Source organism: Petromyzon marinus, unplaced genomic scaffold, assembly GCF_048934315.1.
Source record: "Petromyzon marinus isolate PM22_M1 ecotype Great Lakes invasive population unplaced genomic scaffold, UKy_Petmar_22M1.pri1.0 PM_G_Scaffold_14, whole genome shotgun sequence".
Taxonomy (NCBI): Eukaryota; Metazoa; Chordata; class Hyperoartia; order Petromyzontiformes; family Petromyzontidae; genus Petromyzon; species Petromyzon marinus.
This window is the reverse complement of record NW_027422695.1, coordinates 26,556-98,644: the sequence shown is the minus strand read 5'-3', so window position 1 is coordinate 98,644 and position 72,089 is coordinate 26,556. Positions and strand designations below refer to the sequence as shown.

At 46.0% G+C, this 72,089-nt stretch overlaps 1 protein-coding gene across 1 annotated transcript; it reads left to right on the top strand.

Annotated features, from left to right (window-relative positions):
• Positions 1-32,451: 32,451 nt before the first annotated feature.
• LOC142910176 (uncharacterized) lies at positions 32,452-58,975 on the top strand. The gene is made up of 9 exons (XM_076059851.1): positions 32,452-32,593; positions 32,816-33,014; positions 33,968-34,146; positions 52,656-53,140; positions 53,340-53,505; positions 54,259-54,618; positions 56,298-56,975; positions 57,857-58,188; positions 58,360-58,975. Exons 1-9 carry the CDS (start codon positions 32,503-32,505, stop codon positions 58,405-58,407), a joined length of 2,538 nt encoding a protein of 845 aa, XP_075915966.1. The 5' UTR covers positions 32,452-32,502; the 3' UTR covers positions 58,408-58,975.
• The last annotated feature ends 13,114 nt before the right edge of the window (positions 58,976-72,089 follow it).

Below are 72,089 nucleotides of genomic sequence, written 5' to 3'. Positions count from 1 at the left end.
CTTGGGCAATTATATCATTAACTGGTATGTGTTTAGGTGTGACTGCAAAGTTTAGACCTTTAGCTAAAACGGATTTCAGACCATCGGAAATAGAACTGTTACTGCGATTAATTACGACTTTATTAACGTCTAACTTTTTGGTGTGTGGGTCCGGTCTTTTGTTGAAGAGGAGGTTAAATTTGGAAATCAGGTTTTCCTTACATTTGGTCGACATAGTAGCAGCTGAAGAGGCAGTCATATTGTCTACATGTTCCCAATCCGATGTGGACATTATTGCCGTCAATGATAAGTATGATTTGTAGAGTGTCTTGTCTAACTGATCTAGTTCTGTGCGTATAAGTCTGATTTTTTCTGAGATAAGAGCTAAGCTAGTTTTGAAAAGAATTCGTTTCGCATTAGAAGAAGTTACAGTAGCAGAGGTGAGTGTAAATGCGATTGGTATTACCCCAGAGTCGCGGCATCTCTTCAGGAAGGTGAGAGACTCGATCAGCTGAGCTTTCTTATCCCGGAGTTTGTTGAAGGATCTTAAAGTTATGTGAAAACCCTCCCCGTAGAGGCGATTAAATTTTGATTTAAAGCTTTCGTGACTGCAGTAATTCATATTCTTAGTTTTTTCGGTAAAGTCACGTTGAAGAGAAACAACAAAATTACAAAATATATATATAAAACAATAAAAAATTCTCACGACGTTTCGACCATAACTCAAACGGTCATCATCAGGTGTGTCGGTTTGCATAAATTTATTTTGAAAACGGCATATTTATTTATTTATATATAAAATAACGTTTGCGTCACGCGCAACGATGGCAGTTTGCCCAGGACTAGTCCATCTATTTTTTGAAAAGAGGAGGGGGGAGACGAAATTTGTTTTTATGTATGCTGTCTGAAAGCCACTGTAAGCGTGAACAATCAATCAAGAAGTGAAATGATTTATCAAATCTTTCCAATGATTGCTAAGATAGAATCCATCTTCTCGGTTGAAATTGTCTCTGTGTTTGTATATGTGGATAGCCTCATGAACGAATCTCTCATGGAAGCCAGATGGCTTACAAAGAACCTCCGTCTTGGAAAAGTCAATGGCATGTGAGCCTACTGAATTAGAACAATGATCTGCTACGGCCGAGGTGTTGGTCCTACCGTGTTTAAGGTCTGCTTTATGTTCACGAATGCGGTCCGAGATATGGCGTTTGGTTTCTCCAATGTAACTACTACCACAGAGGCAACTTAGTTTGTAGACACCAGGGTATTGTATGTCCGGAATCACATCTTTTACAGACGGAACCAGATCACGGATTTTATGTAATGTGTTGAAACGGACCTGGATCTTGTGTTTATTCAAGATTTTGGAGATCTTTTTTGTGATCCCAGCAATGTAGGGTAAAGTGATGGTTTTGAAAGGCTCCTCAAGAGGGTTCTTCTTCATGGTTTGAGTGATAGCTTTGCGGATTGTATAGTCGGAGTAACCATTAGCCCTAAGAGCTTGGTGTACGTGCTTGAGTTCACTGCTTATGTGTTCCTGGTCGGATATGCATTGGGCTCTATGATACAGAGTCTTGATGAGAGAATTCTTCTGTGATGGATGGTGGTGGGAATCCGGTTTCAGATAAGCATCCGTATGGGTAGCTTTCCTGTAGACAGAGTGGCTCATTGAACCATCAGGTCTCTTTTTAATTAGGACATCCAAAAAAGGTATCTTGCCATCTATTTCGACTTCCATGGTAAATCTGATGGCTGGGTGTATGGAATTGATGTGGTCAAAGAATTGGTCTAGAGCAGGCCGGCCATGTGGCCAGATGACAAAAGTGTCATCCACGTACCTCTTCCATAAGGTTGGGCGCAGAGTGGCAGTCTGGATGGCGTCAGTCTCAAATTTCTCCATGAAAATGTTAGCTATAACTGGAGAAAGGGGGGAGCCCATTGGGGTGCCCTCAGTTTGTTTGTAGAAAGTTCCATTCCAAGTGAAGTATGTATTGGTTAAACAGTGTCTCACCAGGGGGGGTACCTCAGTGTTTAGTCCTTGATGAACCAAGTCTTCAATGATTGCAATGGTGTCAGGTACAGGAACCTTGGTGAATAAGGAAACTACATCAAAACTGACAAGCAGGTCGTCTGGGGACAGGGAAATACCCTTGATTGTTGATACCAGGTGAGTAGAATTTTGTACCGCAGAGGTGGTCTTTCCAGTGAAAGGACGCAGGATTTCAGACAAAAAACGAGCTAGTTTGTAGGTGGGGGAGCTGATAGTAGAGACTATGGGACGAAGAGGTGTATCAACTTTATGTATTTTTGGTAAGCCGTATAATCTTGGTGGCCTGGCAGCAGAAGGTTTCAACGAAAACTGTTTAGATTGATCAATTAATGCGGTTGAATCAGAAATTATTTTGTTGGTTTGTGTGACGAGGCTGTTGGTGGGATCTCTTTTTATTTTTGTATAACTACCATCGTCGAGTAATTCTTTAATTTTGTTGTTGTATTCTATTTTATCCATGATGACAGTAGCATTGCCTTTGTCAGCTGAGCGAACTACAATATCATTCCTCTTTTTTAATTTATATAATTCAAAACGCTCATCTTTGCTGAGGTTGCTAGCTGGCATCTTAGCGTTTTTGAGGGTTGCAGCGATTTCAGATCTTGCTACGTCTGCAGCGATGTGACCCAGGCCCCTGAGAGCAACGTCTACTTGGGCAATTATATCATTAACTGGTATGTGTTTAGGTGTGACTGCAAAGTTTAGACCTTTAGCTAAAACGGATTTCAGACCATCGAAATAGAACTGTTACTGCGATTAATTACGACTTTATTAACGTCTAACTTTTTGGTGTGTGGGTCCGGTCTTTTGTTGAAGAGGAGGTTAAATTTGGAAATCAGGTTTTCCTTACATTTGGTCGACATAGTAGCAGCTGAAGAGGCAGTCATATTGTCTACATGTTCCCAATCCGATGTGGACATTATTGCCGTCAATGATAAGTGTGATTTGTAGAGTGTCTTGTCTAACTGATCTAGTTCTGTGCGTATAAGTCTGATTTTTTCTGAGATAAGAGCTAAGCTAGTTTTGAAAAGAATTCGTTTCGCATTAGAAGAAGTTACAGTAGCAGAGGTGAGTGTAAATGCGATTGGTATTACCCCAGAGTCGCGGCATCTCTTCAGGAAGGTGAGAGACTCGATCAGCTGAGCTTTCTTATCCCGGAGTTTGTTGAAGGATCTTAAAGTTATGTGAAAACCCTCCCCGTAGAGGCGATTAAATTTTGATTTAAAGCTTTCGTGACTGCAGTAATTCATATTCTTAGTTTTTTCGGTAAAGTCACGTTGAAGAGAAATAACAAAATATATATAAAACAATAAAAAATTCTCACGACGTTTCGACCATAACTCAAACGGTCATCATCAGGTGTGTCGGTTTGCATAAATTTATTTTGAAAAGGCATATTTATTTATTTATATAAAAAAATACCGTTTGCGTCACGCGCAACGATGGCAGTTTGCCCAGGACTAGTCCATCTATTTTTTGAAAAGAGGAGGGGGGAGACGAAATTTGTTTTTATGTATGCTGTCTGAAAGCCACTGTAAGCGTGAACAATCAATCAAGAAGTGAAATGATTTATCAAATCTTTCCAATGATTGCTAAGATAGAATCCATCTTCTCGGTTGAAATTGTCTCTGTGTTTGTATATGTGGATAGCCTCATGAACGAATCTCTCATGGAAGCCAGATGGCTTATAAAGAACCTCCGTCTTGGAAAAGTCAATGGCATGTGAGCCTACTGAATTAGAACAATGATCTGCTACGGCCGAGGTGTTGGTCCTACCGTGTTTAAGGTCTGCTTTATGTTCACGAATGCGGTCCGAGATATGGCGTTTGGTTTCTCCAATGTAACTACTACCACAGAGGCAACTTAGTTTGTAGACACCAGGGTATTGTATGTCCGGAATCACATCTTTTACAGACGGAACCAGATCACGGATTTTATGTAATGTGTTGAAACGGACCTGGATCTTGTGTTTATTCAAGATTTTGGAGATCTTTTTTGTGATCCCAGCAATGTAGGGTAAAGTGATGGTTTTGAAAGGCTCCTCAAGAGGGTTCTTCTTCATGGTTTGAGTGATAGCTTTGCGGATTGTATAGTCGGAGTAACCATTAGCCCTAAGAGCTTGGTGTACGTGCTTGAGTTCACTGCTTATGTGTTCCTGGTCGGATATGCATTGGGCTCTATGATACAGAGTCTTGATGAGAGAATTCTTCTGTGATGGATGGTGGTGGGAATCCGGTTTCAGATAAGCATCCGTATGGGTAGCTTTCCTGTAGACAGAGTGGCTCATTGAACCATCAGGTCTCTTTTTAATTAGGACATCCAAAAAAGGTATCTTGCCATCTATTTCGACTTCCATGGTAAATCTGATGGCTGGGTGTATGGAATTGATGTGGTCAAAGAATTGGTCTAGAGCAGGCCGGCCATGTGGCCAGATGACAAAAGTGTCATCCACGTACCTCTTCCATAAGGTTGGGCGCAGAGTGGCAGTCTGGATGGCGTCAGTCTCAAATTTCTCCATGAAAATGTTAGCTATAACTGGAGAAAGGGGGGAGCCCATTGGGGTGCCCTCAGTTTGTTTGTAGAAAGTTCCATTCCAAGTGAAGTATGTATTGGTTAAACAGTGTCTCACCAGGGGGGGTACCTCAGTGTTTAGTCCTTGATGAACCAAGTCTTCAATGATTGCAATGGTGTCAGGTACAGGAACCTTGGTGAATAAGGAAACTACATCAAAACTGACAAGCAGGTCGTCTGGGGACAGGGAAATACCCTTAATTGTTGATACCAGGTGAGTAGAATTTTGTACCGCAGAGGTGGTCTTTCCAGTGAAAGGACGCAGTATTTCAGACAAAAAACGAGCTAGTTTGTAGGTGGGGGAGCTGATAGTAGAGACTATGGGACGAAGAGGTGTATCAACTTTATGTATTTTTGGTAAGCCGTATAATCTTGGTGGCCTGGCAGCAGAAGGTTTCAACGAAAACTGTTTAGATTGATCAATTAATGCGGTTGAATCAGAAATTATTTTGTTGGTTTGTGTGACGAGGCTGTTGGTGGGATCTCTTTTTATTTTTGTATAACTACCATCGTCGAGTAATTCTTTAATTTTGTTGTTGTATTCTATTTTATCCATGATGACAGTAGCATTGCCTTTGTCAGCTGAGCGAACTACAATATCATTCCTCTTTTTTAATTTATATAATTCAAAACGCTCATCTTTGCTGAGGTTGCTAGCTGGCATCTTAGCGTTTTTGAGGGTTGCAGCGATTTCAGATCTTGCTACGTCTGCAGCGATGTGACCCAGGCCCCTGAGAGCAACGTCTACTTGGGCAATTATATCATTAACTGGTATGTGTTTAGGTGTGACTGCAAAGTTTAGACCTTTAGCTAAAACGGATTTCAGACCATCGAAATAGAACTGTTACTGCGATTAATTACGACTTTATTAACGTCTAACTTTTTGGTGTGTGGGTCCGGTCTTTTGTTGAAGAGGAGGTTAAATTTGGAAATCAGGTTTTCCTTACATTTGGTCGACATAGTAGCAGCTGAAGAGGCAGTCATATTGTCTACATGTTCCCAATCCGATGTGGACATTATTGCCGTCAATGATAAGTGTGATTTGTAGAGTGTCTTGTCTAACTGATCTAGTTCTGTGCGTATAAGTCTGATTTTTTCTGAGATAAGAGCTAAGCTAGTTTTGAAAAGAATTCGTTTCGCATTAGAAGAAGTTACAGTAGCAGAGGTGAGTGTAAATGCGATTGGTATTACCCCAGAGTCGCGGCATCTCTTCAGGAAGGTGAGAGACTCGATCAGCTGAGCTTTCTTATCCCGGAGTTTGTTGAAGGATCTTAAAGTTATGTGAAAACCCTCCCCGTAGAGGCGATTAAATTTTGATTTAAAGCTTTCGTGACTGCAGTAATTCATATTCTTAGTTTTTTCGGTAAAGTCACGTTGAAGAGAAATAACAAAATATATATAAAACAATAAAAAATTCTCACGACGTTTCGACCATAACTCAAACGGTCATCATCAGGTGTGTCGGTTTGCATAAATTTATTTTGAAAAGGCATATTTATTTATTTATATAAAAAAATACCGTTTGCGTCACGCGCAACGATGGCAGTTTGCCCAGGACTAGTCCATCTATTTTTTGAAAAGAGGAGGGGGGAGACGAAATTTGTTTTTATGTATGCTGTCTGAAAGCCACTGTAAGCGTGAACAATCAATCAAGAAGTGAAATGATTTATCAAATCTTTCCAATGATTGCTAAGATAGAATCCATCTTCTCGGTTGAAATTGTCTCTGTGTTTGTATATGTGGATAGCCTCATGAACGAATCTCTCATGGAAGCCAGATGGCTTATAAAGAACCTCCGTCTTGGAAAAGTCAATGGCATGTGAGCCTACTGAATTAGAACAATGATCTGCTACGGCCGAGGTGTTGGTCCTACCGTGTTTAAGGTCTGCTTTATGTTCACGAATGCGGTCCGAGATATGGCGTTTGGTTTCTCCAATGTAACTACTACCACAGAGGCAACTTAGTTTGTAGACACCAGGGTATTGTATGTCCGGAATCACATCTTTTACAGACGGAACCAGATCACGGATTTTATGTAATGTGTTGAAACGGACCTGGATCTTGTGTTTATTCAAGATTTTGGAGATCTTTTTTGTGATCCCAGCAATGTAGGGTAAAGTGATGGTTTTGAAAGGCTCCTCAAGAGGGTTCTTCTTCATGGTTTGAGTGATAGCTTTGCGGATTGTATAGTCGGAGTAACCATTAGCCCTAAGAGCTTGGTGTACGTGCTTGAGTTCACTGCTTATGTGTTCCTGGTCGGATATGCATTGGGCTCTATGATACAGAGTCTTGATGAGAGAATTCTTCTGTGATGGATGGTGGTGGGAATCCGGTTTCAGATAAGCATCCGTATGGGTAGCTTTCCTGTAGACAGAGTGGCTCATTGAACCATCAGGTCTCTTTTTAATTAGGACATCCAAAAAAGGTATCTTGCCATCTATTTCGACTTCCATGGTAAATCTGATGGCTGGGTGTATGGAATTGATGTGGTCAAAGAATTGGTCTAGAGCAGGCCGGCCATGTGGCCAGATGACAAAAGTGTCATCCACGTACCTCTTCCATAAGGTTGGGCGCAGAGTGGCAGTCTGGATGGCGTCAGTCTCAAATTTCTCCATGAAAATGTTAGCTATAACTGGAGAAAGGGGGGAGCCCATTGGGGTGCCCTCAGTTTGTTTGTAGAAAGTTCCATTCCAAGTGAAGTATGTATTGGTTAAACAGTGTCTCACCAGGGGGGGTACCTCAGTGTTTAGTCCTTGATGAACCAAGTCTTCAATGATTGCAATGGTGTCAGGTACAGGAACCTTGGTGAATAAGGAAACTACATCAAAACTGACAAGCAGGTCGTCTGGGGACAGGGAAATACCCTTAATTGTTGATACCAGGTGAGTAGAATTTTGTACCGCAGAGGTGGTCTTTCCAGTGAAAGGACGCAGTATTTCAGACAAAAAACGAGCTAGTTTGTAGGTGGGGGAGCTGATAGTAGAGACTATGGGACGAAGAGGTGTATCAACTTTATGTATTTTTGGTAAGCCGTATAATCTTGGTGGCCTGGCAGCAGAAGGTTTCAACGAAAACTGTTTAGATTGATCAATTAATGCGGTTGAATCAGAAATTATTTTGTTGGTTTGTGTGACGAGGCTGTTGGTGGGATCTCTTTTTATTTTTGTATAACTACCATCGTCGAGTAATTCTTTAATTTTGTTGTTGTATTCTATTTTATCCATGATGACAGTAGCATTGCCTTTGTCAGCTGAGAGAACTACAATATCATTCCTCTTTTTTAATTTATATAATTCAAAACGCTCATCTTTGCTGAGGTTGCTAGCTGGCATCTTAGCGTTTTTGAGGGTTGCAGCGATTTCAGATCTTGCTACGTCTGCAGCGATGTGACCCAGGCCCCTGAGAGCAACGTCTACTTGGGCAATTATATCATTAACTGGTATGTGTTTAGGTGTGACTGCAAAGTTTAGACCTTTAGCTAAAACGGATTTCAGACCATCGGAAATAGAACTGTTACTGCAATTAATTACGACTTTATTAACGTCTAACTTTTTGGTGTGTGGGTCCGGTCTTTTGTTGAAGAGGAGGTTAAATTTGGAAATCAGGTTTTCCTTAGATTTGGTCGACATAGTAGCAGCTGAAGAGGCAGTCATATTGTCTACATGTTCCCAATCAGATGTGGACATTATTGCCGTCAATGATAAGTGTGATTTGTAGAGTGTCTTGTCTAACTGATCTAGTTCTGTGCGTATAAGTCTGATTTTTTCTGAGATAAGAGCTAAGCTAGTTTTGAAAAGAATTCGTTTCGCATTAGAAGAAGTTACAGTAGCAGAGGTGAGTGTAAATGCGATTGGTATTACCCCAGAGTCGCGGCATCTCTTCAGGAAGGTGAGAGACTCGATCAGCTGAGCTTTCTTATCCCGGAGTTTGTTGAAGGATCTTAAAGTTATGTGAAAACCCTCCCCGTAGAGGCGATTAAATTTTGATTTAAAGCTTTCGTGACTGCAGTAATTCATATTCTTAGTTTTTTCGGTAAAGTCACGTTGAAGAGAAACAACAAAATAACAAAATATATATAAAACAATAAAAAAATTCTCACGACGTTTCGACCATAACTCAAACGGTCATCATCAGGTGTGTCGGTTTGCATAAATTTATTTTGAAAACGGCATATTTATTTATTTATATATAAAAAAATAACGTTTGCGTCACGCGCAACGATGGCAGTTTGCCCAGGACTAGTCCATCTATTTTTTGAAAAGAGGAGGGGGGAGACGAAATTTGTTTTTATGTATGCTGTCTGAAAGCCACTGTAAGCGTGAACAATCAATCAAGAAGTGAAATGATTTATCAAATCTTTCCAATGATTGCTAAGATAGAATCCATCTTCTCGGTTGAAATTGTCTCTGTGTTTGTATATGTGGATAGCCTCATGAACGAATCTCTCATGGAAGCCAGATGGCTTACAAAGAACCTCCGTCTTGGAAAAGTCAATGGCATGTGAGCCTACTGAATTAGAACAATGATCTGCTACGGCCGAGGTGTTGGTCCTACCGTGTTTAAGGTCTGCTTTATGTTCACGAATGCGGTCCGAGATATGGCGTTTGGTTTCTCCAATGTAACTACTACCACAGAGGCAACTTAGTTTGTAGACACCAGGGTATTGTATGTCCGGAATCACATCTTTTACAGACGGAACCAGATCACGGATTTTATGTAATGTGTTGAAACGGACCTGGATCTTGTGTTTATTCAAGATTTTGGAGATCTTTTTTGTGATCCCAGCAATGTAGGGTAAAGTGATGGTTTTGAAAGGCTCCTCAAGAGGGTTCTTCTTCATGGTTTGAGTGATAGCTTTGCGGATTGTATAGTCGGAGTAACCATTAGCCCTAAGAGCTTGGTGTACGTGCTTGAGTTCACTGCTTATGTGTTCCTGGTCGGATATGCATTGGGCTCTATGATACAGAGTCTTGATGAGAGAATTCTTCTGTGATGGATGGTGGTGGGAATCCGGTTTCAGATAAGCATCCGTATGGGTAGCTTTCCTGTAGACAGAGTGGCTCATTGAACCATCAGGTCTCTTTTTAATTAGGACATCCAAAAAAGGTATCTTGCCATCTATTTCGACTTCCATGGTAAATCTGATGGCTGGGTGTATGGAATTGATGTGGTCAAAGAATTGGTCTAGAGCAGGCCGGCCATGTGGCCAGATGACAAAAGTGTCATCCACGTACCTCTTCCATAAGGTTGGGCGCAGAGTGGCAGTCTGGATGGCGTCAGTCTCAAATTTCTCCATGAAAATGTTAGCTATAACTGGAGAAAGGGGGGAGCCCATTGGGGTGCCCTCAGTTTGTTTGTAGAAAGTTCCATTCCAAGTGAAGTATGTATTGGTTAAACAGTGTCTCACCAGGGGGGGTACCTCAGTGTTTAGTCCTTGATGAACCAAGTCTTCAATGATTGCAATGGTGTCAGGTACAGGAACCTTGGTGAATAAGGAAACTACATCAAAACTGACAAGCAGGTCGTCTGGGGACAGGGAAATACCCTTGATTGTTGATACCAGGTGAGTAGAATTTTGTACCGCAGAGGTGGTCTTTCCAGTGAAAGGACGCAGGATTTCAGACAAAAAACGAGCTAGTTTGTAGGTGGGGGAGCTGATAGTAGAGACTATGGGACGAAGAGGTGTATCAACTTTATGTATTTTTGGTAAGCCGTATAATCTTGGTGGCCTGGCAGCAGAAGGTTTCAACGAAAACTGTTTAGATTGATCAATTAATGCGGTTGAATCAGAAATTATTTTGTTGGTTTGTGTGACGAGGCTGTTGGTGGGATCTCTTTTTATTTTTGTATAACTACCATCGTCGAGTAATTCTTTAATTTTGTTGTTGTATTCTATTTTATCCATGATGACAGTAGCATTGCCTTTGTCAGCTGAGAGAACTACAATATCATTCCTCTTTTTTAATTTATATAATTCAAAACGCTCATCTTTGCTGAGGTTGCTAGCTGGCATCTTAGCGTTTTTGAGGGTTGCAGCGATTTCAGATCTTGCGACGTCTGCAGCGATGTGACCCAGGCCCCTGAGAGCAACGTCTACTTGGGCAATTATATCATTAACTGGTATGTGTTTAGGTGTGACTGCAAAGTTTAGACCTTTAGCTAAAACGGATTTCAGACCATCGGAAATAGAACTGTTACTGCGATTAATTACGACTTTATTAACGTCTAACTTTTTGGTGTGTGGGTCCGGTCTTTTGTTGAAGAGGAGGTTAAATTTGGAAATCAGGTTTTCCTTACATTTGGTCGACATAGTAGCAGCTGAAGAGGCAGTCATATTGTCTACATGTTCCCAATCCGATGTGGACATTATTGCCGTCAATGATAAGTGTGATTTGTAGAGTGTCTTGTCTAACTGATCTAGTTCTGTGCGTATAAGTCTGATTTTTTCTGAGATAAGAGCTAAGCTAGTTTTGAAAAGAATTCGTTTCGCATTAGAAGAAGTTACAGTAGCAGAGGTGAGTGTAAATGCGATTGGTATTACCCCAGAGTCGCGGCATCTCTTCAGGAAGGTGAGAGACTCGATCAGCTGAGCTTTCTTATCCCGGAGTTTGTTGAAGGATCTTAAAGTTATTTGAAAACCCTCCCCGTAGAGGCGATTAAATTTTGATTTAAAGCTTTCGTGACTGCAGTAATTCATATTCTTAGTTTTTTCGGTAAAGTCACGTTGAAGAGAAACAACAAAATAACAAAATATATATAAAACAATAAAAAATTCTCACGACGTTTCGACCATAACTCAAACGGTCATCATCAGGTGTGTCGGTTTGCATAAATTTATTTTGAAAACGGCATATTTATTTATTTATATATAAAAAAAAATAACGTTTGCGTCACGCGCAACGATGGCAGTTTGCCCAGGACTAGTCCATCTATTTTTTGAAAAGAGGAGGGGGGAGACGAAATTTGTTTTTATGTATGCTGTCTGAAAGCCACTGTAAGCGTGAACAATCAATCAAGAAGTGAAATTATTTATCAAATCTTTCCAATGATTGCTAAGATAGAATCCATCTTCTCGGTTGAAATTGTCTCTGTGTTTGTATATGTGGATAGCCTCATGAACGAATCTCTCATGGAAGCCAGATGGCTTACAAAGAACCTCCGTCTTGGAAAAGTCAATGGCATGTGAGCCTACTGAATTAGAACAATGATCTGCTACGGCCGAGGTGTTGGTCCTACCGTGTTTAAGGTCTGCTTTATGTTCACGAATGCGGTCCGAGATATGGCGTTTGGTTTCTCCAATGTAACTACTACCACAGAGGCAACTTAGTTTGTAGACACCAGGGTATTGTATGTCCGGAATCACATCTTTTACAGACGGAACCAGATCACGGATTTTATGTAATGTGTTGAAACGGACCTGGATCTTGTGTTTATTCAAGATTTTGGAGATCTTTTTTGTGATCCCAGCAATGTAGGGTAAAGTGATGGTTTTGAAAGGCTCCTCAAGAGGGTTCTTCTTCATGGTTTGAGTGATAGCTTTGCGGATTGTATAGTCGGAGTAACCATTAGCCCTAAGAGCTTGGTGTACGTGCTTGAGTTCACTGCTTATGTGTTCCTGGTCGGATATGCATTGGGCTCTATGATACAGAGTCTTGATGAGAGAATTCTTCTGTGATGGATGGTGGTGGGAATCCGGTTTCAGATAAGCATCCGTATGGGTAGCTTTCCTGTAGACAGAGTGGCTCATTGAACCATCAGGTCTCTTTTTAATTAGGACATCCAAAAAAGGTATCTTGCCATCTATTTCGACTTCCATGGTAAATCTGATGGCTGGGTGTATGGAATTGATGTGGTCAAAGAATTGGTCTAGAGCAGGCCGGCCATGTGGCCAGATGACAAAAGTGTCATCCACGTACCTCTTCCATAAGGTTGGGCGCAGAGTGGCAGTCTGGATGGCGTCAGTCTCAAATTTCTCCATGAAAATGTTAGCTATAACTGGAGAAAGGGGGGAGCCCATTGGGGTGCCCTCAGTTTGTTTGTAGAAAGTTCCATTCCAAGTGAAGTATGTATTGGTTAAACAGTGTCTCACCAGGGGGGGGTACCTCAGTGTTTAGTCCTTGATGAACCAAGTCTTCAATGATTGCAATGGTGTCAGGTACAGGAACCTTGGTGAATAAGGAAACTACATCAAAACTGACAAGCAGGTCGTCTGGGGACAGGGAAATACCCTTGATTGTTGATACCAGGTGAGTAGAATTTTGTACCGCAGAGGTGGTCTTTCCAGTGAAAGGACGCAGGATTTCAGACAAAAAACGAGCTAGTTTGTAGGTGGGGGAGCTGATAGTAGAGACTATGGGACGAAGAGGTGTATCAACTTTATGTATTTTTGGTAAGCCGTATAATCTTGGTGGCCTGGCAGCAGAAGGTTTCAACGAAAACTGTTTAGATTGATCAATTAATGCGGTTGAATCAGAAATTATTTTGTTGGTTTGTGTGACGAGGCTGTTGGTGGGATCTCTTTTTATTTTTGTATAACTACCATCGTCGAGTAATTCTTTAATTTTGTTGTTGTATTCTATTTTATCCATGATGACAGTAGCATTGCCTTTGTCAGCTGAGAGAACTACAATATCATTCCTCTTTTTTAATTTATATAATTCAAAACGCTCATCTTTGCTGAGGTTGCTAGCTGGCATCTTAGCGTTTTTGAGGGTTGCAGCGATTTCAGATCTTGCTACGTCTGCAGCGATGTGACCCAGGCCCCTGAGAGCAACGTCTACTTGGGCAATTATATCATTAACTGGTATGTGTTTAGGTGTGACTGCAAAGTTTAGACCTTTAGCTAAAACGGATTTCAGACCATCGAAAATAGAACTGTTACTGCGATTAATTACGACTTTATTAACGTCTAACTTTTTGGTGTGTGGGTCCGGTCTTTTGTTGAAGAGGAGGTTAAATTTGGAAATCAGGTTTTCCTTAGATTTGGTCGACATAGTAGCAGCTGAAGAGGCAGTCATATTGTCTACATGTTCCCAATCCGATGTGGACATTATTGCCGTCAATGATAAGTGTGATTTGTAGAGTGTCTTGTCTAACTGATCTAGTTCTGTGCGTATAAGTCTGATTTTTTCTGAGATAAGAGCTAAGCTAGTTTTGAAAAGAATTCGTTTCGCATTAGAAGAAGTTACAGTAGCAGAGGTGAGTGTAAATGCGATTGGTATTACCCCAGAGTCGCGGCATCTCTTCAGGAAGGTGAGAGACTCGATCAGCTGAGCTTTCTTATCCCGGAGTTTGTTGAAGGATCTTAAAGTTATTTGAAAACCCTCCCCGTAGAGGCGATTAAATTTTGATTTAAAGCTTTCGTGACTGCAGTAATTCATATTCTTAGTTTTTTCGGTAAAGTCACGTTGAAGAGAAACAACAAAATAACAAAATATATATAAAACAATAAAAAATTCTCACGACGTTTCGACCATAACTCAAACGGTCATCATCAGGTGTGTCGGTTTGCATAAATTTATTTTGAAAACGGCATATTTATTTATTTATATATAAAAAAAAATAACGTTTGCGTCACGCGCAACGATGGCAGTTTGCCCAGGACTAGTCCATCTATTTTTTGAAAAGAGGAGGGGGGAGACGAAATTTGTTTTTATGTATGCTGTCTGAAAGCCACTGTAAGCGTGAACAATCAATCAAGAAGTGAAATTATTTATCAAATCTTTCCAATGATTGCTAAGATAGAATCCATCTTCTCGGTTGAAATTGTCTCTGTGTTTGTATATGTGGATAGCCTCATGAACGAATCTCTCATGGAAGCCAGATGGCTTACAAAGAACCTCCGTCTTGGAAAAGTCAATGGCATGTGAGCCTACTGAATTAGAACAATGATCTGCTACGGCCGAGGTGTTGGTCCTACCGTGTTTAAGGTCTGCTTTATGTTCACGAATGCGGTCCGAGATATGGCGTTTGGTTTCTCCAATGTAACTACTACCACAGAGGCAACTTAGTTTGTAGACACCAGGGTATTGTATGTCCGGAATCACATCTTTTACAGACGGAACCAGATCACGGATTTTATGTAATGTGTTGAAACGGACCTGGATCTTGTGTTTATTCAAGATTTTGGAGATCTTTTTTGTGATCCCAGCAATGTAGGGTAAAGTGATGGTTTTGAAAGGCTCCTCAAGAGGGTTCTTCTTCATGGTTTGAGTGATAGCTTTGCGGATTGTATAGTCGGAGTAACCATTAGCCCTAAGAGCTTGGTGTACGTGCTTGAGTTCACTGCTTATGTGTTCCTGGTCGGATATGCATTGGGCTCTATGATACAGAGTCTTGATGAGAGAATTCTTCTGTGATGGATGGTGGTGGGAATCCGGTTTCAGATAAGCATCCGTATGGGTAGCTTTCCTGTAGACAGAGTGGCTCATTGAACCATCAGGTCTCTTTTTAATTAGGACATCCAAAAAAGGTATCTTGCCATCTATTTCGACTTCCATGGTAAATCTGATGGCTGGGTGTATGGAATTGATGTGGTCAAAGAATTGGTCTAGAGCAGGCCGGCCATGTGGCCAGATGACAAAAGTGTCATCCACGTACCTCTTCCATAAGGTTGGGCGCAGAGTGGCAGTCTGGATGGCGTCAGTCTCAAATTTCTCCATGAAAATGTTAGCTATAACTGGAGAAAGGGGGGAGCCCATTGGGGTGCCCTCAGTTTGTTTGTAGAAAGTTCCATTCCAAGTGAAGTATGTATTGGTTAAACAGTGTCTCACCAGGGGGGGGTACCTCAGTGTTTAGTCCTTGATGAACCAAGTCTTCAATGATTGCAATGGTGTCAGGTACAGGAACCTTGGTGAATAAGGAAACTACATCAAAACTGACAAGCAGGTCGTCTGGGGACAGGGAAATACCCTTGATTGTTGATACCAGGTGAGTAGAATTTTGTACCGCAGAGGTGGTCTTTCCAGTGAAAGGACGCAGGATTTCAGACAAAAAACGAGCTAGTTTGTAGGTGGGGGAGCTGATAGTAGAGACTATGGGACGAAGAGGTGTATCAACTTTATGTATTTTTGGTAAGCCGTATAATCTTGGTGGCCTGGCAGCAGAAGGTTTCAACGAAAACTGTTTAGATTGATCAATTAATGCGGTTGAATCAGAAATTATTTTGTTGGTTTGTGTGACGAGGCTGTTGGTGGGATCTCTTTTTATTTTTGTATAACTACCATCGTCGAGTAATTCTTTAATTTTGTTGTTGTATTCTATTTTATCCATGATGACAGTAGCATTGCCTTTGTCAGCTGAGAGAACTACAATATCATTCCTCTTTTTTAATTTATATAATTCAAAACGCTCATCTTTGCTGAGGTTGCTAGCTGGCATCTTAGCGTTTTTGAGGGTTGCAGCGATTTCAGATCTTGCTACGTCTGCAGCGATGTGACCCAGGCCCCTGAGAGCAACGTCTACTTGGGCAATTATATCATTAACTGGTATGTGTTTAGGTGTGACTGCAAAGTTTAGACCTTTAGCTAAAACGGATTTCAGACCATCGAAAATAGAACTGTTACTGCGATTAATTACGACTTTATTAACGTCTAACTTTTTGGTGTGTGGGTCCGGTCTTTTGTTGAAGAGGAGGTTAAATTTGGAAATCAGGTTTTCCTTAGATTTGGTCGACATAGTAGCAGCTGAAGAGGCAGTCATATTGTCTACATGTTCCCAATCCGATGTGGACATTATTGCCGTCAATGATAAGTGTGATTTGTAGAGTGTCTTGTCTAACTGATCTAGTTCTGTGCGTATAAGTCTGATTTTTTCTGAGATAAGAGCTAAGCTAGTTTTGAAAAGAATTCGTTTCGCATTAGAAGAAGTTACAGTAGCAGAGGTGAGTGTAAATGCGATTGGTATTACCCCAGAGTCGCGGCATCTCTTCAGGAAGGTGAGAGACTCGATCAGCTGAGCTTTCTTATCCCGGAGTTTGTTGAAGGATCTTAAAGTTATGTGAAAACCCTCCCCGTAGAGGCAATTAAATTTTGATTTAAAGCTTTCGTGACTGCAGTAATTCATATTCTTAGTTTTTTCGGTAAAGTCACGTTGAAGAGAAACAACAAAATAACAAAATATATATAAAACAATAAAAAATTCTCACGACGTTTCGACCATAACTCAAACGGTCATCATCAGGTGTGTCGGTTTGCATAAATTTATTTTGAAAACGGCATATTTATTTATTTATATATAAAAAAAAATAACGTTTGCGTCACGCGCAACGATGGCAGTTTGCCCAGGACTAGTCCATCTATTTTTTGAAAAGAGGAGGGGGGAGACGAAATTTGTTTTTATGTATGCTGTCTGAAAGCCACTGTAAGCGTGAACAATCAATCAAGAAGTGAAATGATTTATCAAATCTTTCCAATGATTGCTAAGATAGAATCCATCTTCTCGGTTGAAATTGTCTCTGTGTTTGTATATGTGGATAGCCTCATGAACGAATCTCTCATGGAAGCCAGATGGCTTACAAAGAACCTCCGTCTTGGAAAAGTCAATGGCATGTGAGCCTACTGAATTAGAACAATGATCTGCTACGGCCGAGGTGTTGGTCCTACCGTGTTTAAGGTCTGCTTTATGTTCACGAATGCGGTCCGAGATATGGCGTTTGGTTTCTCCAATGTAACTACTACCACAGAGGCAACTTAGTTTGTAGACACCAGGGTATTGTATGTCCGGAATCACATCTTTTACAGACGGAACCAGATCACGGATTTTATGTAATGTGTTGAAACGGACCTGGATCTTGTGTTTATTCAAGATTTTGGAGATCTTTTTTGTGATCCCAGCAATGTAGGGTAAAGTGATGGTTTTGAAAGGCTCCTCAAGAGGGTTCTTCTTCATGGTTTGAGTGATAGCTTTGCGGATTGTATAGTCGGAGTAACCATTAGCCCTAAGAGCTTGGTGTACGTGCTTGAGTTCACTGCTTATGTGTTCCTGGTCGGATATGCATTGGGCTCTATGATACAGAGTCTTGATGAGAGAATTCTTCTGTGATGGATGGTGGTGGGAATCCGGTTTCAGATAAGCATCCGTATGGGTAGCTTTCCTGTAGACAGAGTGGCTCATTGAACCATCAGGTCTCTTTTTAATTAGGACATCCAAAAAAGGTATCTTGCCATCTATTTCGACTTCCATGGTAAATCTGATGGCTGGGTGTATGGAATTGATGTGGTCAAAGAATTGGTCTAGAGCAGGCCGGCCATGTGGCCAGATGACAAAAGTGTCATCCACGTACCTCTTCCATAAGGTTGGGCGCAGAGTGGCAGTCTGGATGGCGTCAGTCTCAAATTTCTCCATGAAAATGTTAGCTATAACTGGAGAAAGGGGGGAGCCCATTGGGGTGCCCTCAGTTTGTTTGTAGAAAGTTCCATTCCAAGTGAAGTATGTATTGGTTAAACAGTGTCTCACCAGGGGGGGTACCTCAGTGTTTAGTCCTTGATGAACCAAGTCTTCAATGATTGCAATGGTGTCAGGTACAGGAACCTTGGTGAATAAGGAAACTACATCAAAACTGACAAGCAGGTCGTCTGGGGACAGGGAAATACCCTTGATTGTTGATACCAGGTGAGTAGAATTTTGTACCGCAGAGGTGGTCTTTCCAGTGAAAGGACGCAGGATTTCAGACAAAAAACGAGCTAGTTTGTAGGTGGGGGAGCTGATAGTAGAGACTATGGGACGAAGAGGTGTATCAACTTTATGTATTTTTGGTAAGCCGTATAATCTTGGTGGCCTGGCAGCAGAAGGTTTCAACGAAAACTGTTTAGATTGATCAATTAATGCGGTTGAATCAGAAATTATTTTGTTGGTTTGTGTGACGAGGCTGTTGGTGGGATCTCTTTTTATTTTTGTATAACTACCATCGTCGAGTAATTCTTTAATTTTGTTGTTGTATTCTATTTTATCCATGATGACAGTAGCATTGCCTTTGTCAGCTGAGAGAACTACAATATCATTCCTCTTTTTTAATTTATATAATTCAAAACGCTCATCTTTGCTGAGGTTGCTAGCTGGCATCTTAGCGTTTTTGAGGGTTGCAGCGATTTCAGATCTTGCTACGTCTGCAGCGATGTGACCCAGGCCCCTGAGAGCAACGTCTACTTGGGCAATTATATCATTAACTGGTATGTGTTTAGGTGTGACTGCAAAGTTTAGACCTTTAGCTAAAACGGATTTCAGACCATCGGAAATAGAACTGTTACTGCGATTAATTACGACTTTATTAACGTCTAACTTTTTGGTGTGTGGGTCCGGTCTTTTGTTGAAGAGGAGGTTAAATTTGGAAATCAGGTTTTCCTTACATTTGGTCGACATAGTAGCAGCTGAAGAGGCAGTCATATTGTCTACATGTTCCCAATCCGATGTGGACATTATTGCCGTCAATGATAAGTGTGATTTGTAGAGTGTCTTGTCTAACTGATCTAGTTCTGTGCGTATAAGTCTGATTTTTTCTGAGATAAGAGCTAAGCTAGTTTTGAAAAGAATTCGTTTCGCATTAGAAGAAGTTACAGTAGCAGAGGTGAGTGTAAATGCGATTGGTATTACCCCAGAGTCGCGGCATCTCTTCAGGAAGGTGAGAGACTCGATCAGCTGAGCTTTCTTATCCCGGAGTTTGTTGAAGGATCTTAAAGTTATGTGAAAACCCTCCCCGTAGAGGCGATTAAATTTTGATTTAAAGCTTTCGTGACTGCAGTAATTCATATTCTTAGTTTTTTCGGTAAAGTCACGTTGAAGAGAAACAACAAAATAACAAAATATATATAAAACAATAAAAAATTCTCACGACGTTTCGACCATAACTCAAACGGTCATCATCAGGTGTGTCGGTTTGCATAAATTTATTTTGAAAACGGCATATTTATTTATTTATATATAAAAAAATAACGTTTGCGTCACGCGCAACGATGGCAGTTTGCCCAGGACTAGTCCATCTATTTTTTGAAAAGAGGAGGGGGGAGACGAAATTTGTTTTTATGTATGCTGTCTGAAAGCCACTGTAAGCGTGAACAATCAATCAAGAAGTGAAATGATTTATCAAATCTTTCCAATGATTGCTAAGATAGAATCCATCTTCTCGGTTGAAATTGTCTCTGTGTTTGTATATGTGGATAGCCTCATGAACGAATCTCTCATGGAAGCCAGATGGCTTACAAAGAACCTCCGTCTTGGAAAAGTCAATGGCATGTGAGCCTACTGAATTAGAACAATGATCTGCTACGGCCGAGGTGTTGGTCCTACCGTGTTTAAGGTCTGCTTTATGTTCACGAATGCGGTCCGAGATATGGCGTTTGGTTTCTCCAATGTAACTACTACCACAGAGGCAACTTAGTTTGTAGACACCAGGGTATTGTATGTCCGGAATCACATCTTTTACAGACGGAACCAGATCACGGATTTTATGTAATGTGTTGAAACGGACCTGGATCTTGTGTTTATTCAAGATTTTGGAGATCTTTTTTGTGATCCCAGCAATGTAGGGTAAAGTGATGGTTTTGAAAGGCTCCTCAAGAGGGTTCTTCTTCATGGTTTGAGTGATAGCTTTGCGGATTGTATAGTCGGAGTAACCATTAGCCCTAAGAGCTTGGTGTACGTGCTTGAGTTCACTGCTTATGTGTTCCTGGTCGGATATGCATTGGGCTCTATGATACAGAGTCTTGATGAGAGAATTCTTCTGTGATGGATGGTGGTGGGAATCCGGTTTCAGATAAGCATCCGTATGGGTAGCTTTCCTGTAGACAGAGTGGCTCATTGAACCATCAGGTCTCTTTTTAATTAGGACATCCAAAAAAGGTATCTTGCCATCTATTTCGACTTCCATGGTAAATCTGATGGCTGGGTGTATGGAATTGATGTGGTCAAAGAATTGGTCTAGAGCAGGCCGGCCATGTGGCCAGATGACAAAAGTGTCATCCACGTACCTCTTCCATAAGGTTGGGCGCAGAGTGGCAGTCTGGATGGCATCAGTCTCAAATTTCTCCATGAAAATGTTAGCTATAACTGGAGAAAGGGGGGAGCCCATTGGGGTGCCCTCAGTTTTTTTGTAGAAAGTTCCATTCCAAGTGAAGTATGTATTGGTTAAACAGTGTCTCACCAGGGGGGTACCTCAGTGTTTAGTCCTTGATGAACCAAGTCTTCAATGATTGCAATGGTGTCAGGTACAGGAACCTTGGTGAATAAGGAAACTACATCAAAACTGACAAGCAGGTCGTCTGGGGACAGGGAAATACCCTTGATTGTTGATACCAGGTGAGTAGAATTTTGTACCGCAGAGGTGGTCTTTCCAGTGAAAGGACGCAGGATTTCAGACAAAAAACGAGCTAGTTTGTAGGTGGGGGAGCTGATAGTAGAGACTATGGGACGAAGAGGTGTATCAACTTTATGTATTTTTGGTAAGCCGTATAATCTTGGTGGCCTGGCAGCAGAAGGTTTCAACGAAAACTGTTTAGATTGATCAATTAATGCGGTTGAATCAGAAATTATTTTGTTGGTTTGTGTGACGAGGCTGTTGGTGGGATCTCTTTTTATTTTTGTATAACTACCATCGTCGAGTAATTCTTTAATTTTGTTGTTGTATTCTATTTTATCCATGATGACAGTAGCATTGCCTTTGTCAGCTGAGAGAACTACAATATCATTCCTCTTTTTTAATTTATATAATTCAAAACGCTCATCTTTGCTGAGGTTGCTAGCTGGCATCTTAGCGTTTTTGAGGGTTGCAGCGATTTCAGATCTTGCTACGTCTGCAGCGATGTGACCCAGGCCCCTGAGAGCAACGTCTACTTGGGCAATTATATCATTAACTGGTATGTGTTTAGGTGTGACTGCAAAGTTTAGACCTTTAGCTAAAACGGATTTCAGACCATCGGAAATAGAACTGTTACTGCGATTAATTACGACTTTATTAACGTCTAACTTTTTGGTGTGTGGGTCCGGTCTTTTGTTGAAGAGGAGGTTAAATTTGGAAATCAGGTTTTCCTTACATTTGGTCGACATAGTAGCAGCTGAAGAGGCAGTCATATTGTCTACATGTTCCCAATCCGATGTGGACATTATTGCCGTCAATGATAAGTGTGATTTGTAGAGTGTCTTGTCTAACTGATCTAGTTCTGTGCGTATAAGTCTGATTTTTTCTGAGATAAGAGCTAAGCTAGTTTTGAAAAGAATTCGTTTCGCATTAGAAGAAGTTACAGTAGCAGAGGTGAGTGTAAATGCGATTGGTATTACCCCAGAGTCGCGGCATCTCTTCAGGAAGGTGAGAGACTCGATCAGCTGAGCTTTCTTATCCCGGAGTTTGTTGAAGGATCTTAAAGTTATGTGTACATAAAAACAAATTTCGTCTCCCCCCTCCTCTTTTCAAAAAATAGATGGACTAGTCCTGGCAAACAGCCAATCGTTGCGCGTGACGCAAACGTTATTTTTATATAAATAAATAAATAAATATGCCGTTTTCAAAATAAATTTATGCAAACCGACACACCTGATGATGACCGTTTGAGTTATGGTCGAAACGTCGTGAGAATTTTTTATTGTTTTATATATATTTTGTTATTTTGTTGTTTCTCTTCAACGTGACTTTACCGAAAAAACTAAGAATATGAATTACTGCAGTCACGAAAGCTTTAAATCAAAATTTAATCGCCTCTACGGGGAGGGTTTTCACATAACTTTAAGATCCTTCAACAAACTCCGGGATAAGAAAGCTCAGCTGATCGAGTCTCTCACCTTCCTGAAGAGATGCCGCGACTCTGGGGTAATACCAATCGCATTTACACTCACCTCTGCTACTGTAACTTCTTCTAATGCGAAACGAATTCTTTTCAAAACTAGCTTAGCTCTTATCTCAGAAAAAATCAGACTTATACGCACAGAACTAGATCAGTTAGACAAGACACTCTACAAATCACACTTATCATTGACGGCAATAATGTCCACATCGGATTGGGAACATGTAGACAATATGACTGCCTCTTCAGCTGCTACTATGTCGACCAAATGTAAGGAAAACCTGATTTCCAAATTTAACCTCCTCTTCAACAAAAGACCGGACCCACACACCAAAAAGTTAGACGTTAATAAAGTCGTAATTAATCGCACTAACAGTTCTATTTCCGATGGTCTGAAATCCGTTTTAGCTAAAGGTCTAAACTTTGCAGTCACACCTAAACACATACCAGTTAATGATATAATTGCCCAAGTAGACGTTGCTCTCAGGGGCCTGGGTCACATCGCTGCAGACGTAGCAAGATCTGAAATCGCTGCAACCCTCAAAAACGCTAAGATGCCAGCTAGCAACCTCAGCAAAGATGAGCGTTTTGAATTATATAAATTAAAAAAGAGGAATGATATTGTAGTTCTCTCAGCTGACAAAGGCAATGCTACTGTCATCATGGATAAAATAGAATACAACAACAAAATTAAAGAATTACTCGACGATGGTAGTTATACAAAAATAAAAAGAGATCCCACCAACAGCCTCGTCACACAAACCAACAAAATAATTTCTGATTCAACCGCATTAATTGATCAATCTAAACAGTTTTCGTTGAAACCTTCTGCTGCCAGGCCACCAAGATTATACGGCTTACCAAAAATACATAAAGTTGATACACCTCTTCGTCCCATAGTCTCTACTATCAGCTCCCCCACCTACAAACTAGCTCGTTTTTTGTCTGAAATCCTGCGTCCTTTCACTGGAAAGACCACCTCTGCGGTACAAAATTCTACTCACCTGGTATCAACAATCAAGGGTATTTCCCTGTCCCCAGACGACCTGCTTGTCAGTTTTGATGTAGTTTCCTTATTCACCAAGGTTCCTGTACCTGACACCATTGCAATCATTGAAGACTTGGTTCATCAAGGACTAAACACTGAGGTACCCCCCCTGGTGAGACACTGTTTAACCAATACATACTTCACTTGGAATGGAACTTTCTACAAACAAACTGAGGGCACCCCAATGGGCTCCCCCCTTTCTCCAGTTATAGCTAACATTTTCATGGAGAAATTTGAGACTGACGCCATCCAGACTGCCACTCTGCGCCCAACCTTATGGAAGAGGTACGTGGATGACACTTTTGTCATCTGGCCACATGGCCGGCCTGCTCTAGACCAATTCTTTGACCACATCAATTCCATACACCCAGCCATCAGATTTACCATGGAAGTCGAAATAGATGGCAAGATACCTTTTTTGGATGTCCTAATTAAAAAGAGACCTGATGGTTCAATGAGCCACTCTGTCTACAGGAAAGCTACCCATACGGATGCTTATCTGAAACCGGATTCCCACCACCATCCATCACAGAAGAATTCTCTCATCAAGACTCTGTATCATAGAGCCCAATGCATATCCGACCAGGAACACATAAGCAGTGAACTCAAGCACGTACACCAAGCTCTTAGGGCTAATGGTTACTCCGACTATACAATCCGCAAAGCTATCACTCAAACCATGAAGAAGAACCCTCTTGAGGAGCCTTTCAAAACCATCACTTTACCCTACATTGCTGGGATCACAAAAAAGATCTCCAAAATCTTGAATAAACACAAGATCCAGGTCCGTTTCAACACATTACATAAAATCCGTGATCTGGTTCCGTCTGTAAAAGATGTGATTCCGGACATACAATACCCTGGTGTCTACAAACTAAGTTGCCTCTGTGGTAGTAGTTACATTGGAGAAACCAAACGCCATATCTCGGACCGCATTCGTGAACATAAAGCAGACCTTAAACACGGTAGGACCAACACCTCGGCCGTAGCAGATCATTGTTCTAATTCAGTAGGCTCACATGCCATTGACTTTTCCAAGACGGAGGTTCTTTGTAAGCCATCTGGCTTCCATGAGAGATTCGTTCATGAGGCTATCCACATATACAAACACAGAGACAATTTCAACCGAGAAGATGGATTCTATCTTAGCAATCATTGGAAAGATTTGATAAATAATTTCACTTCTTGATTGATTGTTCACGCTTACAGTGGCTTTCAGACAGCATACATAAAAACAAATTTCGTCTCCCCCCTCCTCTTTTCAAAAAATAGATGGACTAGTCCTGGGCAAACTGCCATCGTTGCGCGTGACGCAAACGTTATTTTTTTATATATATATAAATAAATAAATATGCCGTTTTCAAAATAAATTTATGCAAACCGACACACCTGATGATGACCGTTTGAGTTATGGTCGAAACGTCGTGAGAATTTTTTATTGTTTTATATATATTTTGTTATTTTGTTGTTTCTCTTCAACGTGACTTTACCGAAAAAACTAAGAATATGAATTACTGCAGTCACGAAAGCTTTAAATCAAAAATATAATTTATTCAGTTACAGAGCCGCTCATAGGAGGGGCGTATCTCTTACCCCGGAAGTGACGTCACGTTACCTGCTTACCCGCGTGACGTCGCGAGGTAACAGGAGGCTGCCGATCCGCCCTTGCACTGAAATCCGAAGGTGAGAAATTCTCATGGTGGTGGATGTTGTGGTGGTGGTGGTTGTTTACCAAGGTAGAGCCTCTCTCTCTCGTAGGGATGTCAGTTGAGTAGCAGCGAGCATGGGAATCGATGTCCAGGTTGGAACTTTACAACGCGGGGCCTAGCCACGCGGGGCCTTGCCTCCTGCCCTCGCCTGATTGCGTTTACTTTAATTATCTCGCTTAAGTTTAATTTGTCTTCACCCGGCTCGCCACTTTGTAACTTTGTTTTATTGTAAATATTCACGCAGTTTTTATTTTCGTACTTTTGTTAGCAGGCCAAGCCCGCTTGAGCTGCTATACCGCTCTTGTTATCAGAAGGGACCTGCCCACAACAACACAAGGTGAGGCTTTGTCTACGTGTGTGAATGTTTTGACTTAAAACTTTGGTGACTGCAGGAATTAATATTCTTGGTTCTTTCGGTAAAGTCTCGTAGATAGAAAATTAAATGAAAATAACAATAAAAATAAACAAATAATTGTAAATAAAGCAAAAAAACTCATGTCGTTTTGATCGCAACACAAGTGGTTTTTATTTAATGTAATTGTATTATCTGTTATTGTTATTTTCTATCTACGTAACTTTACCGAAATCAACAAGAATACGTGTGTCAATGTCTATCGGTCAAAGACGCTATACGGAGAGACGCGCAAACTCCAAATATACAGCAGGCGTCAGGGTCGGGATCGAACCCACGACGTCCTGTATACCAGGTGAGGTAGTTAACATCTCAACTCCAGTTAGCCTCGGATATGTTCGTTGATCCTCAAGTAATTACTTGGTGGAGTGAGGAAGCATTCATGCCAAGCAGATGAAGGTGGCCAGGCGTGATTCTAGACACGCCACCGCCTGTTTACCCAGTGACAGTGTACAGTTTGTGTTTGCAGTAACGTCTATTAACTCTGTTGAACACGGAGGTTGTAGCGTAACAATAGTTTACTTTTGTTTTCCTCTGGAACTCTTTATAATAATGGAAACAGGAAGTTAACACAGCACGCACATGCAGCTGAAATCGGAACTGTTCATCCCAGCATTCAAGGACATCTGAGCCTGGATTCACACCTCAAAGTTGCGATTGAACATTAATTTATTAATTTCTGCCTAACACAAATAGTATTGTTTTCAACACCCTTTGCTATGTCAGCTGAATTTAGCTCTCGTATATATTCCTTTTGTAGCCAGACAGCTGAAATTGTGTACTCGGGAGTTTTGGGTGAACATTCATTTTGAAGATACGAGGGCTTCCAGGCATGTTTATAACCATTTGCCCTCTCATTGTGTGCCACAACAGCCCTGTGATGAATTTGGGAAACGTTTTCACTGCATCATGAATATATGAATAAGTATAGACGTGTAAGTCACGTGTTACTGTGTATATATGCATTCCTCTGTGCCTCGATACTGACGTGTAGATGGTGTGGATATTATTTTTTTCTGTCTGCAGCTGACGCTGGTCTGATGGAGCAAAGGCAGTCAGCGCAGCTCGGTATGACAAGTCAACAATGCGACCAGCGTGCATACAGCACGGATCGGACTGGAAATTTGACACGGCACCAGAGAACTCACACAGGAGAGAAACCCTTCAGGTGCACGATGTGCGGGAAGGCGTTTGCACATTCATCACAGCTGCAAAGACACCAGAGAACACACACGGGAGAGAAACCCTTCAAGTGCACTGTGTGTAACAAGGCATTTGCACGGTCATTTGCTCTTAAAATACACCAGAGAACACACACGGGAGAGAAACCCTTCAAGTGCACTGTGTGTGGGAAGGCATTTTCACAGTCATCTGTTCTTAAAGAACACCAGAGAACACACACAGGAGAGAAACCCTTCAAGTGCAGTGTGTGTGGGAAGGCGTTTGCATGTTCATCCGCTCTTGTAACACACCAGAGAACACACACGGGAGTGAAACCCTTCAAGTGCACTGTGTGTGGGAAGGCATTTTCACAGTCCCCACATCTTCAAGTACACCAGAGAACACACACAGGAGAGAAACCCTTTAAGTGCACTGTGCCTGGGAAGGCATTTGCATGGCCATCAGTTGTTCAAACCCTCCAGAGAACTCACACAGGAGAGAAACCCTTCAAGTGCACTGTGTGTGGGAAGGCGTTTGCACGTTCATCTGCTCTTGTAACACACCAGAGAACACACACGGGAGAGAAACCCTTCAAGTGCAGTGTGTGTGGGAAGGCGTTTCCACATTCATCTGCTCTTGTAATACACCAGAGAACACACACGGGAGAGAAAACCTTCAAGTGCACTGTGTGTGGGAAGGCGTTTGCACGTTCATCTGCTCTTGTAACACACCAGAGAACACACACGGGAGAGAAACCCTTCAAATGCAGTGTGTGTGGGAAGGCGTTTCCACATTCATCTGCTCTTGTAATACACCAGAGAACACACACGGGAGAGAAATCCTTCAAGTGCACTGTGTGTGGGAAAGCGTTTGCACATTCATCTGCTCTTCTAACACACCAGAGAACACACACGGGAGTGAAACCCTTCAGGTGCACGATGTGTGGGAAGGCGTTTGTACATTCATCAAATCTGCAAATACACCAGAGAACACACACGGGAGAGAAACCCTTCAAGTGCACTGTGTGTGGGAAGGCATTTTCACAGTCATCTGTTCTTAAAGAACACCAGAGAACACACACAGGAGAGAAACCATTCAAGTGCACTGTGTGTGGGAAGGCATTTTCACTGTCATCTGTTTTTAAAAAACACCAGAGAACACACACTGGAGAGAAACCCTTCAGGTGCATTTTGTGCGGGATGATGTTTGCACAGTCATCAAATCTTGAAGTACACGAGAGAACACACACGGGAGAGAAACCCTTCAAGTGCAGTGTGTGTGGGATGATGTTTGCACAGTCATCACGTCTTAAAGTACACCAAAGAACACACACGGGAGAGAAACCCTTCAGGTGCACTCTGTGCGGGAAAGCGTTTTCACAGTCACCACATCTTAAAGTACACCAGAGAACACACACGGGAGAGAAACCCTTCAAGTGCAGTGTGTGTGGGATGATGTTTGCACAGTCATCACGTCTTCAAGTACACCAAAGAACACACACGGGAGAGAAAACCTTCAGGTGCACTCTGTGCGGGAAAGCGTTTTCACAGTCACCACATCTTAAAGTACACCAGAGAACACACACGGGAGAGAAACCCTTCAGGTGCACTCTGCGGGAAGGCGTTTGCACATTCATAAAATCTTCAAGTACACCAGAGAACACGGAAGCATCAGAAGATCTGCAAGGAGTGGAGTCTGAAATCAGCTTGTGAAAGTCAAAGTGCCACAATAAGCCCATCCCTCATGAAACAAGAACCGGACGAAAATCCCAGCTTGGACACTTTTAAAGGTATCGAGGTGAAATATGAAGAGGTGATGGTGAAGAGGGAAGAAGTGATGGTGAAGAGCGAAGAAGTGAAAGTGAAATGTGAAGATGAAGATTCAACTCCAAAATGGGACCTTCACATCAATGGAGACAACGTGAAGCAGGAGGAGAATTCTGACTGTGAGGCAGAGCGAGGCAACTCCCAGCAGTTTGTGGAAGTGGAGGTGTGGGTGGACTTCTTCCGAGACAATACAAAGTCAAGTGGAGACCCGGTAGATGTGTAAGCTTGAGACAATGTCGCTACAATAGATGCACCTTTGTCACAGGCCTTTAATGACAAGAATGTGAAGTTGAACACTCAGTTCTTAGGTTCAACCTGCAGAGTAAGGGCGAGCGGCCAGTCTTTGTGGACCTGTGGGTTGGGGAGATCTCTAGCCAGGAGCGAGAGCCAAGAAGCCCCCAAGCATTCACTATGTTATCATAATAATTGCATTTACTTGGTGCTTGCTTAATCGCCTCGGCAACTCGGAGTTTTGTACCTCGTCTGAAACACTCGAAGAGCATCCCCAAGTAGCAGCTGCCCCTGTGTGGCACAGGGTGGTGGCCCTGCACCGGCCTGCATTTACTTTGTTTTTTTTCCGCCTGAGGACGACCGCTTGTGTTACGATCGAAACGTCGTGATCTATTATTATTTTTTCTACCTACATGACTTTACTGAAAGAACCAAAGAGTATGTGAACAAGAGGCTGTCAGTAGGGGGCGATGATTGATGTTTCATCTCAGTTGTGTAATTTGTCGCTAATGGTTAGAATTCGCCAGCATGCAAGGGCCTACTCGTTTTGAATGACACAATAGTATGTTTTACATCCACTGTTAAGCAGATGGTGCATATTTTTTTTAAATAGCTTTTTAATCAGATGTTATCTGATGCAGTAGATTTCACTGCAGTAATTAAATTTTGTTAAAATTACAGTCAATAATTTAGAATGAACATCTTCTTTGGTTCTTTCGGTAAAGTCACGTAGAATGAGAATAAAACAATAAAATAACACAATAAAATTCTCACGACGTTTCGGCCACAACACAAGTGGCCTTCAGGTGAAAGGAACAAACCTGTCGGGACGACAGAGCTTCAATGAACGTTAAGATTCGTAGCGTCTTTTAAGCTGGTTTAGAGAGGTGAGGCACCTTGACAAAGGGGTTTACATATAAAACAGGAGAATTTAGCATTGAAATAGCTGAGTGATTAGCTTGTGACTGATCATAGAAATAGACTGGTCATAGAAATTGCTTTATTGTGTTATTTTATTAATTTCTTATATTGTTCTCATTCTACGTGACTTAAGATGAATCCTTGCAGTCACGAAAGCTTTAAATCGAAATTTAGAATGAACACTTGTCTGATTTTGTGTGTACATGCATCACTTTATTTTTTATAAGGGTCAAACATTGAATAAGTGATGTTAGGACAAAGTGCGTGTGTTTTTGGAAGTAACCTGTACAGATAACTCAGGTGAGACCCGTTGTTCTTGTGATACAGGTCAAAGGGTACTTTTGTGTTTCAGGAAGCATCTGGAGCAACTCATTGTCTTTGACATAGGAAGCACACTCGGATCATTCATCAGTTACAAGGCATACCACCTTAAAGTTACACGTAGAGGAGATACATTCTCTACAACACAAATTCTAATTTTGTCTTACGTGTTGACGTAGATTTTGTCAAACTTGAACTATAAATGCCCCTTGCTGATTAACGTCTGAATGTTCACAACCATGGCTTAAAGCAAGCCCCACTGCTGTTGAGACATTGTCCACCAAAACCGGTCCACAGTTGGCTTGCACACACAGTGTACACACACACATAGTGTACACACACACAGTGTACACACACACAGTGTACACACACACAGTGTCCACCAAAACCGGTCCACAGTTGGCTTGCACTGAAGCAATGCTGCAGTAATTATGGACTCGCACGAAGGCCGTGGGATTTATATTTCGTGTTCAACATTCCTTTGTTTCGTGGAGAGACCGATTAAATTAAAGATGTCTTGTCTGCTGATCTTGTTCATATCTGTGTACATCGATATCCCACATTGCCTGCACGTACACACACGCAATTAAATCAATAAAAATAAGAATGACTTCCGGGCATTGCGAAGATCGAGGAATCTCAATGGAGCAAGTTCAGTGTGTTCGATTCAACATCTCTCTGTCTCTGTCCGTCTGTGTCATCTGTTTGCCTCTGTGTTTCTTTCTGCCTGTGTCTCTCTGTCGTCTCTGTGTTCCTCTGGTCTGTGTCTGTCCGCCTGTCTTGTCTGTGTGTGTGTCTCTCTATCAGCGTCTATCCAACCGTATTCAACGACTGTCAGTAGCAACACGCGCCCGGTCAACTTCCACGGCCCGCGACTCAAACTTGTTTATCTGTAACTTTCGCACCGTACGTAGCCAACCGTGTTAATCCATGGGTCTCTGTGTGTGTATATAACTTCTTTCGCACCATACCTAGCCAACCGTGATAATCTATGGGTCTCTGTGTGAGTCTCTGTGTGTATCTGGAACTTATTTTGCACCGTATGTAACCGAACCTGCCCAGGAGGAGCGGCTGGTATCTGTGGAGCTGTGGGCTGGGTAAATCTGTGAGCAGGAGAGAGAGACAAGCTCCCAAGCATTCACTACGTTATAAACAACATATTTGCACTCATAAGTCGCTTGCCTAATTGCCTCAGCAACTCGGTGTTTCGTATCGAACCTCATCTCAAACAATGGAAGGGCGCCCCCTAGTGGCAGCTGCCCCTGTGTGGCACAAGGTGGCCCTGCACCGGCCTGCACGTGGACATGAGTCTGTCGGTAGGGGGCGATCATTGACGCTTCATCTCCCTTGTGGAGTTTCTGGATAGTGTTACTGGAATTGCCACAATTTTGACCGTGACACCAACATGCAATGTGCGTTGTGAGTGACACAGTGGTTTGTTTGACATCCGCTGTTAAGCAGACTGCACAGAGGATGTACTTTCTACGGCAGCTGAAGAAATTCAACCTGCCAAAGACAATGATGGTGCAATTCTATAAAGCGATCATTGAATCCATCCTCACATCCTCCATAACCGTCTGGTACGCTGCTGCCACTGCCAAGGACAAGAGCAGACTGCAGCGTATCATCCACACTGCTGAGAAGGTAATTGCCTGCAATCTACCAACCCTCGAGGACCTGCACACGACAAGGTCCATGAGGCGAGCGAGGAAGATTGTGGCCGATTTCTCCCACCCTGGACACTCTCTGTTTCAGCTACTCCCCTCCGGCAGAAGGCTTCGGTCCATCAGGACCCAAACCTCACGCCATAAAAACAGTTTCTTCCCATCTGCTGCTGGCCTGTTAACATTTTATCTACATAATGAAACCTTGCCGATATTAACTATGTTAACCTATTTGCATTTTTTTAAAATTATATCTTAAAGCTATTTTATATTCGATATTTATTCAATTTTATATACTTCAGCCCCTTGGCGTTAGTTAGACTTTTAACCCTTATTATAATAGTAAGACTTGTTTAAAACTTATTTAGGATTTTAGATTCCTATATGTTGAATGTATGCACCATCCTGCCAAAGTAAATTCCGTGTCGGTGTGAACTTTCATGTCGAATACCCTTTCTGATTCTGATTCATTCTCAATAGGAATCGATTCTAAACGCTCTCCTTTTCTAACACAATCGATTCTCATGGTCGGTATCCCAATGGGATTCGATTTTATGCGCTTTAAATCCCTATCTAGATCGATTCCTATGTTATTAGAACAAATCGCCATAATCAATTCCCATGTTATCGAAAATGTATTCGATTCCATTTTACACTCACGACCAACGTCAATTCCAATGCAGTCCCAATGTGGATCGATGCCATCGGCTACATTTTTGACCACTATCGATTCGCATTTGTTATCCCCACAGGAATCGATCCGAGTTTTTAATTTAACCTTGAATCGATTTCCTCAGCACGTGACTTGGGTGAGGCGGACGCGTGGCTGCGTGTGGGGTTAATGGCGATGTCGAAACTCTACAAACTTGGCCTACTCTTCCCCTTCATCCTGCCTCTCCTCCACCACCACCCCGTCACGTGCAGCAGCCACGGTGAGCAGAGCCCGAGGTGGTCGATAAATCGGGTGCCAGGTTGTGTGATTGTGGGGGGAGTGGTGGTGCAGTGGTTAGCGCACTGTGTGGGGAGTGGTGGTGCAGTGGTTAGCGCACTGTGTGGGGAGTGGTGGTGCAGTGGTTAGCGCACTGTGTGTGTGAGTGAGGAGTGGTGGTGCAGTGGTTAGCGCACTCTTGAGTGTTTTTTCCCCATCTGCCCAGCTCCGCTGTTCCCACTGAATGTTCGTTTGGAGTCTCGAGACCTCCTGGCGACCCTTTGCTGGGACCCCGTTGAAGCGGCTCCCAGTGGGGATGGAGGGGATAGACCCCCACTTGTTGATCCTTTCACCATCAACTCGACCACCACGACCACGACCAACTCAACGTTCCTGAATGTTACATACAGAGTTCAGAGCAAACTGTGAGATGCTCACTCACTCACTCAGCCACTCACTCACCAACCCACTCACCAACCCATTCACTCACCCACTCACTCAGCCACTCACTCACCAACCCACTCACTCACCCACTCACTCACCAACCCACTCACCAACCCACTCACTCACCCACTCACCCACTCACTCACTCACCAACCTACTCACTCACCCACTCACCAACCCACTCACTCACCCACTCACCAACCAATTACCCACTCACTCACCAACCCACTCACCCACCCACACACTCACCAACCCACTCACCAACCCACTCACCAACCCACTCACTCACCCACTCACTCACCAACCCACTCACTCACCCACTCACCAACCAACTTACCCACTCACTCACCACCCCACTCACCCACCCACTCACTCACCAACCCACTCACCAACCCACTCACTCACCAGCCCACTCACTCACCCACTCACTCACCACCCCACTCACCCACCCACTCACTCACCAACCCACTCACCAACCCACTCACTCACCAACCCACTCACTCACCCACTCACTCACCAACCCACTCACTCATCCACTCACCAACCAACTTACCCACTCACTCAACCAACCCACTCACCCACCCACTCACCAACCCACTCACCAACCCACTCACTGACCAACCCACTCACTCACCCACTCACTCACCAACCCACTCACCAACCCCCTCACCCACTCACTTACCAACCCACTCAATCACCCACTCACTCACCCACTCAATCACCCACTCACCCATTCACCCACTCACTCACAAACCCATTCACCCACTCACCAACCCACTCACCCACCAACCCACTCACTCACACACATACCCATTCACCCACTCACTCACCAACCCACTCACCCACCAACCCACTCACACACACACACACGTCTCTCTCACCCACTGGCTCCTCACCACCCTCACCACTCCTCCCTGTGTCTCTGTCTGCGCAGCTTCAGACGAGCCCGCTGGCAGACCGTCTGCGCTGCCACAACGGAGACGCGGTGCGACGTCTCCTCGGCGCTGGACGATCCCGGTGGCCGCTACCTCCTCCGTGTGAGATTCTCCTTCTCATCCTCGCCATCGCGATCCTCACCCTGGGTAGCGGTTGTGGTCGTGCCCTTGAGGGAAAGTGAGTGGCACGAGATTGTACATATGCCTGTGTCTTTGTGTGTGTCTCTCTCTCTGTGTCTCTGTGTGTGTCTCTCTGTGTCTGTGTGTGTGTGTCTCTCTCTGTGTCTCTCTCTCTGTGTCTCTCTTTGTCCGTGCCTGTCTGGTGCTCACTAACAGCACTTGCCCCAACGGTGTTTTTCAGGCTACACGGAGGATCTTTGTCATCTTTGTCTGTGTGTGTCTCTCTGTGTGTTTGTGTCTCTGTGTATGTCTGTGACTTTTTCTGCCTGTGTGTGTGTCTTCGGCTCACAGGGGGAGATCACACAAACTCCACTCACTCGCTGTGTAGGACAGGGGAAGATCACACAAACTCCACTCACACTGTAGAACAGGGGGAGATCACACAAACTCCACTCACTTGCTCTGTAGGACAGGGGAAGATCGCACAAACTCCACTCACACTGTAGAACAGGGGGAGATCACACAAACTCCACTCACTCGCTGTGTAGGACAGGGGGAGATCACACAAACTCCACTCACACACTCTGTAGGACAGGGGGAGATCACACAAACTCCACTCACTCACTCTGTAGGACAGGGGAAGATCACACAAACTCCACTCACACTGTAGAACAGGGGGAGATCACACAAACTCCACTCACTCTGTAGGACAGGGGGAGATCACACAAACTCCACTCACTCTGTAGGACAGGGGGAAATCACACAAACTCCACTCACTCACTCTGTAGGACAGGGGGAGATCACACAAACTCCACTCACTCTGTAGGACAGGGGGAGATCACACAAACTCCACTCACACACTCTGTAGGACAGGGGGAGATCACACAAACTCCACTCACCCTGTAGGACAGGGGAAGATCACACAAACTCCACTCACACTGTAGAACAGGGGGAGATCACACAAACTCCACTCACTTGCTCTGTAGGACAGGGGAAGATCACACAAACACCACTCACACTGTAGAACAGGGGGAGATCACACAAACTCCACTCACTCGCTGTGTAGGACAGGGGGAGATCACACAAACTCCACTCACACACTCTGTAGGACAGGGGGAGATCACACAAACTCCACTCACTTGCTCTGTAGGACAGGGGAAGATCACACAAACTCCACTCACACTGTAGAACAGGGGGAGATCACACAAACTCCACTCACTCTATAGGACAGGGGGAGATCACACAAACTCCACTCACACACTCTGTAGGACAGGGGGAGATCACACAAGCTCCACTCATTCACTCTGTAGGACAGGGGGAGATCACACAAACTCCACTCACACACTCTGTCGGACAGGGGGAGATCACACAAACTCCACTCACTCTGTAGGACAGGGAGAGATCACACAAACTCCACTCACTCACTCTGTAGTACAGGGGGAGTTCACACAAACTCCACTCATTCACTCTGTAGGACAGGGGGAGAGCATACAAACTCCACTCACTCTGTAAAACAGAGGGAGATCACACAAACTCCACACACTCCTATAGAACAGGGGGAGATCACACAAACTCTACTCACTCTGTAGGACAGGGGGAGATCATACAAACTCCACTCACTCACTGTAGAACAGGGGGAGATCACACAAACTCCACTCACTCTGTAGGACAGGGGGAGATCATACAAACTCACTCACTCACTGTAGAACAGGGGGAGATCACACAAACTCCACTCACTCTGTAGGACAGGGGGAGATCACACAAACTCCACTCACTGACTCTGTAGGACAGGGGGAGATCACACAAACTCCACTCACTCTGTAGAACAGGGGGAGATCACACAAACTCCACTCACTCTGTAGGACAGGGCGAGATCACACAAACTCCACTCACTCACTCTGTAGGACAGGGGGAGATCACACAAACTCCACTCACTCGCTGTGTAGGACAGGGGGAGATCACACAAACTCCACTCACTCTGTAGAACAGGGGGAGATCACAAACTCCATTCACTCACTCTGTAGGACAGGGGGAGATCATACAAACTCAACTCACTCACTCACTCTGTAGGACAGGGGGAGATCACACAAACTCCACTCACTCACTCTGTAGGACAGGGGGAGATCACACAAACTCAACTCACTTGCTGTGTAGGACAGGGGGGGATCACACAAACTCCACTCACACTGTAGAACAGGGGGAGATCACACAAACTCCACACACTCACTCTATAGACCAGGGGGAGATCACACAAACTCCACTCACTCACTCTGTAGAACAGGGGGAGATCACACAAACCCCACTCACTCACTCTGTAGGACAGGGGGAGATCACACAAAGTCCACTCACTCTGTAGAACAGGGAGAGATCACACAAACTCCACTCACTCACTCTGTAGGACAGGGGGAGATCACACAAACTCCACTCACTCTGTAGGACAGGGGGAGATCACACGAACTCCACTCACACACTCTGTAGGACAGGGGGAGATCACACAAACTCCACTCACCCTGTAGGACAGGGGGAGATCACACAAGCTCCACTCATTCACTCTGTAGGACAGGGGGAGATCACACAAACTCCACTCACACACTCTGTCGGACAGCGGGAGATCACACAAACTCCACTCACTCTGTAGGACAGGGAGAGATCACACAAACTCCACTCACTCTGTAGTACAGGGGGAGATCACACAAACTCCACTCATTCACTCTGTAGGACAGGGGGAGATCATACAAACTCCACTCACTCTGTAAAACAGGGGGAGATCACACAAACTCCACACACTCCTTCTGTAGAACAGGGGGAGATCACACAAACTCTACTCACTCTTTAGGACAGGGGGAGATCATACAAACTCCACTCACTCACTGTAGAACAGGGGGAGATCACACAAACTCCACTCACTCTGTAGGACAGGGGGAGATCACACAAACTCCACTCACTCACTCTGTAGGACAGGGGGAGATCACACAAACTCCAATCACTCTGTAGGACAGGGGGAGATCACACAAACTCCACTCACTCTGTAGGACAGGGGGAGATCACACAAACTCCACTCACTCACTCTGTAGGACAGGGGGAGATCACACAAACTCCACTCACTCACTCTGTAGGACAGGGGGAGATCACACAAACTCCACTCACTCTGTAAAACAGGGGGAGATCACGCAAACTCCACTCACTCACTCTGTAGGACAGGGGGAGATCACACAAACTCCACTCACTCTGTAGGACAGGGGGAGATCACACAAACTCCACTCACTCTGTAGGACAGGGGGAGATCACACAAACTCCACTCACTCACTCTGTAGGACAGGGGGAGATCACACAAACTCCACTCACTCACTCTGTAGGACAGGGGGAGATCACACAAACTCCACTCACTCTGTAAAACAGGGGGAGATCACACAAACTTCACTCACTCACTCTGTAGAACAGGGGGAGATCACACAAACTCCACTCACTCACTCTGTAGGACAGGGGGAGATCACACAAACTCCACTCACTCTGTAGAACAGGGAGAGATCACACAAACTCCACTCACTCACTCTGTAGAACAGGGGGAAATCACACAAACTCCACTCACTCACTCTGTAGGACAGGGGGAGATCACGCAAACTCCACTCACACTGTAGAACAGGGGGAGATCACACAAACTCCACACACTCACTCTGTAGAACAGGGGGAGATCACACAAACTCCACTCACTGACTCTGTAGGACAGGGGGAGATCACACAAACTCCACTCACTCTGTAGAACAGGGGGAGATCACACAAACTCCACTCACTCTGTAGGACAGGGGGAGATCACACAAACTCCACTCACTCACTCTGTAGGACAGGGGGAGATCACACAAACTCTACTCACTCGCTGTGTAGGACAGGGGGAGATCACACAAACTCCACTCACTCTGTAGAACAGGGGGAGATCACAAACTCTATTCACTCACTCTGTAGGACAGGGGGAGATCATACAAACTCAACTCACTCACTCACTCTGTAGGACAGGGGGAGATCACACAAACTCCACTCACTCACTCTGTAGGACAGGGGGAGATCACACAAACTCAACTCACTTGCTGTGTAGGACAGGGGGGGATCACACAAACTCCACTCACACTGTAGAACAGGGGGAGATCACACAAACTCCACACACTCACTCTATAGACCAGGGGGAGATCACACAAACTCCACTCACTCACTCTGTAGAACAAGGGGAGATCACACAAACCCCACTCACTCACTCTGTAGGGCAGGGGGAGATCACACAAACTCCACTCACTCTGTAGAACAGGGAGAGATCACACAAACTCCACTCACTCACTCTGTAGAACAGGGGGAGATCACACAAACTCCACTCACTGACTCTGTAGGACAGGGGGAGATCACACAAACTCCACTCACTCTGTAGAACAGGGGGAGATCACACAAACTCCACTCACTCTGTAGGACAGGGGGAGATCACACAAACTCCACTCACTCACTCTGTAGGACAGGGGGAGATCACACAAACTCTACTCACTCGCTGTGTAGGACAGGGGGAGATCACACAAACTCCACTCACTCTGTAGAACAGGGGGAGATCACACAAACTCCACTCACTCTATAGGACAGGGGGAGATCACACAAACTCCACTCACACACTCTGTAGGACAGGGGGAGATCACACAAGCTCCACTCATTCACTCTGTAGGACAGGGGGAGATCACACAAACTCAACTCACTTGCTGTGTAGGACAGGGGGGGATCACACAAACTCCACTCACACTGTAGAACAGGGGGAGATCACACAAACTCCACACACTCACTCTATAGACCAGGGGGAGATCACACAAACTCCACTCACTCACTCTGTAGAACAGGGGGAGATCACACAAACCCCACTCACTCACTCTGTAGGACAGGGGGAGATCACACAAAGTCCACTCACTCTGTAGAACAGGGAGAGATCACACAAACTCCACTCACTCACTCTGTAGGACAGGGGGAGATCACACAAACTCCACTCACTCTGTAGGACAGGGGGAGATCACACGAACTCCACTCACACACTCTGTAGGACAGGGGGAGATCACACAAACTCCACTCACCCTGTAGGACAGGGGGAGATCACACAAGCTCCACTCATTCACTCTGTAGGACAGGGGGAGATCACACAAACTCCACTCACACACTCTGTCGGACAGCGGGAGATCACACAAACTCCACTCACTCTGTAGGACAGGGAGAGATCACACAAACTCCACTCACTCTGTAGTACAGGGGGAGATCACACAAACTCCACTCATTCACTCTGTAGGACAGGGGGAGATCATACAAACTCCACTCACTCTGTAAAACAGGGGGAGATCACACAAACTCCACACACTCCTTCTGTAGAACAGGGGGAGATCACACAAACTCTACTCACTCTTTAGGACAGGGGGAGATCATACAAACTCCACTCACTCACTGTAGAACAGGGGGAGATCACACAAACTCCACTCACTCTGTAGGACAGGGGGAGATCACACAAACTCCACTCACTCACTCTGTAGGACAGGGGGAGATCACACAAACTCCAATCACTCTGTAGGACAGGGGGAGATCACACAAACTCCACTCACTCTGTAGGACAGGGGGAGATCACACAAACTCCACTCACTCACTCTGTAGGACAGGGGGAGATCACACAAACTCCACTCACTCACTCTGTAGGACAGGGGGAGATCACACAAACTCCACTCACTCTGTAAAACAGGGGGAGATCACGCAAACTCCACTCACTCACTCTGTAGGACAGGGGGAGATCACACAAACTCCACTCACTCTGTAGGACAGGGGGAGATCACACAAACTCCACTCACTCTGTAGGACAGGGGGAGATCACACAAACTCCACTCACTCACTCTGTAGGACAGGGGGAGATCACACAAACTCCACTCACTCACTCTGTAGGACAGGGGGAGATCACACAAACTCCACTCACTCTGTAAAACAGGGGGAGATCACACAAACTTCACTCACTCACTCTGTAGAACAGGGGGAGATCACACAAACTCCACTCACTCACTCTGTAGGACAGGGGGAGATCACACAAACTCCACTCACTCTGTAGAACAGGGAGAGATCACACAAACTCCACTCACTCACTCTGTAGAACAGGGGGAAATCACACAAACTCCACTCACTCACTCTGTAGGACAGGGGGAGATCACGCAAACTCCACTCACACTGTAGAACAGGGGGAGATCACACAAACTCCACACACTCACTCTGTAGAACAGGGGGAGATCACACAAACTCCACTCACTGACTCTGTAGGACAGGGGGAGATCACACAAACTCCACTCACTCTGTAGAACAGGGGGAGATCACACAAACTCCACTCACTCTGTAGGACAGGGGGAGATCACACAAACTCCACTCACTCACTCTGTAGGACAGGGGGAGATCACACAAACTCTACTCACTCGCTGTGTAGGACAGGGGGAGATCACACAAACTCCACTCACTCTGTAGAACAGGGGGAGATCACAAACTCTATTCACTCACTCTGTAGGACAGGGGGAGATCATACAAACTCAACTCACTCACTCACTCTGTAGGACAGGGGGAGATCACACAAACTCCACTCACTCACTCTGTAGGACAGGGGGAGATCACACAAACTCAACTCACTTGCTGTGTAGGACAGGGGGGGATCACACAAACTCCACTCACACTGTAGAACAGGGGGAGATCACACAAACTCCACACACTCACTCTATAGACCAGGGGGAGATCACACAAACTCCACTCACTCACTCTGTAGAACAAGGGGAGATCACACAAACCCCACTCACTCACTCTGTAGGGCAGGGGGAGATCACACAAACTCCACTCACTCTGTAGAACAGGGAGAGATCACACAAACTCCACTCACTCACTCTGTAGAACAGGGGGAGATCACACAAACTCCACTCACTGACTCTGTAGGACAGGGGGAGATCACACAAACTCCACTCACTCTGTAGAACAGGGGGAGATCACACAAACTCCACTCACTCTGTAGGACAGGGGGAGATCACACAAACTCCACTCACTCACTCTGTAGGACAGGGGGAGATCACACAAACTCTACTCACTCGCTGTGTAGGACAGGGGGAGATCACACAAACTCCACTCACTCTGTAGAACAGGGGGAGATCACACAAACTCCACTCACTCTATAGGACAGGGGGAGATCACACAAACTCCACTCACACACTCTGTAGGACAGGGGGAGATCACACAAGCTCCACTCATTCACTCTGTAGGACAGGGGGAGATCACACAAACTCAACTCACTTGCTGTGTAGGACAGGGGGGGATCACACAAACTCCACTCACACTGTAGAACAGGGGGAGATCACACAAACTCCACACACTCACTCTATAGACCAGGGGGAGATCACACAAACTCCACTCACTCACTCTGTAGAACAGGGGGAGATCACACAAACCCCACTCACTCACTCTGTAGGACAGGGGGAGATCACACAAAGTCCACTCACTCTGTAGAACAGGGAGAGATCACACAAACTCCACTCACTCACTCTGTAGGACAGGGGGAGATCACACAAACTCCACTCACTCTGTAGGACAGGGGGAGATCACACGAACTCCACTCACACACTCTGTAGGACAGGGGGAGATCACACAAACTCCACTCACCCTGTAGGACAGGGGGAGATCACACAAGCTCCACTCATTCACTCTGTAGGACAGGGGGAGATCACACAAACTCCACTCACACACTCTGTCGGACAGCGGGAGATCACACAAACTCCACTCACTCTGTAGGACAGGGAGAGATCACACAAACTCCACTCACTCTGTAGTACAGGGGGAGATCACACAAACTCCACTCATTCACTCTGTAGGACAGGGGGAGATCATACAAACTCCACTCACTCTGTAAAACAGGGGGAGATCACACAAACTCCACACACTCCTTCTGTAGAACAGGGGGAGATCACACAAACTCTACTCACTCTTTAGGACAGGGGGAGATCATACAAACTCCACTCACTCACTGTAGAACAGGGGGAGATCACACAAACTCCACTCACTCTGTAGGACAGGGGGAGATCACACAAACTCCACTCACTCACTCTGTAGGACAGGGGGAGATCACACAAACTCCAATCACTCTGTAGGACAGGGGGAGATCACACAAACTCCACTCACTCTGTAGGACAGGGGGAGATCACACAAACTCCACTCACTCACTCTGTAGGACAGGGGGAGATCACACAAACTCCACTCACTCACTCTGTAGGACAGGGGGAGATCACACAAACTCCACTCACTCTGTAAAACAGGGGGAGATCACGCAAACTCCACTCACTCACTCTGTAGGACAGGGGGAGATCACACAAACTCCACTCACTCTGTAGGACAGGGGGAGATCACACAAACTCCACTCACTCTGTAGGACAGGGGGAGATCACACAAACTCCACTCACTCACTCTGTAGGACAGGGGGAGATCACACAAACTCCACTCACTCACTCTGTAGGACAGGGGGAGATCACACAAACTCCACTCACTCTGTAAAACAGGGGGAGATCACACAAACTTCACTCACTCACTCTGTAGAACAGGGGGAGATCACACAAACTCCACTCACTCACTCTGTAGGACAGGGGGAGATCACACAAACTCCACTCACTCTGTAGAACAGGGAGAGATCACACAAACTCCACTCACTCACTCTGTAGAACAGGGGGAAATCACACAAACTCCACTCACTCACTCTGTAGGACAGGGGGAGATCACGCAAACTCCACTCACACTGTAGAACAGGGGGAGATCACACAAACTCCACACACTCACTCTGTAGAACAGGGGGAGATCACACAAACTCCACTCACTGACTCTGTAGGACAGGGGGAGATCACACAAACTCCACTCACTCTGTAGAACAGGGGGAGATCACACAAACTCCACTCACTCTGTAGGACAGGGGGAGATCACACAAACTCCACTCACTCACTCTGTAGGACAGGGGGAGATCACACAAACTCTACTCACTCGCTGTGTAGGACAGGGGGAGATCACACAAACTCCACTCACTCTGTAGAACAGGGGGAGATCACAAACTCTATTCACTCACTCTGTAGGACAGGGGGAGATCATACAAACTCAACTCACTCACTCACTCTGTAGGACAGGGGGAGATCACACAAACTCCACTCACTCACTCTGTAGGACAGGGGGAGATCACACAAACTCAACTCACTTGCTGTGTAGGACAGGGGGGGATCACACAAACTCCACTCACACTGTAGAACAGGGGGAGATCACACAAACTCCACACACTCACTCTATAGACCAGGGGGAGATCACACAAACTCCACTCACTCACTCTGTAGAACAAGGGGAGATCACACAAACCCCACTCACTCACTCTGTAGGGCAGGGGGAGATCACACAAACTCCACTCACTCTGTAGAACAGGGAGAGATCACACAAACTCCACTCACTCACTCTGTAGAACAGGGGGAGATCACACAAACTCCACTCACTGACTCTGTAGGACAGGGGGAGATCACACAAACTCCACTCACTCTGTAGAACAGGGGGAGATCACACAAACTCCACTCACTCTGTAGGACAGGGGGAGATCACACAAACTCCACTCACTCACTCTGTAGGACAGGGGGAGATCACACAAACTCTACTCACTCGCTGTGTAGGACAGGGGGAGATCACACAAACTCCACTCACTCTGTAGAACAGGGGGAGATCACACAAACTCCACTCACTCTATAGGACAGGGGGAGATCACACAAACTCCACTCACACACTCTGTAGGACAGGGGGAGATCACACAAGCTCCACTCATTCACTCTGTAGGACAGGGGGAGATCACACAAACTCCACTCACACACTCTGTCGGACAGGGGGAGATCACACAAACTCCACTCACTCTGTAGGACAGGGAGAGATCACACAAACTCCACTCACTCACTCTGTAGTACAGGGGGAGTTCACACAAACTCCACTCATTCACTCTGTAGGACAGGGGGAGAGCATACAAACTCCACTCACTCTGTAAAACAGAGGGAGATCACACAAACTCCACACACTCCTATAGAACAGGGGGAGATCACACAAACTCTACTCACTCTGTAGGACAGGGGGAGATCATACAAACTCCACTCACTCACTGTAGAACAGGGGGAGATCACACAAACTCCACTCACTCTGTAGGACAGGGGGAGATCATACAAACTCACTCACTCACTGTAGAACAGGGGGAGATCACACAAACTCCACTCACTCTGTAGGACAGGGGGAGATCACACAAACTCCACTCACTGACTCTGTAGGACAGGGGGAGATCACACAAACTCCACTCACTCTGTAGAACAGGGGGAGATCACACAAACTCCACTCACTCTGTAGGACAGGGCGAGATCACACAAACTCCACTCACTCACTCTGTAGGACAGGGGGAGATCACACAAACTCCACTCACTCGCTGTGTAGGACAGGGGGAGATCACACAAACTCCACTCACTCTGTAGAACAGGGGGAGATCACAAACTCCATTCACTCACTCTGTAGGACAGGGGGAGATCATACAAACTCAACTCACTCACTCACTCTGTAGGACAGGGGGAGATCACACAAACTCCACTCACTCACTCTGTAGGACAGGGGGAGATCACACAAACTCAACTCACTTGCTGTGTAGGACAGGGGGGGATCACACAAACTCCACTCACACTGTAGAACAGGGGGAGATCACACAAACTCCACACACTCACTCTATAGACCAGGGGGAGATCACACAAACTCCACTCACTCACTCTGTAGAACAGGGGGAGATCACACAAACCCCACTCACTCACTCTGTAGGACAGGGGGAGATCACACAAAGTCCACTCACTCTGTAGAACAGGGAGAGATCACACAAACTCCACTCACTCACTCTGTAGGACAGGGGGAGATCACACAAACTCCACTCACTCTGTAGGACAGGGGGAGATCACACGAACTCCACTCACACACTCTGTAGGACAGGGGGAGATCACACAAACTCCACTCACCCTGTAGGACAGGGGGAGATCACACAAGCTCCACTCATTCACTCTGTAGGACAGGGGGAGATCACACAAACTCCACTCACACACTCTGTCGGACAGCGGGAGATCACACAAACTCCACTCACTCTGTAGGACAGGGAGAGATCACACAAACTCCACTCACTCTGTAGTACAGGGGGAGATCACACAAACTCCACTCATTCACTCTGTAGGACAGGGGGAGATCATACAAACTCCACTCACTCTGTAAAACAGGGGGAGATCACACAAACTCCACACACTCCTTCTGTAGAACAGGGGGAGATCACACAAACTCTACTCACTCTTTAGGACAGGGGGAGATCATACAAACTCCACTCACTCACTGTAGAACAGGGGGAGATCACACAAACTCCACTCACTCTGTAGGACAGGGGGAGATCACACAAACTCCACTCACTCACTCTGTAGGACAGGGGGAGATCACACAAACTCCAATCACTCTGTAGGACAGGGGGAGATCACACAAACTCCACTCACTCTGTAGGACAGGGGGAGATCACACAAACTCCACTCACTCACTCTGTAGGACAGGGGGAGATCACACAAACTCCACTCACTCACTCTGTAGGACAGGGGGAGATCACACAAACTCCACTCACTCTGTAAAACAGGGGGAGATCACGCAAACTCCACTCACTCACTCTGTAGGACAGGGGGAGATCACACAAACTCCACTCACTCTGTAGGACAGGGGGAGATCACACAAACTCCACTCACTCTGTAGGACAGGGGGAGATCACACAAACTCCACTCACTCACTCTGTAGGACAGGGGGAGATCACACAAACTCCACTCACTCACTCTGTAGGACAGGGGGAGATCACACAAACTCCACTCACTCTGTAAAACAGGGGGAGATCACACAAACTTCACTCACTCACTCTGTAGAACAGGGGGAGATCACACAAACTCCACTCACTCACTCTGTAGGACAGGGGGAGATCACACAAACTCCACTCACTCTGTAGAACAGGGAGAGATCACACAAACTCCACTCACTCACTCTGTAGAACAGGGGGAAATCACACAAACTCCACTCACTCACTCTGTAGGACAGGGGGAGATCACGCAAACTCCACTCACACTGTAGAACAGGGGGAGATCACACAAACTCCACACACTCACTCTGTAGAACAGGGGGAGATCACACAAACTCCACTCACTGACTCTGTAGGACAGGGGGAGATCACACAAACTCCACTCACTCTGTAGAACAGGGGGAGATCACACAAACTCCACTCACTCTGTAGGACAGGGGGAGATCACACAAACTCCACTCACTCACTCTGTAGGACAGGGGGAGATCACACAAACTCTACTCACTCGCTGTGTAGGACAGGGGGAGATCACACAAACTCCACTCACTCTGTAGAACAGGGGGAGATCACAAACTCTATTCACTCACTCTGTAGGACAGGGGGAGATCATACAAACTCAACTCACTCACTCACTCTGTAGGACAGGGGGAGATCACACAAACTCCACTCACTCACTCTGTAGGACAGGGGGAGATCACACAAACTCAACTCACTTGCTGTGTAGGACAGGGGGGGATCACACAAACTCCACTCACACTGTAGAACAGGGGGAGATCACACAAACTCCACACACTCACTCTATAGACCAGGGGGAGATCACACAAACTCCACTCACTCACTCTGTAGAACAAGGGGAGATCACACAAACCCCACTCACTCACTCTGTAGGGCAGGGGGAGATCACACAAACTCCACTCACTCTGTAGAACAGGGAGAGATCACACAAACTCCACTCACTCACTCTGTAGAACAGGGGGAGATCACACAAACTCCACTCACTGACTCTGTAGGACAGGGGGAGATCACACAAACTCCACTCACTCTGTAGAACAGGGGGAGATCACACAAACTCCACTCACTCTGTAGGACAGGGGGAGATCACACAAACTCCACTCACTCACTCTGTAGGACAGGGGGAGATCACACAAACTCTACTCACTCGCTGTGTAGGACAGGGGGAGATCACACAAACTCCACTCACTCTGTAGAACAGGGGGAGATCACAAACTCTATTCACTCACTCTGTAGGACAGGGGGAGATCATACAAACTCAACTCACTCACTCACTCTGTAGGACAGGGGGAGATCACACAAACTCCACTCACTCACTCTGTAGGACAGGGGGAGATCACACAAACTCAACTCACTTGCTGTGTAGGACAGGGGGGGATCACACAAACTCCACTCACACTGTAGAACAGGGGGAGATCACACAAACTCCACACACTCACTCTATAGACCAGGGGGAGATCACACAAACTCCACTCACTCACTCTGTAGAACAGGGGGAGATCACACAAACCCCACTCACTCACTCTGTAGGACAGGGGGAGATCACACAAACTCCACTCACTCTGTAGAACAGGGAGAGATCACACAAACTCCACTCACTCACTCTGTAGAACAGGGGGAGATCACACAAACTCCACTCAATCACTCTGTAGGACAGGGGGAGATCATACAAACTCCACTCTGTAAAACAGGGGGAGATCATACAAACTCCACTCACTCACTCTGTAGGACAGGGGGAGATCATACAAACTCCACTTACACACTCTGTAGAACAGGGGCAGATCATACAAACTCCACTCACTCACTGTAGAACAGGGGGAGATCACACAAACTCCACTCACTCACTCTGTAGGACAGGGGGAGATCACACAAACTCCACTCACTCTGTAGAACAGGGGGAGATCACACAAACTCCACTCACTCTGTAGAACAGGGGGAGATCACACAAACTCCACTCACTCAATCTGTAGAACAGGGGGAGATCATACAAACTCCACTCACTCTGTAGTACAGGGGGAGATCACACAAACTCCACTCACTCTGTAGAACAGGGGGAGATCACACAAACTCCACTCACACACTCTGTAGGACAGGGGGAGATCATACAAACTCCACTCACACACTCTGTAGGACAGGGGGAGATCAAACAAACTCCACTCACACTCACTCTGTGGAACAGGGGGAGATCACACAAACTCCACTCACTCTGTAGGACAGGGGGAGATCACACAAACTCCACTCACTCTGTAGGACAGGGGGAGATCACACAAACTCCACTCACTCACTCTGTAGGACAGGGGGAGATCACACAAACTCCACTCACTCTGTAGGACAGGGGGAGATCACACAAACTCCACTCACACACTCTGTAGGAAAGGGGGAGATCACACAAACTCCACTCACCCTGTAGGACAGGGGGAGATCACACAAGCTCCACTCACTCACTCTGTAGGACAGGGGGAGATCACACAAACTCCACTCACTCTGTAGAACAGGGGGAGATCACAAACTCTATTCACTCACTCTGTAGGACAGGGGGAGATCATACAAACTCAACTCACTCACTCACTCTGTAGGACAGGGGGAGATCACACAAACTCCACTCACTCACTCTGTAGGACAGGGGGAGATCACACAAACTCAACTCACTTGTTGTGTAGGACAGGGGGGATCACACAAACTCCACTCACACTGTAGAACAGGGGGAGATCACACAAACTCCACACACTCACTCTATAGACCAGGGGGAGATCACACAAACTCCACTCACTCACTCTGTAGAACAAGGGGAGATCACACAAACCCCACTCACTCACTCTGTAGGGCAGGGGGAGATCACACAAACTCCACTCACTCTGTAGAACAGGGAGAGATCACACAAACTCCACTCACTCACTCTGTAGAACAGGGGGAGATCACACAAACTCCACTCACTGACTCTGTAGGACAGGGGGAGATCACACAAACTCCACTCACTCTGTAGAACAGGGGGAGATCACACAAACTCCACTCACTCTGTAGGACAGGGGGAGATCACACAAACTCCACTCACTCACTCTGTAGGACAGGGGGAGATCACACAAACTCTACTCACTCGCTGTGTAGGACAGGGGGAGATCACACAAACTCCACTCACTCTGTAAAACAGGGGGAGATCACAAACTCTATTCACTCACTCTGTAGGACAGGGGGAGATCATACAAACTCAACTCACTCACTCACTCTGTAGGACAGGGGGAGATCACACAAACTCCACTCACTCACTCTGTAGGACAGGGGGAGATCACACAAACTCCACTCACACTGTAGAACAGGGGGAGATCACACAAACTCCACACACTCACTCTATAGACCAGGGGGAGATCACACAAACCCCACTCACTCACTCTGTAGGACAGGGGGAGATCACACAAACTCCACTCACTCTGTAGAACAGGGAGAGATCACACAAACTCCACTCACTCACTCTGTAGAACAGGGGGAGATCACACAAACTCCACTCACTCACTCTGTAGGACAGGGGGAGATCATACAAACTCCACTCTGTAAAACAGGGGGAGATCATACAAACTCCACTCACTCACTCTGTAGGACAGGGGGAGATCATACAAACTCCACTTACACACTCTGTAGAACAGGGGCAGATCATACAAACTCCACTCACTCACTGTAGAACAGGGGGAGATCACACAAACTCCACTCACTCACTCTGTAGGACAGGGGGAGATCACACAAACTCCACTCACTCTGTAGAACAGGGGGAGATCACACAAACTCCACTCACTCTGTAGAACAGGGGGAGATCACACAAACTCCACTCACTCAATCTGTAGAACAGGGGGAGATCATACAAACTCCACTCACTCTGTAGTACAGGGGGAGATCACACAAACTCCACTCACTCTGTAGAACAGGGGGAGATCACACAAACTCCACTCACACACTCTGTAGGACAGGGGGAGATCATACAAACTCCACTCACACACTCTGTAGGACAGGGGGAGATCACACAAACTCCACTCACACTCACTCTGTGGAACAGGGGGAGATCACACAAACTCCACTCACTCTGTAGGACAGGGGGAGATCACACAAACTCCACTCACTCTGTAGGACAGGGGGAGATCACACAAACTCCACTCACTCACTCTGTAGGACAGGGGGAGATCACACAAACTCCACTCACTCTGTAGGACCGGGGGAGATCACACAAACTCCACTCACACACTCTGTCGGACAGGGGGAGATCACACAAACTCCACTCACTCTGTAGGACAGGGAGAGATCACACAAACTCCACTCACTCACTCTGTAGTACAGGGGGAGATCACACAAACTCCACTCATTCACTCTGTAGGACAGGGGGAGATCATGCAAACTCCACTCACTCTGTAAAACAGGGGGAGATCACACAAACTCCACACACTCCTTCTGTAGAACAGGGGGAGATCACACACACTCTACTCACTCTGTAGGACAGGGGGAGATCATACAAACTCCACTCACTCACTGTAGAACAGGGGGAGATCACACAAACTCCACTCACTCTGTAGGACAGGGGGAGATCACACAAACTCCACTCACTCTGTAGGACAGGGGGAGATCACACAAACTCCACTCACTCTGTAGGACTGGGGGAGATCACACAAACTCCACTCACTCTGTAGGACAGGGGGAGATCACACAAACTCCACTCACACACTCTGTCGGACAGGGGGAGATCACACAAACTCCACTCACTCTGTAGGACAGGGAGAGATCACACAAACTCCACTCACTCACTCTGTAGTACAGGGGGAGATCACACAAACTCCACTCATTCACTCTGTAGGACAGGGGGAGATCATACAAACTCCACTCACTCTGTAAAACAGGGGGAGATCACACAAACTCCACACACTCCTTCTGTAGAACAGGGGGAGATCACACAAACTCTACTCACTCTGTAGGACAGGGGGAGATCATACAAACTCCACTCACTCACTGTAGAACAGGGGGAGATCACACAAACTCCACTCACTCTGTAGGACAGGGGGAGATCACACAAACTCCACTCACTCTGTAGGACTGGGGGAGATCACACAAACTCCACTCACTCTGTAGGACAGGGGGAGATCACACAAACTCCACTCACTCACTCTGTAGGACAGGGGGAGATCACACAAACTCCACTCACTCTGTAAAACAGGGGGAGATCACACAAACTCCACTCACTCACTCTGTAGGACAGGGGGAGATCACACAAACTCCACTCACTCTGTAGGACAGGGGGAGATCACACAAACTCCACTCACTCTGTAGGACAGGGGGAGATCACACAAACTCCACTCACTCACTCTGTTGGACAGGGGGAGATCACACAAACTCCACTCACTCACTCTGTAGGACAGGGGGAGATCACACAAACTCCACTCACTCTGTAAAACAGGGGGAGATCACACAAACTTCACTCAGTCACTCTGTAGAACAGGGGGAGATCACACAATCTCCACTCACTCACTCTGTAGGACAGGGGGAGATCACACAAACTCCACTCACTCTGTAGAACAGGGAGAGATCACACAAACTCCACTCACTCACTCTGTAGAACAGGGGGAAATCACACAAACTCCACTCACTCACTCTGTAGGACAGGGGGAGATCACACAAACTCCACTCACACTGTAGAACAGGGGGAGATCACACAAACTCCACACACTCACTCTGTAGAACAGGGGGAGATCACACAAACTCCACTCACTCTGTAGGACAGGGGGAGATCACAAACTCCACTCACTCTGTAGGACAGGGAGAGATCACACAAACTCCACTCACTCACTCTGTAGGACAGGGGGAGATCACACAAACTCCACTCACTCACTCTGTAGGACAGGGGGAGATCACACAAACTCCACTCACTCTGTAAAACAGGGGGAGACCACACAAACTCCACACACTCACTCTGTAGGACAGGGGGAGATCACACAAACTCCACTCACTCACTGTAGGACAGGGGGAGATCACACAAACTCCACTCACACACTCTGTAGGACAGGGGGAGATCACACAAACTCCACTCACTCTGTAGGACAGGGGGAGATCACACAAACTCCACACACTCTGTAGGACAGGGGGAGATCACACAAACTCCACTCACTCTGTAGAACAGGGGGAGATCACACAAACTCCACTCACACACTCTGTAGGACAGGGGGAGATCACACAAACTCCACTCACTCTGTAGGACAGGGGGAGATCACACAAACTCCACACACTCTGTAGAACAGGGGGAGATCACACAAACTCCACACACTCTGTGTAGGACAGGGGGAGATCACACAAACTCCACTCACACTCACTCTGTAGGACAGGGAGAGATCACACAAACTCCACACACTCTGTAGAACACGGGGAGATCACACAAACTCCACTCACTCTGTAGGACAGGGGGAGATCACACAAACTCCACTCACTCTGTAGAACACGGGGAGATCACACAAACTCCACTCACTCTGTAGAACAGGGGGAGATCACACAAACTCCACTCACTCACTCTGTAGGACAGGGGGAGATCACACAAACTCCACACACTCTGTAGGACAGGGGGAGATCACACAAACATCCCTCGCCATGACCCCCCCTCTCCCGTGTCTCAGCTGTGCTCAGCGCTCCGTCGTTCACCCTGAGGCTCGACAAACTGACGCTGGGGAAGGAGGAGGAGGGCGATGGTCATGGTGAGGAGGAGAAGGATGAGGAGTGCGGTGTTGTGGGTGACGATGAAGACAACGACGATGATGACTACAACGACAACGACGATGACGATGTCCGTGACGGCGGTGATGACGACCGCCGTGACTATAACGTTGAGGTCGATGGCGACGACTTCGACGACGATGACGATGGCCGTGACTGCGGTGACGATGGCCGCCGTGACGACGACGTCGAGGTCGATGGCGACAACCTCGACGACGATGGTCCTGGGGAGGCTGGGGAGTTGGAGGCGGTGGTTGACGGAGAGCCGGAGGTGTGGAAGCTGTCGTTGTTGGTCTCCGTCGGGTGTGGGTTGAGGACGCTGGTGTCGCACGATGTGGAGTTCCACCATCAGGTTGACATCTCGACAAGAGGCGGCGTTCGACGCACGGTGAGAGGTTGCCGGAGTTGTGACGGGGGTCGGGAGGTTGTGGCGGGAGATGTGTGTGGTTGAGTGGGTGGGTGGCGATGTTGCTACTGATGATGCTACCAATGACACTACTACTGATGATGCTACTACTACTGATGATGATGCTGTTGCTGCTACTACTACTGCTGCTACTACTGATGATGATGATGCTTACTGCCAGGAGCGCTTCATCGGATGCCGGTACCAACACCAAATGATGCTTCTGCCGGGACGCGAGGATGAGTACTGCGTCCGCGTGAGAATGGTAGCCGACTTCCCACGGTGGAAGGCAGGGGAGTGGTCTCCATTGTCGTGTGTCTCCGTCCCTCCACCACACAGCACCGTGGGTGAGTGGGTGGCTGGGTGAATGAGTGAGAGGTATTTTTGTGCGTGTGAAGTGGGTCTCTGTGTGAGTAGCCTTGTGGGTCTCTATGAGTGGTCTATGGGTCTCTGTGTGAGTAGTCTATGGGTCTCTGTGTGAGTAGTCTATGGGTCTCTGTGAGTAGTCTATGGGTGTCTGTGTGAGTAGTTTATGGGTCTCTATGAGTAGTCTATGGGTCTCTATGAGTAGTCTATGGGTCTCTATGAGTAGTCTATGGGTGTCTGTGTGAGTAGTTTATGGGTCTCTATGAGTAGTCTATGGGTCTCTATGAGTAGTCTATGGGTCTCTATGAGTAGTCTTTGGGTCTCTGCGTGAGAAGTCTATGGGTCTCTGTGCGAGTAGTCTATGGGTCTCTGTGTGAGTAGTCTATGGGTCTCTGTGAGTAGTCTATGGGTGTCTGTGTGAGTAGTTTATGGGTCTCTATGAGTAGTCTATGGGTCTCTATGAGTAGTCTATGGGTCTCTATGAGTAGTCTATGGGTCTCTATGAGTAGTCTATGGGTGTCTGTGTGAGTAGTTTATGGGTCTCTATGAGTAGTCTATGGGTCTCTATGAGTAGTCTATGGGTCTCTATGAGTAGTCTATGGGTCTCTATGAGTAGTCTATGGGTGTCTGTATGAGTAGTTTATGGGTCTCTATGAGTAGTCTATGGGTCTCTATGAGTAGTCTATGGGTCTCTATGAGTAGTCTATGGGTCTCTGTGTGGTCTTCCCACCCAGCCCCTCGTGTGGGTGTCGACACGGACGGCCAGGTCACGGCGGTGGTCGGCCAGAAGGTGGCGCTGCTGCGCTGCGTCCTGTGGGGTGCGGCCGTGGTGGTGGTGCAGGCCAACTGGCTGAAGGCCTCTCGTGACTACGTCTGGGCGGGGGCCAATTTGGCCACGCTCAGCCCGCTGCACGGCACGGCGTACTCCAACTCGTCCCTCGCGGGCCGACTTCGGTTCCACGTTGGGGGGCCTCCCGGCGACGTCTCGCTGGAGCTGCTGGACGTGCGGGCTGGCGACGGGGGCCTCTTCCTCTGCCACGTGGCCACCTTCCCCCACGGCAACTACGAGGGGAGGGTCAGCCTCTCTGTCATCGGTGAGGATTGGCACTGCCCCACGCAGAGACCCATAGACTCATCACGCAGAGACCCATAGACTCATCACGCAGAGACCCATAGACTCATCACGCAGAGACCCATAGACTACTCACGCAGACACCCATAGACTACTCACAGAGAGACCCATAGACTACTCACACAGAGACCCATAGACTCACACAGAGACTCATAGACTACTCACACAGAGACCCATAGACTACTCACACAGAGACCCATAGACTACTCACACAGAGACCCATAGACTCATCACACAGACACCCATAGACTACTCACACAGAGACCCATAGACTCATCACACAGAGACCCATAGACTACTCACACAGACACCCATAGACTACTCACACAGAGACCCATAGACTCATCACACAGACACCCATAGACTACTCACACAGAGACCCATAGACTCATTACACAGAGACCCATAGACTCATCACGCAGACACCCATAGACTACTCACACAGAGACCCATAGACTCACACAGAGACCCAAAGCTCATCTTCTGCAGATGTAGATGCCACTGGTTCTTCACGTTCAGCAGATGTAAATGCTTGTTCTTCACATTCTGCAGATGTAGATGCCACTGGTTCTTCACGTTCAGCAGATGTAGATGCCACTGGTTCTTCACGCTCTGCAGATGTAGATACCACTGGTTCTTCACGTTCAGCAGATGTAGATGCCACTGGTTCTTCACGTTCTACAGATGTAGATGCCACTAATTCTTCACGTTCTGCAAATGTAGATGTCACTGGTTCTTCATGTTCTACAGATGTAGATGCCACTAATTCTTCACGTTCTACAGATGTAGATGCCACTGGTTCTTCACGTTCTCCAGATGTAGATGCCACTGGTTCTTCACGTTCTGCAGATGTAGATGCCACTGGTTCTTCACGTTCTACAGATGTAGATGCCACTAATTCTTCATGTTCAGCAGATGTAGATGCCACTGGTTCTTCACGTTCTACAGATGTAGATGCCGCTGGTTCTTCACGCTCTGCAGATTTAGATGCCACTTGTTCTTCACGTTCTGCAGATGTAGATGCCACTAGTTCTTCACGTTCTGGAGATGTAGAATGCACTTGTTCTTCACGTTCTACAAATGTAGATGCCACTGGTTCTTCACGTTCTACAAATGTAGATGCCACTGGTTCTTCACGTTCTACATATATGGATGCCACTGGTTCTTCAACTTCTGGAGATGTAGATGCCACTGGTTCTTCACGTTCTACAGATGTAGATGCCACTGGTTCTTCACCTTCTGGAGATGTAGATGCCACTGGTTCTTTACGTTCTGCAGATGTACATTTCACTGTTTTTTCGTATTCTGTTGATGTTAATGTCACTGGTTCTTCTCGTTTTGCAGATGTAGATGCCACTGGTTCTTCAACTTCTGGAGATGTAGATGCCACTGGTTCTTCACGTTCTACAAATGTAGATGCCACTGGTTCTTCACGTTCTACAGATGTAGATGGCACTGGTTCTTCACGTTCTACAGATGTAGATGCCACTGGTTCTTCACGTTCTACAGATGTAGATGCCACTGGTTCTTCACCTTCTGGAGATGTAGATGCCACTGATTCTTTACGTTCTGCAGATGTACATGTCACTGGTTTTTCGTATTCTGTTGATGTTAATGTCACTGGTTCTTCTCGTTTTGCAGATGTAGATGCCACTGGTTCTTCACGTTCTACAAATGTAGATGGCACTGGCTCTTCACGTTCTACAGATGTAGATGCCACTGGTTCTTCACGTTCTACAAATGTAGATGCCACTGGTTCTTCACGTTCTACACACATAGATGCCACTGGTTCTTCACATTCTACCGATGTAGACGCCACTGGTTCTTCACGTTCAGCAGATGTAGATGCCACTGGTTCTTCACGTTCTGCAGATGTAGATGCCACTGGTTCTTCACGTTCTACAGATGTAGATGCCACTGGTTCTTCACGTTCTACCGATGTAGACGCCACTGGTTCTTCACGTTCTACAGATGTAGACGCCACTGGCTCTTCACGTTCTACAAATGTAGATGCCACTGGTTCTTCACGTTCTACAGATGTAGATGCCACTGGTTCTTCACGTTCTACAGATGTAGACGCCACTGGTTCTTCACGCTCTACAGATGTAGATGCAACTGGTTCTTCACCTTCTGGAGATGTAGATGCCACTGGTTCTTCACGTTCTACAGATGTAGATGCCACTGGTTCTTCACGTTCTACAGATGTAGATCCCACTGGATCTTCACGTTCTACCGATGTAGACGCCACCACCGCCGTCTGTTGCACGCCGGTTGAACTCACGACTTTCGGTCCGAACAGGCAACTGGACACACGAACAGGTTTGTTCGCATCTCTGAGTTTTGCACGTGTGTGTGTGTCCGTGTACGTGTGTGTGTGTCCGTGTACGTGTGTGTGTACGTGTGTGTGTGTACGTGTGTGTGTGTCCGTGTGTGTGTGTACGTGTGTGTGTGTCCGTGTACGTGTGTGTGTGTGTTGGTGCGTGTGTGTCCGTGTGTGTGTGCGTGTGTGTGTGTGTTGGTGCATGTGTGTCCGTGTACGTGTGTGTGTGCGTGTGTGTGTGTGTTGGTGCATGTGTGTACGTGTGCATGCATGTGTGTGTGTTGGTGCGTGTGTGTACGTGTGTGTGTGCATGCAGGTGTGTTGGTGCGTGTCTGTCTGTGTGCGTGTGCATACATGTCTGTCCGTGTGCGTGTGCATGCATGTCTGTCCGTGTGTGTGTGTGCATGTATGTGTCTTGGTGCGTGTCTGTACGTGTGTGTGTGCATGCAGGTGTGTTGGTGCGTGTCTGTCCGTGTGCATGCATATCTGTGCGTGTGTGTGCGTGTGTGTGTGCGTGTGTGCATGCATGCACGTGTGCATGTGCGTGTGTGCGTGTGCGTGCTTGCTCGTGTGTGTGTGTGTCCGTGTGTGTGCGTTTGTGCGTGTGTGTCCCTGTTCTGCCCACCCATCCCCTCGTTTGTCACAATCACGGCCTTCACAGCTGCTGACACTCGCTAACGGCACCCGCCCTGACAGTCCGCCAGGGCCTTCACGGCGTCCGTCCCTCCGTCTCGCTCCCTCGACCCGCAACGCCTGGGTGCGAGCGCTGCGAGCCTCAAAGCGCACCTAGCCTGGCGCGTGTGGTCACCGCGACGGTTGTCGTCGTCGTGCTACGGCGGCACGCTGACGCCACGCGGGGGATTGTTGTTGTGCCACGCAGGGAAGGCGGCGGCGGCGGGCCGGGCCAGCTGGGCCGCTCCGGCCACAATCCTCGGCGTGTGCCTCGCCCTGGTGGCCACGCTGCTGCTGCTGATGCCGCTGCTCTACCGCCGCCGACGCCGCCGCCACTGCCGGCAGCGTCGGCGTCGTCACGAGCCCTGGGGCCCCACGGAGGATCCCCCCACGCTCCCCAAGGCACCGCGGAGAAACGCGGAGGGCCACCGTGGCTGCTTGCTAGCGCTGGAGAGTGGCAACAAGGCGGATGAGGGGCTGCACGGGTTCCCGCCGCAGCCTCTGCACCAAGACGGCGGAGCTGGAAGCTACGGCTATGCGGTGAGGAGGGGTGGGTGGTGAGTTGAGCGGTGAGCGGCGAGTGAGTGTCCGCCCACATCACCGATGCTCCTGCTTAGGCTGAGTGAGCGATCTGCTTCTGGCCACCCCATTGGGTGGGGGGGTGGGGGTGGGGTCGGTCACCGTCTCTCTAATTTATTCCGACCCCCGCAGGTTTTCACAGACGAAGATGACGACGAGGCGAGGGAGGAAGATTTTTGAGAAGCGGGGTGGGGTGGGGGGGGTGGAGGAACGAGAGTGCTCCACCTGGGAGTGCTCTGCCTTGGAGTGCTTCACCTTGGAGTGCTCCGCCTTGGAGTGCTTCACCTTGGAGTGCTCCACCTTGGAGTGCTCCGCCTTGGAGTGCTCCACCTTGGAGTGCTCCACCTTGGAGTGCTCCGCCTTGCCGTGCTCCACCTTGGAGTGCTCCGCCTTGCCGTGGTTGCCGGCGGCAACGCCGGGGCTTGTCGCTTTGCGAGCGGGTGAACCCCCCCCCCCGAAAGAAGCAAGAATATTTGTTGTTGTTGTTTGATCCCAACTGAGCGATGTTTTTCAGCGTTGGGGGATATTTGCCTCGTGCCGGTTACAATCGGTGCCCCGAGTTTGGCTTTTCACTTTTTTTTTTGGGTGGGGTGGGGGTGGGGGTGGGAATTTTGTTTTACGAAAGAGCTCTCCGTTACCGGACGCAGTTTTTTGTTATTTTATTTTGGCCTTCGCGACGGTCTCTCACCTCCCAGCGCTTTCCCCCGGCGTTGTGCCGCTGGACGGGAGGCGACTGGGTGTCGTGCCAGGGAGCCAGGGGGGTGGGGTGGGGTGGGGGGAGAATTTAAATTCGCCCTCACCGGGGGTCGACGAGCGGCGACATCGGCACGGTTTGTCACGACGTCCGGCACCGAGAGGGAGTTCCGCGTGTTTATATTATTGTTTTGTCGGGGCGACAGGCGGCGTCACGATGGCGCGTGCAACGCCGTGAGCCTTCGTGCGCCACGTCAGCGTCTCGTTTTTTTATTTCTCCCCGAGCCCGGCCAGTTTCATCGGCCGCTCCCGCGATGCCGCAGCACTTTCGTAGTTTGACGCTGTTGGTTTTCGGCGAGCCGATATCGTCCGGGTTAGATCGCTGTCGCCCGATGAAGCTGGTTGTTGTGATTGCTGGCGAAATGTCACGGTATCCAGAGTGCAAATGTTGTTGCTTGGCTCGTTAACCCACCAGTGTGATGTGCTAGTGTACTACACTACACTATTGACTACACTATACACTACTCTATACACTACACTACACTATACATTACACTATACACTACACTATACGCTACACTATACACTACTATACACTACTCTATACACTACACTATACATTACACTATACGCTACACTATACACTACACTATACACTACACTATACACTACATTATACACTACTATACACTACACTATACACTACACTATATACTATACTATACACTACACTATACGCTACACTATACACTACACTATACACTACTATACACTACACTATACACTACACTATACACTACACTATACTATACACTACACTATACACTACACTATACACTACACTATATACTACACTATACACTACACTATACACTACACTGTATACTACACTATATACTACACTATACATTACACTATATACTACACTGTACACTACACTATACACTACACTATATACTACACTATACACTACACTATACGCTACACTATACATTACACTATACACTACACTATACACTACACTATATACTACACTATACACTACACTATAAACTACACTATACACTACCCTATATATACTACACTATACACTACACTATACACTACACTATACACTACACTATACACTATACTATACACTACACTATACACTACACTATACATTACACTATACGCTACACTATACACTACACTATACACTACACTATACACTACTATATACTACACTATACACTACACTATATACTACACTATACACTACACTATACACTACACTATACACTACCCTATATATACTACACTATACACTACACTATACACTACACTATACACTACACTATACACTACACTATACTATACACTACACTATACACTACACTATACATTACACTATACGATACACTACACTATACACTACACTATACACTACTATATACTACACTATACACTACATTATACACTACACTATACTATACACTATACTATACACTACACTATACGCTACACTATACACTACTATACACTACACTATACACTACACTATACACTACACTATACTATACACTACACTATACTATACACTACACACTACACTATACACTACACTATATACTACACTATACACTACACTATACACTACACTGTATACTACACTATATACTACACTATACATTACACTATATACTACACTGTACACTACACTATACACTACACTATATACTACACTATACACTACACTATACACTACACTATACACTACACTATACATTACACTATACACTACACTATACACTACACTATATACTACACTATACACTACACTATACACTACGCTATACACTACACTATACACTACCCTATATATACTACACTATACACTACACTATACACTACACTATACTATAAACTACACTATACACTACCCTATACTATACACTTCACTATACTATACATTACACTATACACTACACACTACACTCCACTATACACTATATATATACTACACTATATACACTACACACTTTATATACTACACTATTTTGTTGCTTGGCTCGCTAACCCACCAGTGTGCTGTACTAGTGTACTACACTACACTATACACTACACTATACACTACACTATACACTACACTATATACTACACTATACACTACACTATACACTACACTATACACTACACTATACACTACTATACACTACACTTTACACTACACTATACACTACACTATACACTACACTACTATACACTACACTACTATACACTACACTATACACTATACTATACACTACACTATACACTATACTATACACTACATTAAACACACTACACTATACACTACACACTATATATACTACGCTGTGTTGTTGCTTGGCTCGCTAACCCACCAGTGTGCTGTACTAGTGTACTACACTACACTATACACTACACCATACACTACACTATACACTACCCTATATATACTACACTATACTATACACTACACTATACACTACACTCTACACTATACACTACACTACTCTATACACTACACACTATATATACTACACTACACACTATACACTACACACTATATATACTACACTACACTATATACTACACTATACACTACACTATACTACTATACACTACACTATATACTACATTATACACTACGACACACTACATTAGTAGGATCCGTCAATAATTGTTCACATTGTTTTGTGATGTTCTTCTGCCCATTCACCCAGAGCCTTACCGTTTATTCATATTCTCTGGTTCTTTCAGTAAAGTCACGTAGATAGAACAAATAAAGTGAATAAAAAATACCACGATGTTTAGATCGCAACACAGAGAGCCATCGACTCACACGGAGAGCCACAGAATCACAGAGACATAGACTCACACGGAGAGCCATAGACTCACACAGAGAGCCATAGAATCACAGAGCCATAGACTCACGCAGAGAGCTACAGACTCACACAGAGCTACAGACTCACACAGAGAGCCACAGAATCACAGAGCCATAGACTCACACAGAGAGCCACAGAATCACAGAGAGAGCCACAGAATCACAGAGCCATAGACTCACACAGAGAGCCACAGAATCACAGAGAGAGCCACAATCACAGAGCCATAGACTCACACAGAGAGCCGCAGACTCACACAGAGAGCCACAGAATCACAGAGCCATAGACTCACACAGAGAGCCACAGAATCACAGAGACATAAACTCACACAGAGAGCCATAGACTCACACGGAGAGCCACAGACTCACACAGAGCCACACAATGACAAAGCCATTGACTCACACAGAGCCACACAATGACAGAGCCATAGACTCACACAGAGAGATACAGACTCACACAGAGAGCCACACTCACAGAGACAAACTCACACGGAGAGCCACAGAATGACAGAGCCACACAACGACAGAGTCATAGACTCACACGGAGAGCCATCTACTCACAGAGCCACAGAATCACAGAGCCATAGACTCACACAGAGAGCTACAGACTCACACAGAGCCACAGAATCACAGAGACATAGACTCACACGGAGAGCCATCGACTCACACGGAGAGCCATTGACTCACACAGACAGCCACAGAATCACAGAGCCATAGACTCACACAGAGACCCATAGAGACCCATAGACTCACACAGAGACCCATAGACTCGCACGCAGCCAAAACAAACTATAAAACAATTCACGGCCAAACACATCCGAAGAGAGGCGCCCGACAGACACCCCCCGAGTTCGATTCCCGCTCACGGATGCGCCCTACCCAACACCATCAAAGACGTAACCGGTCAAACTGGGGGGGGGGGGAGACAAAGGCGGCCGGGCGTGGTTGCTGGCCCACACCCCTGTCTCGTGTGACGTCTTTAAATGCAAAAGCGCTGAAGCTGGCGCGTGTCTTGACAATGGCGCCCTCTAGTGGCTGCTCACGCGTGGAGATGGCGCTTGGTTGATAAATTAGAGACAACGATCCCCCGCGCCCCCCCCCGGAGGGGAGGCGGTGGGCGAGTCTCGTGATGGGGGGAGGGGCAGTCACGTGCCTCTACGGGTGGGGGTGGGCGGGTCTCGTGATGGGGGGAGGGGCAGTCACGTGCCTACGGGTGGGGGTGGGCGGGTCTCGTGATGGGGGGAGGGGCAGTCATGTGCCTACAGGTGGGGGTGGGGAGTTTGGTGATGTGAGGTGACGAGAAGGGAGTGATTTGAGGTGCGGAGTTTAGGCGAGAGAGAGGAGGTGAGGCGAGAGAGAGGAGGTGAGGCGAGGGAGAGGAGGTGAGGCAAGGAGAGAGAGGAGGTGAGGCGAGAGAGGAGGTGAGGCGAGAGAGAGGAGGTGAGGCGAGGGAGAGGAGGTGAGGCAAGGAGAGAGAGGAGGTGAGGCGAGAGAGGAGGTGAGGCGAGAGAGAGGAGGTGAGGCAAGGAGAGAGGGGAGGTGAGGCAAGGAGAGAGAGGAGGTAAGGCAAGGAGCGAGGCGTGAGGGGGCTGAAATCCGGCAAGTGGAGGGTGCCACATTGCATTCATGGCTTTTATTTTGGTGATTTCGAAAAAGTTTTTTTGGTTTTGGCCATGTTTTTGTTTATTGTAGTACGGAGTTGACTGATGGCCTTAATCTTAGTTGTCTTGTGGTTGTTGTTATTGTTTGACTTGCATCCCACTGGGATTTTTGCACACAGCGTTGGTGTACGGTGCTATTTCAGGAATATTTTGATGTTTTTTTTTCCTGGATTTTTCTGTTTGCACAGTCACACAAAGTAACTTTAAGATGTTTTCTTGTTCATGTTTTTGTTTGTTGCAGTTGCACCCGATTCAAGAGCCGAATGGCTCACAGGGCTATACCAAAATAAATGAAACTATGAACTAACTATGAACTATGCTCGGCCGTTCTTACCCTCACCGCGATCACGGCTAGCAGCAAGCAGCGGCAAGCAGGGGCGGCACCGCTCCCCCATCGCCATGAGCCTCCTCCACTCAAGCCGCCGGCCGCGCCCGCACCGCCTCGTCCAGGCCCCGGCGTGGCTGGCGCTGCGCTCCACGCTGCGGTGCGATCCCCGCTGGGCCAGGACGCTCCGCGGCTCCGAGCTGATGGAGGCGCCGCGGTTCGCGTGCGGCACCGACGGCTTCTACGCGGTGCGGCGGGGCGAGGGCCGGGGCGGCCGGGGCGCCGGGGCGGGCGGCATCGTGGACGAGTGCCGCTTCCGTTCCCGCTCGCCGACGCGACCGGAGCGGTACTGCGCTCCGCCTCGCGGCACGGGGGGGGGGCCCTCGAGACACGGGGGGGCCTCAAGGCACGGGGGGTCCTCAAGGCACGGGGGGGCCTTACTGACGAGCGCGCCGTGAAGAAAAAACACATTTTTTTTTTTAATTCCTTCTAGAAAAGTAGAGAAGGGGGGGTGGGGGGTTACGTAAAACAAAGCATTAAACAATCCCAAAAAAATCGAGTGCAACTGGGTTAAATGTTAATTAACCAAGTCACCAGGAATGTGTCCGATCTCACGCGATCTCGGAAGCTCAGCACGGTTGAGTCTGGATCGTGCGTCGATCGGTGACCACCATACAAACCGGCTTAGTGCAGGCTGCTGTTATGCTTCATGGTGGGCAGCTCTATCATCTTAATGCTCCTGCTCTCACCATAATCCTCACAACTCACATGGTGGAAAGCCCTCATCCAGTGGTGAATTAATAAAGTGATGTACAAATATAAGACAACGGTCTGATTTGCTCCCCAAAAAGGTAAGATTAAATCCCCATTAGCCTAATAAACTTAAAAAGCAATGTTTAAACAACCAAACTCGTAATTTGTTTTATTGATGGGGAATATTGCTGGGGAGATGCTTTATTGCTAGCCATGCTATCTTAATGTTTTACAGCTGTAATCCTCTTGTTACGTGTGCATTGCATCAATAAATTGAGAAATATTCAGATAATTAGCGCTGTAAATGCCTCGGAGGCCAATTTCATTTACCAAATATAATTTCAGGTAAGAATAGGAGGAATAAGAAGTGTGTTTAGTATAGAACATGCAGTGCAGTCGCCATCCATGTTAATGTAAGCCACAGGATGGCAGCAGCATGTATACACTGTTGATTAAAACCTTCCACTTTTATAACGAAAGCTGTTTTATAAGCAGACTTGAAGATAATGTTATAGTAAACGTGCGTATAATATGTTTTTAACATCTCTTTTTTAACATTTTTTTTATTATACAACTAATTCCTAAATGTTACATGTATAATAAAAGGAATTTACTCGCAACACAAGACGATTGCTTGTGTTGCGATGGAAACGTGATATTGTTTTTATTTTCATTATTTTTTCTATCTACGTGGCTTTACCGAAAGACCCAAAGAATATAGAAATTACATTTTGTATGACTTACCCAACCAAGATGGTTCTTGTATCATATGCTAGATGTACTGTAATTGAACATTTGTCTTGGTTTTTGTTTCTGACCGTGCAGATATGCCTGACCGGGTGCCCTCAGGATGCCATGATTAAGATTAATAGAATCTGTCACGAGCATAATTTCAAGTTCTTTGCAGGAGATGTGTTTGGCTATCACAGCTACATGTTTATATTCTTAGCTCTTTCGGTAAAGTCACGTTTAAGGGAAACAATAAAATAATAAAATATATATAAAACAATAAACATTATCACAATGTCTGAAATCCTGCGTCCTTTCACTGGAAAAACCACCTCTGCGGTACAAAATTCTACTCACCTGGTATCGACAATCAAGGGTATTTCCCTGTCCCCAGACGACCTGCTTGTCAGTTTTGATGTAGTTTCCTTATTCACCAAGGTTCCTGTACCTGACACCATCGCAATCATTGAAGACTTGGTTCATCAAGGACTAAACACTGACGTACCCACCCTGGTGAGACTTTAACCAATACATACTTCACTTGGAATGGAACTTTCTACAAACAAACTGAGGGCACCCCAATGGGCTCCGCCCTATCTCCGGTTATAGCTAACATTTTCATGGAGAAATTTGAGACTGACGCCATCCAGACTGCCACTCTGCACCCAACCTTATGAGAAGAGGTACGTGGATGACACCTTTGTCATCTGGCCACATGGCCGGCCTGCTCTAGACCAATTCTTCGACCACATCAATTCCATACACCCAGCCATCAGATTTACCATGGAAGTCGAAAAAGATGGCAAGCTACCTTTTTTGGATGTCCTAATTAAAAAGAGACCTGATGGTTCAATGAGCCACTCTGTCTACAGGAAAGCTACCCATACGGATGCTTATCTGAAACCGGATTCCCACCACCATCCATCACAGAAGAATTCTCTCATCAAGAGTATCATAGAGCCCAATGCATATCCGACTAGGAACACATAGGCAGTGAACTCAAGCACGTACACCAAGCTCTTAAGGCTAATGGTTACTCCGACTATACAATCCGCAAAGCTATCACTCAAACCATGAAGAAGGACCCTCTTGAGGAGCCTTTCAAAACCATCACTTTACCCTACATTGCGGGGATCACAAAAAAGATCTCCAAAATCTTGAATAAACACAAGATCCAGGTCCGTTTCAACACATTACATAAAATCCGTGATCTGGTTCCGTCTGTAAAAGATGTGATTCCGGACATACAGTACCCTGGTGTCTACAAACTAAGTTGCCTCTGTGGTAGTAGTTACATTGGAGAAACCAAACGCCATGTCTCGGACCGCATTCGTGAACACAAAGCAGACCTTAAACACGGTAGGACCAACATCTCGGCCGTGGCAGATCATTGTTATAATTCAGTAGGCTCACATGCCATTGACTTTTCCAAGACAGGTTCTTTGTAAGCCATCTGGCTACCATGAGAGATTTGTTCATGAGGCTATCCACATATACAAGTACAGAGACAATTTCAACCGAGAAGATGGATTCTGGCTTAGCAATCATTGGAAAGATTTGATAAACCATTTCAGGTCTTAATTGATTGTTCACGCTTACAGTGGCTTTCAGACAGCATACATTAATTTTTTGTCTCCCCCCTCCTCTTTTCAGAACTTAGATGGACTTGTCCTTCTAAATAAACTGCCAAATCGCTGCGCGTGGCGCTGACGTTTTTTTTAAATATAAATAAATAAACCGTTCAAAAAAAATTAATTCATGCGAACCGGCACACCTGATGACGACCGTTTGTGTTATGGTCGAAACGTCGTGATAATTTTTATTGTTTATATATATTTTATTATTTTATTGTTTCCCTTCAATAATAAAATATATATAATGTATACTTTATTCTTTTTTTGTTTCCCTTCAACGTGACTTTACCGAAAGAGCTAAGAATGAGTTTATCAATCTCCATGACGACGATGATGATGATGATGAGGTTGTCAATCTCCATGACGACGATGATGATGACGAGTTTGTCAATCTCCATGACGACGATGATGATGACGAGTTTGTTAATCTCCATGACGACGATGATGATGACGTGTTTGTAAATCTCCATGACGATGATTATGATGAGTTTGTCAATCTCCATAACGACGATGATGATGACGAGTTTGTAAATCTCCATGACGATGATGATGTTGAGTTTGTCAATCTCCATGACGACGATGATGATGACGAGTTTGTAAATCTCCATGACGACGATGATGATGACGAGTTTGTAAATCTCCATGATGATGAGTTTGTAAATCTCCATGATAATGATGATGACGAGTTTGTTAATCTCCATGACGACGATGATGATGACAAGGTTGTAAATCTCCATGATGACGATGATGATGACGAGTTTGTCAATCTCCATGACGACGATGATGATGAGTTTGTAAATCTCCATGACGATGATGATGAGTTTGTAAATCTCCATGATGATGATTATGACGATGAGTTTGTCAATCTCCATGACGACGATGATGATGATGAGTTTGTAAATCTCCATGAAGATGATGATGAGTTTGTCAATCTCCATGACGATGACGATGAGTTTGTTAATCTCCATGACGACGATGATGATGATGACGAGTTTGTAAATCTCCATGACGATGATGATGACGAGTGTTAATCTCCATGACGACGATGATGATGACGAGTTTGTAAATCTCCATGACGACGACCTCCAAGCCTCGTGGAGCCTCCAGCAGCCCCCGTTGCCATGGCCACGGGCACAACCACTTGAAGACTTCAACCCGGGGTGGTGGTCGACATTGGGCGGTGGCAGCGTTCAGTGGCGATCATCTGCGTTGTGTCTGGCATTTGCGTGAGAGAGAGGGTTTCAAGTTTTCAAGTTTCATTGATTAGGTATAGCCCTGTGAGCCATGCGGCTCTTAAGTCGGGTGCAACCGCAACAAACAAAATTTGAACACAGAACATCTTAAAGCGACAATGCGTAACAGAAACATTCTGGAATAAACCAGCAAATATTCCACGCAAAAAAACATGTTAAAACGCTGTGTGTTAAAATCAATGTGGTGCAAGCCAACAACAACAACCATAAGACAATTTAGATTAACCATATGTTTTCGAATCACCAAAATAAAGCTGTAAAAACAATGTAACAACAGTAATCATAGGAACTGTGAATTTAAATTTAACAATAAACGATATACATAACACGTACGACAAAAAAACTGCAGCCATAGCTGGCAGCACGACACTCCCAGTGTATGATGTGTGAGTGAGTCAGCAGCAGAGTGAGTGAGTGTATGATGTGCGAGTCAGCGTATGATGAGTGAGTCAGCAGCAGCGTGAGTGAGTGTATGATGTGCGAGTCAGCGTATGAAGAGTGAGTTAGTGAATGATGTGTGAGCAAGTGTATGATGTGTGAGCGAGTTAGTGGCAGTGTGAGTGTATGATGTGTGAGTCAGCGCACGATGTGTTAGTCAGCGCATGATGAGTGAGTCAGTGTATGATGTGCAAGTGAGCCAGCAAACAATGAGTTAACCTGTGTATGATGAGTGAATGAGTCAGTGGTTGTGCGAGTGTATGATGTGTGAGTGAGTAAGCGCATGATGAGCGAGTCAGTGCATGATGTGTGAGTGAGTCAGTGCATGGTGTGAGTGAGTCAGTGCATGGTGTGAGTGAGTCAGTGTATGATGTGTGAGTGAGTCAGTGCATGGTGTGAGTGAGTCAGTGTATGATGTGTGAGTGAGTCAGTGCATAATGTGTGAGTGAGTCAGTGCATGGTGTGAGTGAGTCAGTGTATGTGTGAGAAAGTCAGTGTATGATGTGTGAGTGAGTCAGTGCATGGTGTGAGTGAGTCAGTGTATGATGTGTGAGTGAGTCAGTGCATTGTGTGAGTGAGTCAGTGTATGATGTGTGAGTGAGTCAGTGTATGATGTGTGAGTGAGTCAGTGCATGGTGTGAGTGAGTCAGTGTATGATGTTTGAGTGAGCCAGTGTATGATGTGTGAGTGAGTCAGTGTATGATGTGTGAGTGAGTCAGTGTATGATGTGTGAGTGAGTCAGTGTATGATGTGTGAGTGAGTCAGTGTATGATGTGTGGGTGAGTCAGTGTATGATGTGTGAGTGAGTCAGTGTATGATGTGTGAGTGAGTCAGTGTATGATGTGTGAGTGAGTCAGTGTATGATGTGTGAGTGAGTCAGTGCATGGTGTGAGTGAGTCAGTGTATGATGTGTGAGTGAGTCAGTGCATGGTGTGAGTAAGTCAGTGCATGGTGTGAGTGAGTCAGTGTATGATGTGTGAGTGAGTCAGTGCATGGTGTGAGTGAGTCAGTGTATGATGTGTGAGTGAGTCAGTGCATGGTGTGAGTGAGTCAGTGCATGGTGTGAGTGAGTCAGTGTATGATGTGTGAGTGAGTCAGTGTATGATGTGTGAGTGAGTCAGTCTATGATGTGAGAGTGAGTCAGTGTATGATGTGTGAGTGAGTCAGTGTATGATGTGTGAGTGAGTCAGTGCATAATGTGTGAGTGAGTCAGTGCATGGTGTGAGTGAGTCAGTGTATGTGTGAGAAAGTCAGTGTATGATGTGTGAGTGAGTCAGTGCATGGTGTGAGTGAGTCAGTGTATGATGTGTGAGTGAGTCAGTGCATTGTGTGAGTGAGTCAGTGTATGATGTGTGAGTGAGTCAGTGTATGATGTGTGAGTGAGTCAGTGCATGGTGTGAGTGAGTCAGTGTATGATGTTTGAGTGAGCCAGTGTATGATGTGTGAGTGAGTCAGTGTATGATGTGTGAGTGAGTCAGTGTATGATGTGTGAGTGAGTCAGTGTATGAAGTGTGAATGAGTCAGTGTATGATGTGTGAGTGAGTCAGTGTATGATGTGTGAGTGAGTCAGTGTATGATGTGTGAGTGAGTCAGTGTATGATGTGTGAGTGAGTCAGTGCATGATGTGTGAGTGAGTCAGTGCATGGTGTGAGTGAGTCAGTGTATGATGTGTGAGTGAGTCAGTGCATGGTGTGAGTAAGTCAGTGCATGGTGTGAGTGAGTCAGTGTATGATGTGTGAGTGAGTCAGTGCATGGTGTGAGTGAGTCAGTGTATGATGTGTGAGTGAGTCAGTGCATGGTGTGAGTGAGTCAGTGCATGGTGTGAGTGAGTCAGTGTATGATGTGTGAGTGAGTCAGTGTATGATATGTGAGTGAGTCAATGTATGATGTGAGAGTGAGTCAGTGTATGATGTGTGAGTGAGTCAGTGTATGATGTGTGAGTGAGTCAGTGCATGATGTGTGAGTGAGTCAGTGTATGATGTGTGAGTGAGTCAGTGTATGATGTGTGAGTGAGTCAGTGTATGATGTGTGAGTGAGTCAGTGCATGGTGTGAGTGAGTCAGTGTATGATGTGTGAGTGAGTCAGTGCATGGTGTGAGTGAGTCAGTGCATGGTGTGAGTGAGTCAGTGTATGATGTGTGAGTGAGTCAGTGCATGGTGTGAGTGAGTCAGTGTATGATGTGTGAGTGAGTCAGTGCATGGTGTGAGTGAGTCAGTGCATGGTGTGAGTGAGTCAGTGTATGATGTGTGAGTGAGTCAGTGTATGATGTGTGAGTGAGTCAGTGCATGATGTGTGAGTGAGTCAGTGTATGATGTGTGAGTGAGTCAGTGTATGATGTGTGAGTGAGTCAGTGTATGATGTGTGAGTGAGTCAGTGTATGGTGTGTGAGTGAGTCAGTGTATGATGTGTGAGTGAGTCAGTGTATGGTGTGTGAGTGAGTCAGTGTATGATGTGTGAGTGAGTCAGTGCATGGTGTGAGTGAGTCAGTGTATGATGTGTGAGTGAGTCAGTGCATAATGTGTGAGTGAGTCAGTGCATGGTGTGAGTGAGTCAGTGTATGTGTGAGAAAGTCAGTGTATGATGTGTGAGTGAGTCAGTGCATGGTGTGAGTGAGTCAGTGTATGATGTGTGAGTGAGTCAGTGTATGATGTGTGAGTGAGTCAGTGCATGGTGTGAGTGAGTCAGTGTATGATGTTTGAGTGAGCCAGTGTATGATGTGTGAGTGAGTCAGTGTATGATGTGTGAGTGAGTCAGTGTATGATGTGTGAGTGAGTCAGTGTATGATGTGTGAGTGAGTCAGTGTATGATGTGTGAGTGAGTCAGTGTATGAAGTGTGAGTGAGTCAGTGTATGATGTGTGAGTGAGTCAGTGTATGATGTGTGAGTGAGTCAGTGCATGGTGTGAGTGAGTCAGTGTATGATGTGTGAGTGAGTCAGTGCATGGTGTGAGTGAGTCAGTGCATGGTGTGAGTGAGTCAGTGTATGATGTGTGAGTGAGTCAGTGCATGGTGTGAGTGAGTCAGTGTATGATGTGTGAGTGAGTCAGTGCATGGTGTGAGTGAGTCAGTGCATGGTGTGAGTGAGTCAGTGTATGATGTGTGAGTGAGTCAGTGTATGATGTGTGAGTGAGTCAGTGTATGATGTGAGAGTGAGTCAGTGTATGATGTGTGAGTGAGTCAGTGTATGATGTGTGAGTGAGTCAGTGCATGATGTGTGAGTGAGTCAGTGTATGATGTGTGAGTGAGTCAGTGTATGATGTGTGAGTGAGTCAGTGTATGATGTGTGAGTGAGTTAGTGCATGGTGTGAGTGAGTCAGTGTATGATGTGTGAGTGAGTCAGTGCATGGTGTGAGTGAGTCAGTGTATGATGTGAGTGAGTCAGTGCATGGTGTGAGTGAGTCAGTGCATGGTGTGAGTGAGTCAGTGTATGATGTGTGAGTGAGTCAGTACATGGTGTGAGTGAGTCAGTGTATGATGTGTGAGTGAGTCAGTGC

Coding starts and splice junctions, on each gene's coding strand:
- LOC142910176 (XM_076059851.1), top strand. CDS start 32,503: ATGGCGATGTCGAAACTCTACAAACTTGGCCTACTCTTCCCCTTCATC. Junction 53,506..54,258: donor TCCACCACACAGCACCGTGG/GTGAGTGGGTGG, acceptor CTTCCCACCCAG/CCCCTCGTGTGGGTGTCGAC. Junction 54,619..56,297: donor GGTCAGCCTCTCTGTCATCG/GTGAGGATTGGC, acceptor CTCGTTTTGCAG/ATGTAGATGCCACTGGTTCT.